General features: G+C 48.3%; 3 protein-coding genes across 3 annotated transcripts; all 3 read left to right on the top strand.

Moving 5' to 3' along the window:
- Positions 1 to 9,434: 9,434 nt before the first annotated feature.
- On the top strand, positions 9,435 to 19,680 carry LOC147371536 (keratin, type II cytoskeletal 2 oral-like). The gene is made up of 9 exons (XM_086399339.1): positions 9,435 to 11,425; positions 13,193 to 13,413; positions 14,297 to 14,357; positions 15,138 to 15,233; positions 15,417 to 15,581; positions 16,660 to 16,785; positions 17,393 to 17,613; positions 18,546 to 18,580; positions 18,924 to 19,680. The coding sequence occupies exons 1-9, from the start codon at positions 10,781 to 10,783 to the stop codon at positions 19,241 to 19,243; spliced, it is 1,890 nt and encodes a 629-aa protein (XP_086255465.1). The 5' UTR covers positions 9,435 to 10,780; the 3' UTR covers positions 19,244 to 19,680.
- Positions 19,681 to 27,493: 7,813 nt separating this feature from the next.
- KRT77 (keratin 77) lies at positions 27,494 to 41,506 on the top strand. The gene is made up of 9 exons (XM_086399340.1): positions 27,494 to 28,130; positions 33,635 to 33,849; positions 35,049 to 35,109; positions 35,610 to 35,705; positions 36,677 to 36,841; positions 38,299 to 38,424; positions 38,541 to 38,761; positions 39,177 to 39,211; positions 39,659 to 41,506. Exons 1-9 carry the CDS (start codon positions 27,564 to 27,566, stop codon positions 39,991 to 39,993), a joined length of 1,821 nt encoding a protein of 606 aa, XP_086255466.1. The 5' UTR covers positions 27,494 to 27,563; the 3' UTR covers positions 39,994 to 41,506.
- Positions 41,507 to 49,963: 8,457 nt separating this feature from the next.
- Positions 49,964 to 55,749, top strand: KRT1 (keratin 1). The gene is made up of 9 exons (XM_086403820.1): positions 49,964 to 50,601; positions 51,678 to 51,892; positions 52,205 to 52,265; positions 52,635 to 52,730; positions 52,901 to 53,065; positions 53,197 to 53,322; positions 53,876 to 54,096; positions 54,818 to 54,852; positions 54,961 to 55,749. The coding sequence occupies exons 1-9, from the start codon at positions 50,023 to 50,025 to the stop codon at positions 55,281 to 55,283; spliced, it is 1,821 nt and encodes a 606-aa protein (XP_086259946.1). The 5' UTR covers positions 49,964 to 50,022; the 3' UTR covers positions 55,284 to 55,749.
- Positions 55,750 to 69,772: the final 14,023 nt, after the last annotated feature.

Consider the following 69,772-nt stretch of genomic DNA (forward strand, 5'->3'; position numbering starts at 1 on the left):
GACCTCTTTTGCCCTGCCTTCTCAATCTCTGCTGTGGTTTTCTCTTCCTCAGTCTACTCATTAAATGCTGGAGTTCTGCAACATTAAAAAAAACTTCTTATTGGACTGTAACATACATACAGAAAAGAGGACAGACCTCAAGTGTTCAGCCTAATGACTTTTCACACATTGAACCCACTCATGTAACCAGCACAGAACATCCATTCCCATGACCCTAGAAGCCTGCATGCCCAGCTCCCTTCCAACCACTTCCCATCCCACCCCACCCCAGGAAAAAACTCATTTCTAACAGCAAAGGTTAGTTTTTTAAAAATGTATTATTTATTTTTGGCTGTGATGGATCTTTGTTGCTGTGTGTGGGCTTTCTCTGGTTGCGGTGAGCAGGGACTACTCTCTAGTTCTGGCGCACAGGCTTCTCACTGCAGTGGCTTCTCTTGTTGCAGAGCACACGTTCTAAGGTCATGGGCTTCAGCAGTTGTGGCTCATGGGCTTAGTTGCCCTGTGTAATGTGGAATCTTCCCAGACCAGGGATTGAACCCATCTCTGCTGCATTGGCAGGCAGATTCTTAACCACTAGATCACCAGGAAATTCCCATAGGTTAGGTTTTAACGTGTTTGTACTTTATATAAGCAGAAGCATATGGTTTGTGGCTGGACTCTTCTACTTAACACAATATATGAAGAATCATCCCAAACCAGTCGTGCAGTTGCAAGTCGTTCATTCTCATCAGCATGCTATCCCCAGTTTATTTGTGTTCTCTGTTGTGATGGGGCATTGGATTCATATTTTCAGCTGTTATGAACAACACGTCAATGAATACTCCAGTCCGTGTCTTTTGGTGAATACATGTGTGCTCTCGATGGCTTTGTGAATACCTACTGTTGAGATTGCCAAGTTCATAGGGCACTGATGTGCTAAGTTATGATAGATACTCCAAATAATTTCCCTAGGTAGCCATTCTAGTAGTATAGGAGAGTTCCAGTTGCTCCATATTTTTGCGAACATTTGGTAGTTTTTTTTTTGTATTTTGGGCTTCCCTTGCGGCTCAGCTGGTAAAGAATCCGCCTGCAACGTGGGAAGCCTGGGTCTATCCCTGGGTTGGGAAGATGCCCTGAAGAAGGGAAAGGCTACCCACTCCAGTATTCTGGCCTGGAGAATTCTATGGACTGGATAGTCCACGGGTGGCAAAGAGTCAGACACGGCTGAGTGACTTTCACTTTCACTTTTCTTTTGTATTTTAGCTGTTTGGAAGGAGGCATTATTGTATGTCTTGGTGATTTTAATTTGTATGTCGCATAGTGGTTAATGACGCTGGGCTTCTTTTGTATATTTATTGCCATTTGGATACCATCTTCTGTAACTGTCTTCTGCCCATTTTTCTATTGAGTAGGCTGTCTGTCTGTCTCTCTTGTTGATTTATAGGGGTTCTTTATATGTTCTGAATATTAGCCCTTTGCTCATGTATGGATACTGTTTCCTACTCTGTAGGTTACCTTTTCACTCTTTAGTGGAGCTTTTTGATAAAATAGTACTTTATTTCATAAGTTCATCATATTTTTCTTTTGTGGGGTGCTTTTCATGTCCTATACTCTTCTCTTTACTCTAAGGTCATGATGATATTCTCTGGTGTTTTCTAAAAGGTTTATTGTTGTAAATCTCATTCACATTCAGATCTGCAGTTGACTTTTGTGTACGCTTTTTTCCTCCACATGGTCATCAAACTGAGGATTATAGAACACTTTAAAAGAGAGATGTCTATCTGGTTAACCTTGATGGTGAACACATAGGTGTTTGCTATATTGTTTTCTGTATGATTGAAATATTTTATAGTTAAAAATAAAATGAAAAGTATTTAAGTACTGATGTTTTCTTGGGTGCCTTCTTTGATCTACTGTTCATGTTACATATTCTTCCTGGGTGAGTTATTTATCCATTTAGTTAAATTTCATTGAGTACCAATGTACCATGAAGTTGCCCTGCTATGGAGAAGCATAACATGGCTGTTGCCTTAAGGAACCATGGCCTGGTATATATAGGGACAAATCAATACAGTGAAGTTCCTTGGAATACCTATTCCAAAGAATAGCCCAGAGCTCATGTTATCTTTAACATGAGTATTCTGTCCTTCCTGTTGTCTCTTCCTATTTCCCTTTTAAAATCAACTTCTTTGAGGTACAATTTACATACAGTAGAGATGATGCTGTGAAAGTGCTGCACTCAATATGCCAGCAAATTTGGAAAACTCAGCAGTGGCCACAGGACTGGAAAAGGTCAGTTTTCATTCTAATCCCAAAGAAAGGCAATGCCAAAGAATGCTCAAACTACCGTACAATTGCACTCATCTCTCAGGCTAGTAAAGTAATGCTTAAAATTCTCCAAGCCAGGCTTCAGCAATATGTGAACCATGAACTTCCTGATGTTCAAGCTGGTTTTAGAAAGGGCAGAGGAACCAGAAATCAAATTGCCAACATCCGCTGGATCATGGAAAAAGCAAGAGAGTTCCAGAAAAACATCTATTTCTGCTTTATTGACTATGCCAAAGCTTTTGACTGTGTGGACTACAATAAACTGTGGAAAATTCTGAAAGAGATGGGAATACCAGAACACCTGATCTGCCTCTTGAGAAATCTGTATGCAGGTCAGGAAGCAACAGTTAGAACTGGACATGGAACAACAGACTGGTTCCAAATAGGAAAAGGAGTATGTCAACGCTATATATTGTCACCCTGTTTATTTAACTTATATGCAGAGTACATCATGAGAAACGCTGGACTGGAAGAAACACAAGCTGGAATCAAGATTGCCAGGAGAAATATCAGTCACCTCAGATATGCAGATGACACCACCCTTATGGCAGAAAGTGAAGAGGAACTAAAAAGCCTCTTGATGAAAGTGAAAGAGGAGAGTGAAAAAGTTGGCTTAAAACTCAACATTCAGAAAATGAAGATCATGGCATCTGGTCCCATCACTTCATGGGAAATAGATGGGGAAACAGTGGAAACAGTGGCTAACTTTATTTTTCAGGGCTCCAAAATCACTGCAGATGGTGATCTCAGCCATGAAATTAAAAGACGCTTACTCCTTGGAAGGAAAGTTATGACCAACCTAGATAGCATATTCAAAAGCAGAGACATTACTTTGCCAACAAATGTTCGTCTAGTCAAGGCTATGGTTTATCCTGTGGTCATGTATGGATGTGAGAGTTGGACTGTGAAGAAGGCTGAGCACCGAAGAATTGATGCTTTTGAACTGTAGTGTTGGAGAAGACCCTTGAGAGTCCCTTGGACTGCAAGGAGATCCAACCAGTCCATTCTGAAGGAGATCAGCCCTGGGATTTCTTTGGAAGGAATGATGCTAAAGCTGAAACTCCAGTACTTTGGCCACCTCACGCAAAGAGTTGACTCATTGGAAAAGACTCTGAGGCTGGGAGGGATTGGGGGCAAGAAGAGAAGGGGACGACAGAGGATGAGATGGCTGGATGGCATCACTGACTCGAGGGACGTGAGTCTGAGTGAACTCTGGGAGTTGGTGATGGACAGGGAGGCCTGGCGTGCTGCGATTCATGGGGTCGCAAAGAGTCGGACATGACTGAGCGACTGATCTGATCTGATCTGATCTGAGCAATTCATTTCAATCAATTTTGATAAATGTATATACCAGGGTAACTACCGCCACAGTCAAAATCTGGGTCATCTTCCAAAATGTTCTCCTGCCCCTTTGCAGTCCTTCACCCGCCAGCCCTCAGGCCCAGGCTGGGCTTGCTTTCTGTCACAATAGGTTGGTTTTGTCTCTTTTAAAATTTCATACAAACGGAATCATATAGCAGATATTCTTTTTGTGTCTGACTTCCTCATTGCATCAGGATGTTTTTGAGATCCATCAGATGTATGTATCGTGCATATTTTGCCCGGGGCTCTGGTTTGCATTTTCTTGTTCTCAGCAACGTGTTTTCAAGCTCCCTGCCTCCTTTTAACAGCTCTGGCTGCCTTTAGTCATCAGCATTTGCAGCTGTATCTAAAGGCTGAGTGACTGGTCCAGCCTCTTGGACTGGATGAAACTCTGTGTCTGGTTTGAGGACAGAACAGGTGATTCTCTTATTGTTACCCAGGCCTTCATGAAAACATGGAAGTTTCCTCCTTTGATAAAGTTCCTTTTGTTGTAAAAATTAGTCCATCAAAATCAAAGCAAACTGGAGCTTTACGAAAATACAAGGTTCTGGGCCACATTCCCTAAGATTCTGACTCTGGAAGTCAGGACTAGAGTTTGAGGATCTGGATTTTAAAAAGCTGTCCATTTCTTTCAGGTTGCCCAGTTGCACGGCAACAATGGAGACACAGACATCGAGAGCAGACTTACGGACACGGTGGTAGGGGGAGGAAGGAGAAGTTGGGATGTTTGGACGGAGTAACATGGAAACATACATTACTATACCTAAAATAGATAGCCAACAGGAATTTGCTGTATGACTCAGGGAACTCAAACTGGGGCTCTGCAACAACCTAGAGGGGTGGGGTGGGGAGGGAGGTCAAGAAGGAGGGTACATAGGTATACCTATGGCTGGTTCATGGTGATGTTTGGCAGAAACCAACATAATACTGTAATGCGATTACCCTTCAATTAAAAAAAAAGAAAAAAAAAGCTATCTAATGGTCTGATTTGCAGTCAGCACTGAGGGCCACTGTTCACAGATTGAAGTCCCAAATTTGCAGCACAGAACAGAGATCATTACCATCAGTTTCAACCTACACATCCAGCTCTTTGTTATCACCTGTCCCCGTCCTCCATGTCTCCTGTTCTGCAAGCATGTGGGATCTCTCACCGACTCTCTCCCCTCACCAGCATTTGAAATGTTTTCCTCTCTACGTGGGGGTATATTTCTCCTATTGTCCACCCACTGGGCCCACTCCTCCTCATCCCTCAACACCCTACTCAAAATGACCTTCTCTCTGACATCTTCCATAGCCTTTATTCATTGTCTACTCATAACACTTTTTTGATCTGCTGTCAAAAATGCTGATCCCCAAAGTACTAATAAGGAGTTGTTTACACGACTGATCCTTTCCTTCAATACAACTGGAAGCTTTTCCAGATCTTGGACCCTGTCTTGCATATCATTGTGTTCCTTATTGGGTAGCCTGGGACCAGCCATATGTAGGCATTTAACAGTGATTGCTGAGAGAATGAATGGATGTTTGGAGGGATGACTGAATGGATAGTGGTCCATGTTGGATTCCTTGGAGAGAACGAAGTCTTAAGGAGACAGAGTCTGGACACTCTTTCTGGGTCCTCCGAACACTGTGCCTGACCTTCACTTCCTGTTCTAATCTTCATGCCTTTTAGCAGAAAGCAGAATCAGTGGGTAGGTTGGGACAGAATCTACCTCCTGACTGCATCGGTCTTCAAACTCAGTTCATGCTTAATGCTTTTGTCATTTCCATTTGGGGTCACAAGTTGTATGAAAGTGCTTTTTCTATGAGTCACAGGAGGGTGTGTATCTCTAGGTGGTGCTTTTGCCCATTCGTCTGTCGAGTCAGATAAGTGAAAGGGTTTTAAAAAGTTGAAGACACTCCACAAATGTCAGATACTGTTAAGTGTTGGCATGTATGCCTATAAGGCTGTGGCTTGGCTTTTACAGGGAACCAAGAACTTCCTGAGTTGTATGAAGCTGGCTGGGTGCTGGGGGACAGAGGACTGCCCCAGGTACGAGGCCTGCCCTCCAAGGGCTTTCACACTGGTTTAAGGGAGGGAAGATGCTCTCATGTGACTTATGGATGTGGTAGGGGCCACAGGCGTCCCAGGTGGTTTAGGACAGAAGAGGCCGAGGGGCCAGGCTGGTCATATGAGGCTTTGTGGTGGGGCTGGGCTGCTCCTAAATGATACATCAGGGTGTAAAGGGAAGGGGGAGGGGGCTTTAAGTCTGAGGACTCTTCATGATCCCTAGGACTGAGGGAGAGTGGGTAAGAGGAGGTCAGGACAGTGCCCGGCCAGAGAGGTGCTCAGGAAGTGGTGGCTGGGCGTGGGTGAGGGGGGCGGACTCACACTAGGGCCTCAGGCAGAGGATGAGGGAGGCAACGGTAGCAGCTCTGAGCTGCTTAGTGTCTCAGTGGTCCATGGCTCCAGGGTGGGGTCCACCAGTTTGCAAAATCTGGCCCATGGGCCTGACCAAGAAGGAGGGGGCTAGCTCAGCACAAACTGTCACCTCTGTGGGGGAAATAACGCAAAGCGCCCTTCTGGGGACCATCCCTGGACAAGTGTGTGGTGGTCTTTGTGACTCTTCTCCTCATTCCATGCTCTGGTTTTACCTGCCATTTCCAGAATGTGATCAAATCCCATCAACTGTTCAGAGTCAGGGCTTGCTCCATGTGCTGAGCTCTGGGCAGGAACAGACACAGAACACTCTGTGGGGCCACAGGCATGGCCTCCAGATTGGGACAGAACTGAGTCGGAGGCTTGGCTTTGCACTTGTGGTCTTGGACAAGTTACTTAATTTCCAGGCCCCAGTTTTCCTCATCTGTAAAATGGAGCTACAAATCTTCCCTATAGGATTGCAATGAGGGTCAAGTGGGGAGAAGTCTGTAGAGTGTTAATTATGGAGTCTGCCATCCGGCCAGCACCCTCATGACTTGCTTTTCTACTATTAGAATGCCCCGAGTCAACACAGGACTCCTGCTCTGGAGTTTATAAAGCCCTTTACTGTACTTAACTCACCTCCCATCCTCTCTGCTCAATCAGGAGAGCAGAGGTGTATCAGCTCTATTTCATGACTGGCTAACTGGAGGCCCAGAGGGGTCTGGAGCCTGGGGCTCAGGCCTCCTGCTTCTGGCCAGAGGGGCCCCCCGTGGCATCGCTCTGACAGATTCCTGGGTGGGAGAGTCTGGGCACCGTGAGGAAGCCATCCTGTCCCTCTTGGCCCTCTCCTTCAGGATGGAGCTAAGTTCAAGACTACATCTGCTGGGCTTTAGACTTTTTTTCCTGAGCTCCAGATGCCACAGGGCTGGCCCCTCCCTGGGGAGACTTGGCTCAAAGCTCAGTGTCGAGGAACAGTTCCTTGTGGAGCAGCGTGCCCTCCGAGTGCAGACTTTAGGGCCAACTCTACCCAGGAACCATCCACCCCGCCCTTCCTGCCAGGCCTCCCAGCCCAGGGTCCCCCATCTTGGTGCAGCCCCATCTCCTTCTCCCTCTTTGGCTCTTTCCCACCTGCTGTCCTTGGCCCAGCTGCTGTGCCCTGTGTTGCCAAGCCTGTCCTTAGCCCTGAGCACTTGCATCTGAGTGCACTGGTCCCCAGAGAAGCCGGGGCTGCCTGTGGGCAGGAGCAATCCCTCCTCCTCCTCCCTAGTTCTCCCAGAGAGGACCCAGCTTCCCCGGAGCAGAGGCAGCCTTGGTCAGGGCGTCGTCCTGGGAGGCACAGCCATGACCACGGAGAGGAGGTGGTGCAGGGCCCCGTGCCTCCCCTGGGACCCCTGTGCCCTCACCTCCTAGAAAGCCCCACCTACTGCTTTCAGCGGTGGCACCTCCCTGCCAGTAGCACACCATTTCTCTCCCTAAGAGGTGTCAGAGGAGAGCGGCTGGGCTTTTATAGTCTGTGGGTGTGGGGGATTAGAGTGGGATTTGTCAGGAATAAGAGATTTGGGCTGGGCCCTCATTAGAGTCCCAGACTTCCACTTCAAGCTCTTTGGACTTTGTTCTCGACGTTTGAAATGCAAACTGACTTCTCAGCATATTCAAACTGGGCCCTGGCATTGGCAGCTGCCAAGGGGTGGAAATCAGCTAATCGTTCTGAAGAATTTCTCTGTGATAGCACTGAAAACCACGCAGGTGAGACAGGAAGACGGTGCGGGACATTTCCTCATTCATTCTCAGGGTCTCTTTGGATGCGGGCATCAGCCACACTTGAATCCAAAACACTATTTGGATTTTGGAGTCAGGATCGACCTCACAGGTCGGCAATGAGAGCGGCTTATGTGCTGTGTTGTAAAGGCCCCGTCTCCCAACCCAGTCACCAGGCCACTCTCCCCACTCTCACTAGGTGGACTATCCTTCATGGATGTCAGCGGGCTGAGATGGCGGTGGCCACGACACTGGGGCACTGCCCCCTGCTGCCCCTTCCTCCTGCCCCTGTCCTCCTCTGAACCCTGGGCTTCAGTGGGTCTGCACGGATCCCTTGATCGGGTGTGCCACCGTCCTTGTTTGGAAGAGGAGGCTGAGCAGCAGAGAGAAGATGTGGGTGGCAGCTGAGTCAGGGTAGGACCCGGGCTGCCTAACTCCCAGCCTGTGCCTTTGTTTGGACCCAGTTGCTGTATCTTGGTTTCTCAGATCAGTGAGATGCTTTGGGCAATAATCAGGGCCATGAGGGAATGAGGCAGGCAATGAGGTTTAGAAGACAAAGCAGGGAATGCCTATTCATGACATCAAGGGCTTCATAGGGAAGAGACTGCTGGGCAGGGAACCGTGTTGAGAGCGTGTGTCTGCGTGTATGTGAGAGATTTTGTGAGTGTGTACACATGTATGTGTGGTTACTGTTAATGCACAGTACATGTTGTGTTTTGGTCCTCTGTGTGTGTGTGTGTGTGCATGCATGTATGTAGAAAGTCCGGTAGTCTGAGGCACTGAATTCTGTAATCCAAGCAGACCTCGATCATACAGAACCTCCACTTGCCACCCTGTCCGAGGCCACTTGACTTGAGGGTCTTTGTGTGCTTGAAGAAACAGGAGCAGAGTTCCTGGAACTAAGGTTTCATGGGTCACTGGTTTAAACTGGCTCGATTCCCAGTGAGCTTGTAGGGGAGCAATTACCCCGCACTCTTGGTTGAGAGCACATATGCTGAGCAGCCAGAGGTGAGGGGTAAACAAAGGGGCTGGGTCAGATAAATGAGGGGGGATTCCTGGAGGGGCAGGTATCTGGGGACAAAGGAGGCCAAATTAGAAGAGGAAAGAGAAGTCTCCTTTCTCTTTCTCTTTAAGTAAAGACATTTTCCGGAGTACCTGGAGGTCGGCTTTCAGCCTTGGAGTAATTAAGACTGGTCTTTGCTGCTGAAGGGCAATGGGAGGTAAATGTTGTAACTGATTAAACATTCATACCACACATGATAAGTGATATGACAGTTTGCTTTTCTCATAACCATCCTCTCAACAACCTTACAAATTGCAATCATTCTTCTTTTTTTTAGAATCTTGATGGTGACAAGAAAAGGGAAATTAGCAGATTAAATGATTTTTCTGTAGAATTCATGGATTTTAGTCAACAATGTGCCCTGGAAAAAGAGTCAGAGATAAGAGGCAAGAACCCAACAGGATAGTGGGAAGTACTGATGCTATGTCCCAAGAACTTGGAATACTGAGTCAAAAGATATCTGAAACTTTTGTTTCTAATATGGAATAAAGAGTAATGCAAAGAATATTGGGGAAAAAATCTACAAGATCATGATGTGATTGGAAGTAATCAGCTCTATTGTATACATCGTGATGATAAATAAAAATATGTTTTAGAAAACTGATGATGGAAAGAGCCTTCACTTTCCTACGGTCTGAGTCAAGTTAAATGGACCCTGCCCAGCTGCGGGTGGATGTAGTTTATAGCCATCCAGGGAGCCACTCAAGCTTCCTAGGTGGTGTAGATGGTGTATCTTAGGGGAGCCGAGAGGAGAAATGAGAAATCCTGGATTCATTTCTCTAATGTGAGCTTGGAATAGGAAAGGTTGGTGGTCTCTCTGACCTGGACCAGGTAGTCTGCACACTCTTCCTTCCTGGATTAGTCTTCCTCCAGCTTTCCTTTCCCCACAGGCCCCCCTCCCTGTCTGTTGCCTTCCTCAAAGTCCTCGGCTATGGTCTGTGTGTGCGTGTGTTCTTAGGCGCTTCAGTCATGTCCGACTCTTTGCGACCCTATGGACCATAGCCAACAGACTCCTTTGTCTATGGGATTCTCCAGGTATGAATACCAGAGTGCATTGCCATGCCTCCTCTAGGGGAGCTTCCAGACCCAGGGATCAACCCCCTGTCTCCTGCGTTTCCTGCACTGCAGGCAGATTCTTTACCGCTGAGCCACCGGGGAAGCCCTGGCTGTGGTCTGTGCTTCCTTTCAGTCCACTGTATATCCCTCTGTTTCTTGGCCTGAGCACCCTGCACCCTATTTTCCCCGCTCCCCAACCAGCTCTCCATCCAAGGCCCACACGGTCAAGAACACATCCTGCTGTGTGACTCGGATGTGTACCTTTTCCTGCCTGGATGGCAAGAGCCCCAGAGGGATGCTATACCTCCTCTCACTCTTCCATTTTCCATCTCCTCATGCTCCTTCTCCTTCCCAGCCCTCCCCCTTCTTCTCCCTTCTTCCCCTAGGTCCTCACTGAGGCTCTGAACCCATCCTGTAAACTTCTGAGGCTTGATGGGCTGGCAGGGTGGCCATGGGGACACAGGGGAGGTACGGAAATGCTGACTTGTCACTCCTGGGATGGGAGGGTAAGTCTCTCGGGGATTAGGGCTGTGTCCAGCCCTGCAGGATGGCCCCTCTCCCAACTTAAGCTTCCTTCAGATGAGTAACCCTCGGGAAACAAAGCAATTTGGAAATTTGGAGTGATTACCAAGGTGTGTTTTGAGTTTCGGACTTGACCTCTTTCTGCCAGGCAAACCAAAGCTGATAATACCTCAATTAGTTGGTTGGCACCGCCAGCCAGCCAAGCTCCCAGCCCTATATAAGCGCCACCTCTGGCCCAGAGCTTCAGAAGGTCTCCGCGTTTCCGCCAACCTCCCGGTCCGCTCTCCTTTTGGAATACCTTGCCGTCCACCATGAGTCGTCAGGCCGGCTACAGCCAGCAGTCCTGCAGGGCTTCCAGCGGGAGCCACCGGCAGGGCTTCAGCAGGCGCTCAGCCGTGGTGTCGGGCCAGAGCCGGGTCACCTCCTCCAAGTCCTCCTTGGCCTCCCGCTCAGGCGGGGGTGGCGCTGGGTCTGCCGCCTGTGCCCTGATGGGAGGAGGCTTCGGCAGCCAGAGTCTCTACAACCTGGGGGGGAACAAGAAGATCTCCATCAGCCTGGCTGGAGGCAGCATCCGGGCTGGAGGGTTTAGGAGCACCAGTGGGGGATATTCAGGAGGCTGTGGTTTTGGAGGTGGTGGAAGAGGGATGGGCGGGGGCTTTGGTGGAAGAGCTGGGGGCTTTGGAGGGGGAGTTGGTGGCTTTGGAGGAGGGGCTGGTGGCTTTGGAGGTCCTGGTGGCTTTGGTGGTCCTGGTGGTTTTGGAGGACCCCGTGGCTTTGGTGGCCCTGGTGGCTTTGGCCCAGGTGGCTTCCCTGGGGGAATCCAGGAAGTGACTGTCAACCAGAGCCTCCTGCAGCCCCTCAATGTGGAGATTGACCCCCAGATTGGGCAAGTAAAGGCTCAGGAGTGGGAGCAGATCAAGACCCTCAACAACAAGTTTGCCTCCTTCATTGACAAGGTGAGCCCAGCTCGGGACAGCTGGACAGTGAGAAAGTTTGTCCTAATGAGCTTGGCCCCCTCTTCCTCTTTTCCTTTTGCCACCAAGGAAGGACTTGCAGGTTCATCCTCTACCTCCATCCCTCGGGGCGGGCCTGCTAAGGGAGTGGTAGATGATGAAAAGATCTCGGGTCCCTCACTGGACGGAGCCACTACCGTTCCTGCAAGCCCCATCACCGCAGCTCTGCGCGGTGCCTCTGGCGCTGCTGAGGCTGCTGCCATCATGGATGTCCCTCACTGATGCCTTCTGCACTCCTCCTCCATCTCAGGAAGACTGTGAATTGCTCCTCTTTGAAAGAGAGACCAACTCTGCCAAGGCTGGATATTTACCTGAGTGATGAATTAATCTACTCTCAGCCTAAGGAGAGGGATGCAGAGTGTTTTTTGGGGGTGGGAGCGGGGAAAGGGTAAGGGGTACCTCCTCCTGGGTGATTCTCTTGGGAAGATTTCGGCGTGAAGAGCTGTGAATGTTAGGCCACTGACCTTGGTATATGCGTGTCTGTGTGTAGGCGAGGTTGAAGCGAGGTTTTACTGGGCTTTCTGTGCTCTGACTACTCCATGTCATAGTGGGGACACTATGACAACAGTTGTGGTGACTAGAGAGTATCCAGGCTTGATCAGCTGCTAACTGAGTGTTTCAGCAGTACTGCTGAGTATAAGGTGTTGCGATCTCTTTGTGACCATGGGATAGTATCAGGTCTTAAAGAAAGGGTTTGTAGGGACTCGTTGGGGGTCCTCTCACCATATGTAAGAGGCTTGGGCAAAGCTGAAGATGAAGTTGATCTTAACACTGGAATATCAGACTTTGCAGAGGGGAAGTTCTTCAAAGCCTAGTGACCCACTAGTTCCTGGCAGACACCTGGGTGTCCAGATAAATTATTCACAGAGAGGTAGAAAGTGATGTGAAAATACTGCTCTCCACAAAAGGTGGAGAACTATCCAAGACCTTCTCAGCAAGATCTCTTATCACCTTTGAAGGGGGATTCTCAGGTCCTGGGGTCCTGAGTGGCTAGCATAAGGCATGGCACATGCCTGGTGCTTTGCAAATGTTTGTTGAATGGTCAATTGATTGATATTTATTCCATTGTTTATACAGTTGGCTTTGAGCTTGTGTACAGAAACGTTTTGCAGCAAATGAAAGTTTGAGACATCTTCAGCTAGTGGTTCAATTTAAATGCAACTGAGTCCTACATTTAACCAGGCTCGGCAGCAAGGGCCCATCTCGGTGCACCTGGGCCCTTGTTCCTAGGACTAGGGCAGCCCAAGAGCCATTTCTCTGTGGTTTTCTCTATTTCTCACCTTAATACAGGGCACCCAGACGTACTGTAAACCTCTTCCTGGAAACTACACCTGCTGTAGGCTCTCAAATCTCCTGCTATTTATTGAGTACTAACTGATTGAGGAATGAATGGATGAATGAATGATACAGTGGGAAGATCATCCAGTCTGGGTATCAAGAAACCTCAGTTTTGGTTTGTTACTAGCTTGTAGTGTCACCTTGGTTACTCTGGGACTCAGTTTCCTTATCTGCACAGCAGGCCTCTGCCTCCGTTGTAGGTCACTGATGCTGCTATCCACATGGGGTTAGTACTGAACTATTGTAGCAGGCAAAATGCAACCCAACGGGAGGGACTGGGAGATTCCTGGGAACTTTGTTTCTAGGAAAGTCAACCAAGACTGGAGTTGGCTGCAGACTGCTCCCTGATGTCCTTTTCCTATTGGATGGCAGGTGCGGTTCCTAGAGCAGCAGAACAAGGTCCTGGAGACCAAGTGGAGCCTCCTGCAGGAGCAGGGATCTGGCACTAACACTAACAACCGCAACCTGGAGCCTTTTTTCGAGAATTACATCAGCAGCCTCAGGGCCTTTCTGGATGGTCTGCATGTTGAGAAGGACAAGCTGCATGAGGAGCTGAGGAGCATGGAGGGGATGGTGGAGGACTTCAAGAAGAGGTGTGTGCTGCTCAGTTCCTGGGGCAGAGGGTGGGGCAGGGTGGGTTGGAGGGTGGGAGGGGCCAGCTCTGTTCCAGCTGGCTACACGCTGGGGGGGATTTACCCCCACCTTCTCTGACTTTCAAGATCCCAGTCTTTAAAATAATGGCTCATGGTTTATTTGGGGCAGAAACTCTTAAGAATTTAATGAAAGGGTGTATCCATGTAAGTTTGGTGGGGATGTTCCAAGACACTCTGAAGTTCATTCACAAACCACACAGAATCAGACAACACCCTCCATCCTCCCTGGACTACATCATCTCCAAATTCCCCTCCAAATATGGGGTGTATTTCCCTTGTCAATAGGCTTCTGAAGGAGAGGCAGGTTACTTTAAAGTTAAGAGTACGGTCTCTGGGATCCGAGTGCCTTGGGCAAGGTCTATTCCACCACTTTCAGCTCTGTGAGCTTGGACTGACTCCTTAGCTTCTCTGTGCCTCAGTCTTCTCATCTGTAAAATGGAGACAGTGGTAGTCTTTATTCACTGTAGCGAGGCCTGAATGAGTTAATACGTGTCATTCACAGAATAAGACCCGGCACATTTGTAGTGCCATTCTGGGTTTTCGTGAATTCAAGAAGTGCTTACCAAGAGCCCACAGGGCTACCATACTTGCTGAACATAGAGCTGGTTCCAGGCCCTACCCTCTGAGCGCACATAGTGCTCAGTGAAGCCTGTAGAAAAACCAGGTCTCACCTGAACCTGGGGGGCGGTGCACTGCAAGGGCACAGGCCTTGAGCTAAAGGGCAGGACAAGAAGCCCTGAGTCTGCGGTACTTACGGGAAGTGCTCTGAGGCCATGGTGACCTCCTGGGGAAGATGGGCCAGAAAGTGCCTCTTTTCTCATAGATATGAAGAGGAGATCAACAAGCGCACTGCGGCAGAGAATGACTTCGTTGTCTTGAAGAAGGTGAAGGGTCTTTCCCCCACCTCCCACCCCAGAGCCCTGCTGAATAGGGCGCTATGAGGTTGAGGGGAGAAAAAGTCCAGTCCTCTTATTTTGAGGGTCTCCTTCAGGCCATGTAGGGAGGGAGGGCCACGGAGGGAGCCAGGGAGCCCCTCCACCCTAGCAAGCTGGGAGGGGCATCTGAGGGCCTGGCTGCTCCCCTCCTGGGAGGAGGGTCCAAAGTGTCCACCAGACTTTGCCATGTGGCTCCCTCCTGATGGGCCTGTGCGTCTATGAATCCCATTAGATCTTGAGTTGTGATCAGAAAGTGGATGAAGAGAAGGAATACATATTAGTATATATATTCCTCCCCCCTACCACAGGAGTGTATTCCCAGGAGCAATTTAAAGAGAGCCTTTGGAAAAAAAAAAGAGAGAACCTTTGAGTGTTGCTGATTTAGATTCTCCCCCAGACCCTCCTCACAAATTCTCCTCACCCAGTCTCAGTGTAATGGCCCCGGCCCAACCCTTGCTCTTCTTTTCACCCTCACAGCCTCTTTGGCTGTTTTCTGAGAAGGGTCCTCCAGCCCAGCCTGTAAGGCGGCCTATTTGGTCATGTTAGGCCAGGTCTGCCTGTGCCTGGATGGGCGTCTCATTTCCCCTGAGTGGGAGCTCCGGAGGGGGGGCGGTTGGTGGGGGGAACGGGGCAGGCCCCTGTGGCCCCTTTGCCCCGCTCCCTCCCTCAGTGCCCAGGACTGGGCTAAGCCCACAGGTCAGAGGGGACCATGACTGAATTCTTTCCCAGGACATTGATGCTGCCTACATGACCAAAGTGGAACTGGAGGCCAAGGTGGACAGTGTGACAGATGAGATCAACTTCCTGAAGGCCCTCTATGATGCTGTAAGTCTGCCCCTCACCCACCTGCCTCCTGTCTCCTAGAGAAAAAGTTTCATGTCTCAGTCCTTCTGACAAAAGTGATACCTTCTCACCTGTCCCTCAGTTGGTTCAGAGCCCTCCCTCCTGAGCTGGTGGCTTGTGTCTCCTGGCGAGCTCAGGAGGGGTCATGTCTGCCTGGCCCTGCAGGAGCTGTCCCAGATGCAGTTAGACACAGGTGACACGTCCGTGGTCCTGTCCATGGACAACAACCGCTGCCTGGACCTGGACAGCATCATCGCTGAGGTCCGCGCCCAGTACGAGGCCATCGCCCAGAGGAGCAAGGCTGAGGCTGAGGCTCTGTACCAGTCCAAGGTGGGTAACACCATCACGTCTCCCCGGGAGGGCCGAGTCTGCTCCAGAGTCATTCTTCTCTGCATTTCCAGCATGGTGGCTCCTCTCCCTCCTACTAGGCTGGTTTGCTACCAGACATCTCCCTTCCTAATCAGAGAGCTCTGACATTGCTCTAACCTGGGGCTTCTCAACTGGGGTGGGGGGAAGGTATACTTTTCCCCCAGGAGGCACGTGGCAATGTGTGAAGACAGGTTTGAACGTCACACCTAGGGGTGGGGGTGAGGTGCTACTGGAGTCTGGAGGGTAGAGGCCAGAGATGCTGCTAAACATTCTACAATGCGTGAGATACCATTCTCCCACCAAACAAAAAATTATTCTGTCTGAAATGTCACTAGTGCCAAGCTTGAGAAATACTTAACCTAAAGCCCTCTGGCTGCATATCTTTTATTGTTGGAGACACTTCTATTTTGCTCTCACCCAACTTGGCCCTGTCATGCTTGCTTCTGATCTGATCACACTGAGGGGTTGAAGTCAGTGTCTGAAAGGAAGCAGGAGGAAAGCAAGGGAGACTGAGCAAAGTTAGAGGACAGGGGAATTCTGTACACCTTTCTCCCATCCCCACATCTGCATGGGGCCTAAGCTAGCCCTTAAGCATCAGACTCTTCTGAGTTTTCTGCCCCAGAAGGATAGCCTGCTGGGTAAGAGATGGCTCCAGCATCTGAGATGTTTGCATTCATGCGCCAGCCCTCTTACTTGACACCTCGGAGAGTTTAGTCATGGTACTCAAGCAATCTGTGTCTCAGTTTTCCCATTCATAAGATAGGGATAATAATGCCTTTCTCATCAGGGAGCTGTGAGGTTCTATGAGGTAAAGCACAGGGCTTGGGGCAAAGTAAAAGCTCAAAAAAATCCCAGCAGCGACTGTGCTGGAAGACGTGTCCCTGACACAGAGGACAGAGCACCTGATTCCTCCAGTGAGTGACCTTGCATAGGCCCTAACTCTGTTTTTGTTTTCCCGTTTGTGATGCAGAAGGGTTGGAGTAGAGGACCGTAGTAGGCCCTGCTGGCCTTTTGAATGTGTGACTCTTTTCGGATACAGTTGGGTGAGTTGCAGACCACAGCTGGCATGCATGGGGATGACCTGAAGAGTATCAAGAGTGAGATCATGGAGTTCAACCGGATGATCCAGAGGCTGCGGGCCGAGATTGAGAGTGTCAAGAAGCAGGTGGGAAGGAGGAAGGAGCACTCACCTGAGACTGCGGGCTGATGCCTGCACCGTAAGCTCAGGGCTCAGCACTCACGTCCCAGCCCCTTGCATGCTAAAATTGACGGGGCGTGCTTCTGGGCTGTGTCTAATGGACCCAGATCCTGCCTGCCTGGAGACTGGAGGCTGATGTGGACCAGAAATGTTGAGTTCAGACATAATTAGGGAGGCTGGGGAAAGAAGCTGTGTGAAGACCAAATTAGGGGAATAGCCAAGGTAGCTCACATCAACATGGATTAGGACAGAAAGACAATTCTTTGGATAATTCAAGAAGACTTCCTGGAGGAGGAGGGCTTTCAGGAGATGCTTAGACTCTTACCATGAGAGAGAAGAGAGGTATAGGAGGAGTCTGACTCCTGAGCTGGCCTGTGTCCTTGAGGCCTGATGGTGTTAATCCCATTCCTTGAGGCACTAGGATTTCGACTGCAGCCCAGGCTTCATCTTCTCGGGTTTTAGTTTCCTCATTTGTCCAACATGAGGCGATCCATGTGTAAGCGCCAAGCATACAGGCAGGCTCTCAGTGAATCCACTTGAACCTAAATTGGACTTCTGGTTGCCCCCAACCCAGAATGCCAACCTGCAGACAGCCATTGCTGATGCAGAGCAGCACGGGGAAGTGGCCCTCAAGGATGCCAATGCCAAGCTTCAGGACCTCAAGGCTGCCCTGCAGCAGGCCAAGGAGGACCTGGCCCGGCTGCTGAAGGAGTACCAGGAGCTGATGAATGTCAAGCTGGCCCTTGACATTGAGATTGCCACCTACCGGACCCTCCTGGAGGGCGAGGAGTGCAGGTTAGTTGGAATCCCTCTGGTTTCCATGAGGCTGAGATGTCTGGTGGCTTTGCTGCCTAAGCATGCTCATGTGGACTGCTGGAGATGGTGGTAGCCCTCAGCGGGCCCATTCCACCCCCACCCAACTCCTGCCCCTGCCCCTTTAAGTGTTTTGAGATGCTGCCAATCCTCCAGGAGAACGGTGCTTTCTATGCAATAGTGACACCACCAGAAACTTATCTTGGGCAGGTTTTCCCATCTTTCATGTCGCATATTTTAGCTGTAAAATACATGTCTGAAAAAGAGGAGGACTTACAGGTATAAGGGCTTCCCTGGTAGCTCAGCTGGTAAAGAATCCGCCTGCAATGCAGGAGGCCCCAGTTCGATTCCTGGGTCTGGAAGATCCCCTGGAGAATGGATAGATTACCCACTCCAGTATTCTGGCCTGGAGAATTCCACGGACTGTATAGTCCATAGGATCACAAAGAGTCAGACACGACTGAGCGACTTTCTCTTTCACAGGCATAAATACTATTTCTAGGCTATTTCTTTATTATTTAAGGCCTTAATAGTAGGTTTCTGAAGAGTGGGTTCCTGTAGGCTGGCACTTGGTTATAGGGCTCTGGCCTTTAAAAGGACAGATATAAACATTATTTACTATATAGGCCCCTGGGGAGCAGGAAGAGTGTGGGTAGACACACGAATGACCCTCTGCTCTGATCCTCTTGAAGGTGATGTTAGTGGGAAAGGGTAACAATTTAAGCCCAACTTTACCCAACAGGAGGAGGAATGCATGTCATGGCATTTTGAGCACCTATTTCTTACAGTCAGCATCAGTCAGGAAGGAGCTAGGGGGACCAAGGCTTTCACTGTTATTGACCTAAGCAAGGTGTATTTAAGGAAAGGAGGCTCCGGCACAGATGCTAATACGGAGGTCTGATATTCCCCAACAGGATGTCTGGGGAGTGCCAGAGTTCTGTGAGCATCGGTGAGTACCGGGTTCCTTCTCAGGAAAGGGGCTGGATGCTTTGGGATAATGTTTCTCAAACCGAGGTGGGGTGGGGGGGCAGGGGGGTTACTGCGGGGCCAGCGCTGGTGGGCTGCACCATTTGCAGGCTGGGAAGAGGCTGTAGGGTGGCGGCGGGGGAGGCCAACCTCCCCTGCCCGGCGGTCTTGAAGCCTGCCCTCACCCGACTCCGCCAAAGCTTAGTGGGCGGTACCCAGGGGAAGAGCCGGTGGGCGGAGGGGATTGGCTCCCGGACTGTGGGCGGGACTGGTGGGCGGGCTGGACCGGCCTCCCAGCAGCTGGCTGACCCCAATGCTCTTTGCAGAGATGGTTCACAACACCACCAGCAGCAGCAGTGGCGGCAGCGGCGCCCTGGGAGGAGGAGCTGGAGGTCGAGGAGGCCTGGGGAGCGGGGGTCTGGGAAGCGGCGGTCTAGGCAGCGGGAGGCTGGGCAGCGGAGGCCGGGACAGCAGGGCCAGCCGCGGGGGCCTGGGCTTGGACAGCAGTTCCGACGGGGGCTCTGCTGTGCGCGGGGGCGTCTCCAATTCCGGGGGCTCGTGCGCCGTCAGCGGGGTTGGCGGTCGCAGCTCGGTCCGGGTCACACAAAGCTCCTCTCAGAGCCAGCGGTCCCACCACAAACTCTGAACGTTGTCTCGGACCCACCAGCCCCCTTCACCTGCCGGCACACTCTAGCTCTGTACGCCCTTTGATATACCCGTGGGACCCTTTCCCTACGTAGCTTCTGCGGCTGGCATGGCGGCCCAAAATTTCCTGGGAGGGGTTATCTGGGGGAAAAACCATCTACTCCTATAAGGCCGAGCCGCGGGGCAGTGCCCAGGGGCTGGGCTGTGTCACCGCCCCCGCCCCGCAGGGCTCGCCACCCCAGCCCACGTTCCACTGTCCTATGGGAAAGCCCCAGCCAGCCCTGTGCATACCCGGCTACCCACCCTTTCTCGGCCCCTCTCCCCCCAATCTCCTGCTGATGTTTTGGTTTCCCTCGAGCAGTACTTTTCCTTTCTTGGCACCAATATATGTATGAATTTTCTGTTCTATATCTTCAATAAACCGCATTTATTCAGACAGTGGTAGACTTTTCCTTCTGGATTCTAAGGTCATTGGGTTTGATATCACCGCCAGTGGCTCACCGCAGTCTCTTTCCCACGCAGAGCTTGGCCTGAGCTTGAAGAGTTCCCAGGCGGGAGGGGCTGTGTCTTTTATTCACTGAAGACTATGCATGACATATACCAACTTTCTTCATGGATCAGATTTTCAATTCATAAAAATTTCATTACCCTTGAAAAAAAGTTGTAGATTTGATTTCCTTGCTTTTGAGTCATTCCAGAAATGTCTGAAATTGTCCAGTCATTACAGCTCATCATAATTCAATTAGTTGCTGATAGTCGTATATTTTAAAAAGCAATTGTAAAAATTTGAGTGTTTTGTAACACAAAATTGCATATGTATTTTAACATGTTTGCTATGATGTGGTGAAAGTGAAAGCGTCAGTCTCTCAGTCGTGTTCAACTTTTTGTAGCCCGCCTGGCTCCTCTGTCCATGGAATTCTCTAGGAAAGAATACTGGAGTGGTTTTCCATTCCCTTCTCCAGGTGATCTTCCTGAACCAGGGGTCGAACCCAGGTCTCCTGCATTGAAGGCAAATTCTTTACCATCTGAGCATAGAGCCTTCAAATACAAAGTTAGGAGAACTGTCAAAGACCTTGAATGGCCCTGTGACAGGTCACCCCTGACCCCTACCCCAGGTACAGCACAGAATCAAGGCAGACCCAGGAGGACTTGTGTAGAACACAGGTTCATTGCAGAGTCTGGGAGGTTCAACTCAAACCAGGGACATGCAGGTAGACAAAGTGAGTGTATGCCTGAGTACTTTCTCTTTAAAGTGTGGTCCTCATCAGCATAGAAGACTGACAATGTTGGATAAACAGAAAGAGAGGGCACACCTCCTGGTGATCCCAGAAACTCTTTGCTAAGTAAACACACAGCTGCCAAATGCTCACTGCCTAAAAAAACACAATGTACAACTGCAGCTTTGACAGTGGATGTTCTAGCTCTGAAGTGAATAGCTTACCTGCAATAGTCTGAGGCCGACAGAGAGAAGCCTGGCAACTGCCCGTGGCAGCCTGTGCTCCAAGGGGATGTAGCCTCACCTTTCAAAAGCAAACCCACTGTTGTACACACCCCCCCCAAGGCAGTGATGCAGTGTAACACACCTTTAGCCCAAGGACAGAAGAGATACTTTTGACTTGTTTCAAACAGATTAAAAATTTGCCATGTTCCTTTAAGTACATGATTAAAGAAAAGCTTTCCTGTATCTTTTGTAGGCTTAACAATATATCACAGGGACTTCCCCTGTGATCCAGGGGTTAAGGCTCAGAGCTTCCAATGCAGGTTCGATTTCTGGTTGGGGAACTAAGATCCCACATGCCATGCACTGTAGCCTAAAAAAAAAAAAAAGCTGAATTTCTTTTAAAAACAAGACCAAACAAAAAACCACAATATATCACAGATACATGTTTTCCTGCTCACAATGACTTTCCCATTTGTTAAGGGAAGATGGATGGAAAATACAATTTGGTTAATGGGTATGTGTGTATGTTGTGCAGCATTGTAATAGTTGTGAAAATGGATGCTTTCTTATTTTCTAGCACTCTGGTAACAGATCTTAAAAAATTAACTCATTTAATTTTCACAGAGGCAGGCAGTGTTCTTCCTTCCACTTTACAAATGAGGAAATGGAGGCAAGAAAGAGAAATGAACTTATCTCAGTTCAGTCACTCAGTCATGTCCAACTCTTTGCGACCCCATGAACTACAGCATGCCAGGCCTCCCTGTCCATCACCAACTCCTGGAGTCCACCCAAACCCACGTCCATCGAGTCGGTGATGTCATCCAATCATCTCATCCTCTGTCGTCCCTTTCTCCTCCTGCCCTCAATCTTTCCCAGCATCAGGGTCTTTTCAAATGAGTCAGCTCTTCGCATGAGGTGGCCCAAAATATTGGAGTTTCAGCTTCAACATCAGTCCTACCAATGAACACCCAGGACTGATCTCCTTTAGGATGGATGGGTTGGATCTCCTTGCAGTCCAAGGGACTCTCAAGAGTCTTCTCCAACAGTCTTCTCCAACTCTTCTCCAACAAGAGTTCAAAAGCATCAATTCTTTGGTGCTCAGCTTTCTTTATAGTCCAACTCTCCCATCCATACATGACCACTGGAAAAACCATAGCCTTGACTAGACGAACCTTTGTTGGCGAAGTAATGTCTCTGCTTTTTAATACGCTGTCTAGGTTGGTCATAACTTTCCTTCCAAGGCGTAAGCGTCTTTTAATTTCATGGCTGCGATCACCATCTGCAGTGATTTTGGAGCCCTGAAAAATAAAGTTAGCCACTGTTTCCACCGTTTCCCCATGTATTTGCCATGAAGTGATGGGACTGGATGCCATGATCTTAGTTTTCTGAATGTTGAGCTTTAAGCCAACTTTTTCACTCTCCTCTTTCACTTTCATCAAGAGGCTCTTTAGTTCTTCTTCACTTTCTTGAGGGAGATAATTCAAACTCCAGCAGCCAAATGCCGAAGCTGCCCTAAACTGCCTCATGAAGCTGTAAGTACAATGGTAAGACCCAGGCTTTGGAATCAGGCTGCCTGGGTGTGATCCATCCGAACTACCTGCAGTTTCCCATAAGTACCGTATTTCCCTCAAGAACTTGGGATTCTGGTCCTCACCCCACCACTACCTGGCACTGAGACCTTGGGTCTTTCTTGTCTCTCAATCTGATCCATCATATAATGGCATCCTCTGCCTAGACAACCCCTGTTTATGGCAGGAGCCTTTCTGTTTCTCTTAGAATTTAATCCACGTGTAACCAGCAGCCTTATTTCCCTTCAGGCCCATGTCTGCACAGATGCTTCTTATCCCTCAGAGACAAGAGAAAGTTGCCAGCTTTACAAATGGGTGTATACATAGTCGAGACTTCCAGAATGTTGGATGGAGGAGTTAATTTGCCTGGAACAATATTATCTCTGGACCTTGGCCAAGAGAATGTATGGGGCTGCTCTGAGACCTTGTGGGGGCTTCTGGCCCAAGAACACTTCGTAGATTTTATGAGAAAGAAAGACTGATCCTTAGTTTCCAGGGCAGGGTGGCATTCTAGTCAAAAGGATGTCAGAAGTGGGGTCCTGGCTGATTTGGGGCTTCAGGAGGAGATTGAGGCCTTAGTTGCTGCCCCAAACACTCACTCCAACCCAGAATCAGGAGAACACCTGGGTGTTTTCGCATGCCTAGCTCCATTTTCCATCCCTGCAGGAGGGCCTGTTGGAGACTGAAGGTCAGTTTCCCCATGGATCCCATCTCTCCCAGGCTTCAGGAGCCAAGAGGCTGCCAGGAATTTCTCCTAGGCCTCTGGTTGTTTTTTGGATTGGGAGGGAGGCTATTCAAGTTCTAGTTCCAGCTATCCCAGCAACTTTCCCCTGTAGCCTTGACCAAGTCCTTTTCTTTCTTGTATTTCATTCTCATAAAATTAAGGTGCTGGGCTGATGGTCTTGTCAGCTGTCTAGGTCTGATACTCCACAGGCAGAATATTGGCCTGAGGGTGTGGGAAGCCCAGGCTAGGAATTTCAAATCCATCCTAGGGGCTGTTCTTCCTGATCCCTGTCACATTATTGCCTCCCTCTGGTGCTCAGGGTCCCTAAGCCTCTGATTTCTAGATTAAAGGCCCACATACCTACACTAGGACTGTATCTTCCCCTTCCTCCCCAAGCGGGGGCTGGTATTGAAATTTTCCCTCTGCTCCTTTCTCTGCCTAAGGGGCCCTGCCTCTGTCCTCACGTCCTGCCCCACTTCCTTGCTGTCCTATAATATCCCCCTCTGGACTTAGGAGATGCAGGGTGAGATGGGATGGTTTTGCAGGGGCTGCCTCAGCAAGTCACACCAGCAACTTCTCTTAAACCCTGCCTCCCACTGCTGCCTGAAGCTGTGATCTGCTAGCTGATAACTGCCCTGGGCCTCACTCACTTGGCAGCCCTGGATTTTAGTATCTGGGAGACAGGCAGGGCCAGCTGGAGCCCTCAACTGATTTCCTACTTTCCTTTTAAGGACAGCACTGACAGCAGGTGAGAAGAGATGTGGAGAGGAGGCGGGGAACCTGTCTCTCCAAAGACCCCACCTCTTCTGCAGTACCTGTGGGTTCTGGAGTAGGGGTGCTTGGGTTCAAATCTCCATTCCACCACTTTCATCTGTAAGTTCTCAGATAAGCTACTTGATCTCTCCAAGTCTCCTCTTTCCCATCTGTAAAGTGAGGGTAAGAATAAGAATACCTCCCTTATAACGTTGACTTACAGATTTCATGAGATTATCCACATTACAGAACCAGTGCAGTGCTTGGTCCATTGAAAGCCCTTGGTAAGAGGTTGACTATTAGTGCTCTGATCATTATTCTTTTGTCCTTGGACTGAATTGAATCTCAATATTCTCAAGCATCCTTCTGCTTCCTCCAGGTCAATGGTTCCCAAATTTGTCTGCCCATTTAAACCACCTGGAATTTAAAAATTCCAAAGCCTACACTATCCCCGCCCCCCCCCCGCCACAAATGAGTGAACCGGTTATTATGGGTGGACACAGGCATCAGTGGTTTTTGAAGTTCCTCAGGTGATTCCAATGTGTAGCAAGTTTAGAAACCGTTACTCTGTGCTGTCCAACCAATTGAAGGGTTTTTCTTTGCGGACAGCAATTTGTCCTAGAAAACTCATCCAGCGTCTAACAGTTTCCCGAGGTCAGTCTTCTGGACAAGCAAAATCTCTCTTGTTTAACTTTAAGCCAGTTTTCTTTTGTGCTGAGGGAGTAGAATGGTTTTCAGCCTACACCAAAGACTCAGTAATATTTGCTGAGCTCCCCTTGCCTCAGCCCTTCAAGGGAGTGACAGTAGCTCAGCAGGGGTCAGCCTGCTCTCAGGAATTAGACGGGGGTGTTGGCACTGGATGCTGGCAGCTAGTCACAGCTAGAGACCAAAGGGGTTTTCTAAAGTTTGCTTTCTTGGGGGTTCCTCTTCTATTTCATCACAATTGACCAAGTACCCATGTTCAGTATGGGAGTAACTATAACCCTGAGCTTCCTGTTTAGTTGGCAGTAGAGACACCCATGAAAGCTTTAATTATGGGCATTCTTCATAATAAGAGTTGAAAGTGAGGGATGCAAAAAGCATCGCAGCAGGTGACAAGTTGGCTCATGTGGTCTAGAGCCTTCAGGAAAGGCTATGTGGAGGTGAGCAGGCAGGGGTACCTGAACCCACTTGTATGACTCTGTGGAGTTTTCATATTTGATCTCAGTTATTTACTAGAGTCACCCTGTGAAGCTAGGGTGATTATCCTTATTTTGCAGACTAGGAAACTGAGGCTCAAGGAGCTAAGTGTCCAAGTCATGGGACCAGGAGTGGGCAGAGGCAGGCTGGATTTTGAGATGCCCAACCCAAGGATCTTCCCCACACCACTGCTGCTTCCTACCTGGGTCCCATCATCTTTTCTTCACTTATCTTGCTTTCTCTGCCTCGACCTGACTCAGAATCCTTGCCTTCAGGCCACTCTCTCACTCTGACCCATCCCGATCAGACTCCCCTTTTATTCCTCTGAGTCTACTGGTTTTCTCCTCTGTCTCTTGGGCCCAGGGGCTGAGGCTTGGCTTATCTTTCTTACCAAGAGCTCCCTGAGGGGGTTAGGATCAGGACTAGGGCTGTGCAGACCTGAGGTGCCCAGACTAAGGTGCCCATCCTGACTTGACCCGGACTGTCCTGGTTTAAGCACTGAAAGTCCAGGCCAAGAGGGGCCATTGGTCAACCTGCGAGGATCCGAGAATAGCTCCATCTGTTTGTTTAGTATATTATAGTGCTGTGTGCTTTTTCACTTGCCTTATGGGATTGACTCTGTGAAGAATAGATACTCTGATTTCTTTAAGTTTCTGAGGTTCTACAGGAGGTGACTTGCCTAAGATCACAGGTCAGTGAGAGCAGAGCTGGGTGCTGCAACCACCCAGCTCTGTGGACTGTAAATTTTAAGCTCACTTTCTCTTTTACATAGAGTCTACTGGAGACTGTCTACTAAACAATTGCTGAGCAGTTAGGAAGGCATGGAGGCTGCCCACAGAGCCCCTCCCAGCCCTGGGATGCCGCTCGCTAGTGCTCCCCAGCACTTGTCTTGCTCTAGCTGTTGGCAGCTGGGACTTGAGTCTCAGCTTTCGCAAAAGTATTTACTTATTGCACAAAAACAAAGAAGGACATAGGAAAAAAAAATCCACCTACAATCTTTAATAAACCAATTCACTTCCTATGTTACTTTTTAAACCTGCCTTCTCAGCATTCTTAATTTTTATGGGTTCATAGCACAGATACCATTGTGTATTTCCTCATTTAATGTTGTATCATTCTGTGATGATAATTTTAGATAATTATCTAAATTTGATGGCAAGCCATCATTTAGTCATTTTTCTGAGTCTGGACGTTTAGGGCTTTTCCTCTTCAATACTATTTGTCATTGTTATAAGTTTTGGATGAAAGTCACCATCCATTTAGTTCCAGAGGGCAAACACACATTTTTTTATAGGCTGACACTGATGTATGTTGAATGAGCTTTGCCCACACTTCCTGTCTGGGGTAGTGCTTTCCAAAATATGGTCCACAGGTGCTTTGTTACTGGTTTGAGAGTAGATACATACAAAATATGAGAATGATCATTTAGAAACAAATTGCAAATATTTTTCCTCTTAGCAACGGAACAGTTTTGGGTGTGCTTAATCTAAAAATTAAAAAAAAATGAGGCTTGTATTTCATATACCTTAAAGAAAATCTCCTTTTGGTTTTCCAAGGTGGTTCAGTGGTAAAGAATCCACCTGTCAATGCAGAAGATGCAGGTCAATGTGGGTTTGATCCATGGGTCTGGAAGATCCCCTGGCTAAGGAAATGACAACCCATCCCAGTATTCTTGTCTGGAAAGCTCCATGGACAGAGGACCCTGGTAGGCTACTGTCCATGGAGTTGCAAACAGTCAGACAGGACTGAGCACGCATGCATGTAAAAGAAATCTCCCTTTAAGGGTAATTCATTTTTATCCTATTTTACAAAAGCATTGGTCTACAAGAGATTGGGATGGGGAAAGAAAAATAAAGAGAGATTTGAGGGTAGTTTGTCTCTTGGTCTAGAAGACCACGTTAAGTCTTGCGAGATGCTCAATGAATCTATAACCACAGACCTTTGGTGCCACAGGACCTCATCTGTCTTGCACTTGAGGAGCCCGAGTGTATGGAGTGACACATGATGCACCCAGAAAGTGTGGGCAGCCTTGGGCAGAATCCTCTGCTTTCACTCGCACTCAATGACCACAATACTGTGTTTTTCTGTGATCAAGATTTGGGTGATGATAACAGTGGGGAGCAGAACCAGGGTGTAGGAAGATCATTACTGTTGCCCCACCAGGATAATGCTGGTGAAGTCTCCACCCTGGTCCCAGCTGTGGTTGCAAGGCAACTGGACACCCCCTAGATTTGCCCCAGATCTCCTGGACACACCTCCAAACCAACAGCTCAGTGGTGGAGTTTCTTAAGAAGATATCAAGATTTGGGGGGAAAACTGTATAGGAGTTTCCAGCTACTTGACCTGTGGAGACTATTGTGTTCTGATCTCTAAATGGCAAGAGATGAATGATAAATAATCGAGTTGGGGAAGTTTGTCTGGAGTGCGGTTTCTGCAATTCATAGGTGTGAGATTTTAAACAGATGTTGCTGGCAAGGCAAACTAAACATAAATACTCCCCTCCCAGGCTTCAGAAGGTGCCCAGCCCAGCAAATGCATGTATATATAGGGACTGAGCCAGATCTCCCGCCAAAGGAGTCATAGCTCCTTCCCTGCCTGTTCTCTGCCTCCTTTTATTCCCTTTCTCTTGTCTGCGTCTCTGGATGCTCCAGGAGCCATGAGCCACCAGTTTAGCTCCCAGTCAGCGTTCAGCTCCAGGAGCAGGCGGGTTTACAGCGCTGGTTCCTCTGCGGGCTCTGATGGTGGGAGCTGGGCTGTGAGGTCCGTGTGTCAGGCCCGAGGGAGGTGTGGCAGTGGTGGTGGTGGGTATGGGAGCCATGCAAGGGGGTTTACCTCCAGGAGCCTGTACAATCTGGGTGGCAGTAAAAGCATCTCCATCAGCCTAGTAGGGAGAAGTGCCAGTGGTTTCTGCCAGGGTGGGGGAGCAGGAGCGGGGTTTGGAGGAGGCAGGAGCTTTGGAGGTGGTGGTTTTGGGGGTCATGGCTTTGGAGGTGGTGGCTATGGAGGAGGTGGCCTTGGGGGTGCTGGGTTTAGGGGTGGCAATTTGGGGCTTGGGGGCTTTGGTCCTTCTTGTCCCCCAGGGGGTATCCAAGAAGTGACCATTAACCAGAGTCTCTTACAACCACTTCACCTGGAGGTGGACCCTGAAATTCAGAGGGTTAAGATGCAGGAGCGGGAGCAGATCATGGTTCTGAACAACAAGTTTGCCTCCTTCATTGACAAGGTGAGTGCCCCAGGGGCAGGCAGTCTCTGGGCTCTGACCTAATGACCTTGTACCCTGCCGCCTCTCACCACATTGTTTCTGGTGATGACAGTCACTTCCAGTGTGTGTGTCCTGGGACCTTAAGAAAGCATTGACTTCATTTAGGCCTCAATTTGACTTCTTGAGGGGTTCATCTTTATCTTTTCATTTTGGCAGGAAAGCAGATCCAAGGAATGAAAATAACAATCAGACAAAATACATGATGTGATCTCGCTCATCATTTTCACTTTCCATCCACCCATCCATCCATCCATTCATCCATCCACCCATCTATCCATTTACTCATTCATCCATATACCTCTTCACCCATCTACCCATTCACCCACCCATTCACCCATCCATCCATCCACCTGCCCACCTACATAATCATCCAGCCCACAAACATTTACTAAGCATCTACTGTATGCCAGACACTCCAGGTGTTTCAGGGTGACAAGGACACAGGTCCTGCCCTCAAGGAGCCCCAGATCTACAGGGAGGAGGATTGTGACAGTGTGTGGGAGGTGTGTTGATAGGGACATCGCTCTCTGGGCCATAGCACAAAGGAGGGTGTGATGAGCTCTGGGCTGATAAAGGTCTTGAAGGTGGAGAAAGAGCCAAGCAGGTTCTCAGGGCAGAGGGAGTTTCCAGGCAGAAGAACCAGGAGGCCTGAGAGTTTGATGCTTTTAGGAAATTTCAAATGGTTACAATTTCTGGAGAACATGGCACAAGAGAGGAAGGAGGAGGAAAGTGGAGATGGAGACACAGAGCAGGGAGAGAGAAGAAAACTGGGCACACTGCAGCAGAACCAAGCTGATGACTCTGGTGGGGATTGCTGGGGGTGAAAGCCAATACCCTGCTATATAAGATTCTGTCTGAGTTCCTCATTTTAGCTCATCCAGGGCCAAGAATAGGCCAGATAGAGCCAAAAAAACCCCTTCTCCCTAGTTTAAGCCTCAGGTTAGATTGGGTCGGGTCCAAACCACCAAGCAGGGGCTAGTAGAAGAGACATGGAAGAGACCTTCCACCAGCATTTCCTTTTGTCCAGAGGTGGTGGAGGCATGGAAGCCACTGGAGGCTCCCCAGAAATTTCTTTACCTTTGGGGATGTAATGGGAAACACCCTGGGATCCAGAGACCCCTGCAGGCTCAGTGACATTCCCTCAGGCCTCAGAGGAGTTCAGTGTTGAGGCCAAAGCTTGATCTATCTCTGAGTGCAGGGTAGCCATCGCCAGAGTCCACCACTGGTCTGTGTATCTGGCCTCTGATATCTAGATGAAAGCTGTCACTTTTCACTTTCATGCATTGGAGAAGGAAATGGCAACCCACTCCAGTGTTTTTGCCTGGAGAATCCCAGGAACGGGGGAGCCTGGTGGGCTGCCGTCTATAGGGTCGCACAGAGTCAGCCATGACTGAAGTGACTTAGCAGCAGCAGCAAGAGGGCTTGATGGGAACAAGGAGATGACAGATGAAGGAGACGCCACTGAAAGATCAAGCTATTTCAAAGGCAGGAAGAAGACAGGGTTGGGAATTGTTGAAATGGCCATGGGCAGCTGATCTCCTGAGACTCTGATTTGATTGTGGTTCCTGCCATTAACAGGATATCTGTTCAGGTTTATGGCATGGGGCTGAGGGCACAGGCCAAAGTTCAAGTGACTATGGTTTCCTGCCCTTCCCTAAGGGCCTGAACTGTGATGACCACGAGGAGAGTACTTACCCAGGAGGGCTCTGGCCTGGCTGGAAGAGAGAAGGCTTCTATCACAGTGGCTTCTGACCCTACCTTCTGACCTGATCTTCCTGCTTTTACCTTTAATCTTGTACAGCCTATTTCTCAGCACCACACCAGTGCCATCCTTTAAAAACATACTACATCACTCAATTTGAACCCTCTGTTGGCTTCCTGTCTCATCAGAAATAATAGCCATGATCTTATAAGGCCCTATATGATCTGGCCCTCTAACCCATAGCTGCTGCTAGTTCCTGGCTTGCATTTGTGAGACTGAGGCCACATTGCTGCTACTGGGTAGAGCCACTCTCAAGCTGCAAGGTTTAGTGAGCAGAGTGAAGGCAGGAACTTAGCTCACCAAGGTACAACTCAACACAGTGACCCTGTACACCTTCTCTGACTCTACTCCTGTTTTCCTTTTGCTCACTGGCACGCTATTACATCCCTCATCCTCCTGTACCCCACCATGGACCTGTCTCAGGGCCTTTGCACTTGCCATTCCCTCTTCTTGGAACTCCTCCCTCTAAGGAGTGGTCCAGCCGAACCCCTCATCTCCTTCAGGTCTTTGCTCACACACTGCTGCTCAGTGAGGCCTCCCTGATCTCCCTATTTGAAGGAGTACCTCATATCAGCATCACTACCCCCATCGGTGTGTTACTTTTCTCCATGGCCCCCATTCAACACACTGTGTAGTTCACATTTGTTTCCTTATAGTCATCTCTTCAAACAGATTATGAACTCCTGGAATGCAGGGGTTTTGTCTGTTTTATTTATAGCTGTATCTCCAGCACCCAGAATACTGTCTGGCATCTGACAGCTGCTCAATAAATATGTGTTGAATGAAAAGTTGAGTCAACCCTTTAGGTGTCAAACTTGGGCTCTCAGAGAGTGGGAATGGAGACAAAGGCTATTTTTTTTTTTTAGAATCAATGACAAAGGAAAGGGATCCCAGGAAAAAAGGATGAGGGACCCCGTTCTTCCCACAGACAGTGCCCTGGCTTTGTTCAGCTGAGCTTGAATCCTCTGTTCAGGGCAATGGGCAGGGTGGGTGGTTGACACCAGCAGCAATGCCAAAGTCTTAGCATCTCATTAGTCCACGGTGATTATGAAGTGTCTCCTCTGTGCTGGGTGCTATGTATCTCCGGGTCTCAGCACCTGGTGTCCGCTGGAGAACACTGCCTTCTTGGGGCTCACATCCCATTGTGGGGAGGAATGTGCTAAAAAACAAAAGACTGAAGTCACGATAGATGCCACAGGGGAAAAGAACAGGGGGTTATGAAGGGGAGACCCCAGGGGGTGCCACCCTAGTTGAGATCTAAAGGGAGACTAGGACTTCACCAGGCAAAGGGTTGGGGAGACCGAGGCTGCTGGAGGCACTGGGAGGTGATTGGAGTGTCATTTGCAGGGGGAGAGGGCCACAGGAGGTCGTGTGGGGTGTGCTTTATCCAGGAAGAAGCTTAACTCTGCATGATGCTAAGTTTGATCTGGGTTGCCTGGGCTTCTCCTGAGTACTGCTGCTGGGACACAGCCCAGCAGTGTTTAGGGGCCCCTGGGGAAAGATCATGATGGCTTTCAGTGATTTTTATAGTGGTTAAATCTCATGAAAATTGCCTGGCACTCCCTGAAGTCAGCTTCTGACTCTGCAGTTTGGGTGACCAATGAAAGCCATAGTTTCTTCGCCTGGGGTGGGGGCTTGGCTAACCCCTTAGCACTCAGAATTGTCCCCCTGCCCCCTCATTGTTTGACATAGAGCTTCCCTGTGGGACCATAAGATCCTCTCCTCTGGTCCCCACAACGCAGAGTACCGGGCTGCGAATGAGCACCCAGTCTCTCCCCTCCCTGGGATCGCCACCAGAGTGACGACTGGCCAGTGGCAGGGATTTCTCATGGGGATGTCACCAACCGGGTGGACAAGCTGTGAGGGTGGCTGCTTTATCTCTTGCTTTGATAAAGCTAACAAAAACAAACCATGGGAAAGAGTATTCTCTGGGCACATTCCAGCCTAGAGTCAGAGCCAAAGGAAGTTAACAAGGGCTGGCTGCTCAGATGGACAGTCTCAGGGCTGGGAATTCTGTCCGCCCTCAACTCCTTAAGCATTGTGGAGAACTATCTTCATGGTTCTCTTCTGACAACACAAAAGAGTGTGTTAGCCTCCTCTCCCACCACTCCCCACATCTCCTGGGCGGCTCCTGGAGGGCATGTGTGTGTGTTTGTGTGTATGTTGGTGGGTATGTGTGGGTGGGTATGTGTTTGTGTGTGTGTGTGTACACACACCTAAGCAAAGCATGGAGAAATCCACTGTCCTCACTTAAGGCACGGGAGGGGAGGCTCCCCCTGCAGGCAGTCGGTGGAGGTAGGACGAAAATTGATCATCATGGGAAGGACAGTCCAGGACTGGATCTGCACGGCCAGCCAGATTTCTGGAGCCTGTACTTACCTTCATGTGCGCAGCTTTGGGGGAAGAAGCAATGAGATCACAGGGTGAGGTCTGCTCTCCATCCTCTTGCTAATGAAGGAAACTGCAACATGGGGATTTCCCAAATGCTAGTTCGATCCCTGGGTTTGGAAATACTTATAAAAACATTTATTGAACAGTAATGAGTTTAGATATGGCTCAGATGGTAAAAAATCTGCCTGCAATGCAGGAGACCCGGGTTCGATCCCTGGGTTGGGAAGATGCCTTGGAGGAGAAAATGGCAACCCGCTCCAGGATTCTTGCCTGGAAAATTCCATGGACAGAGGAGCCTGGCGAGCTATAGTCCATGGGGTCACAAAGAGTTGGACACAGCTGAGTGTGCACACACAACTTGCACACAGGCAACATCAAAGTCCTTACTTTGGGGCGCTAGAACGAATCACATAACTTAAAAAATGTACCTACTTTAAAAATTCTGTCCAAAATTCTTTTCCCTCTTCGGTTATTACAGAGTATTGAGCAGAGTGCCCTGTACTATACAGTAAGTCCTTGTTGGTACTATTTAAAATATAGTAGCGTGTAGATGTCAATCCCAAACTCCTAATTCAAGAATTTGAAAAGGAAAAGATACATGTATATGTGTAACTGAATCACTTTGCTGCACGCCTGAAACTGACACAACATTGTCAATCAACTGCACGTCAATATAAAAACATGGCTAAAATTTCATGTTTTTTAAAAAATTCTGTCTGAGTTATGAGAACATTTAAGTGCGGTGACCTTCCTGAAAAACACACTGGGCAGCAATAGAGGTGGTGGGCCGCAGGATGGGGGCACCTGGGCTAGTGTGTTCAGGAAACAGTTTAATATTCGAAGCCAAAATTATTCCTCCCCTCTTCTTATTTTCTCTTCTTCTCAATCACATGAAGTGTTTCAGCCACAGAGAGACACGAGCCGTGGGTGTGCTGGTGTTTCAGATGCTCTGGGTCACCATTTCCTGAGGTTGGCATGGGGAGCTGAGGGTGGGGATGGACAACTCTACCATGTGAGCTGATAGAACCAAAGGAAACAGGGTACCACTCGGATGGAGGGGACTTGCCTTCAACAGCAGAGTTCGATTAGTGTAATTTTTCGGCAGATTGATCTTACAGTCATTGGTCAACCATCAGAAACAATACTGTATTCATGCATCCTGGTCCTAGAAAAAGAGAGCCCTCTGACCCGTGGAGGGGCGTCCTGATTCTCTGAGGTCTGGATATGCTATGAGGCTCCACCTGCTTCTACCCGTGGGAGTGCTTCTTGGACCCACGGCTTGGGGGTGAACTTGGAGGTTTTCTGTTCTTAGGTGCGATTTCTGGAGCAGCAGAATCAGGTGCTCCAGACAAAATGGGAGCTACTGCAGCAGGTAAACACGTCGACTCAGACCAACAACCTGGAGCCCATCTTTGAAAGCTACATCAGCAAGCTGCAGAGGCAGGTGGATTGTCTCAGAGCGGAGCAGATGCGCCAGAGCTCGGAGATCAGGAGCATGCAGGATGTTGTGGATGACTACAAGAGCAAGTGAGGCTCCAGGAGCAGCAAAGGGGTGGGGAGGAACAAGGCAGGGCACTGGCTTATGGGGCAAGGCTTACTGTGAATGGGTGAGGGCTGGTGGGGCCCTGGACATCAGGTGCAGCCAGGCAGGCTCTGCACCACTGCACAACTGCATGGGCACCATTTTGTACACGGTAGCCCAGGAGTGATGGTATTGCCAGTCAGCTCTCAATTGTATTGGGTGGGAAGGGGAAGCAGAGGATCTTCATGGATGCTGGAGTCACATAAGCCTGGGTTCCAGGGTGGGCTTAGCCACTTTCTGACTGCCTGCAAGGTCAGCTTTCTAAGCCTTTGGTTTTCACATTAGTAAAGTAGGGATAGTGAGTACCCTCCTTGTTGAACTGTTGTGAGGGGGAGATCTGTGGCCTTCAAATTTGAGTGTGCATCAGCTTGTTGAAATCAGATTGGTCTGGGATGGGTGCAGAGGGCTTTCATTTCTAATATGCTTCCAAGTGATGCCGATGCTGGTGGACTGGGAGCCACATATGGGGAACCACTGGTTTAGATAAAATATTCTTAATAGTTCTTAGACTGTTTTTGCACATATGAAACACTCAGTAAGCACTAGCTATTATTAGTAATAATGGTAGGAGTGACATGACTTACTTAATTCTAGGTCAGCTGCTCCTGTCCCATACAGGCAACTGAGCAGCCTCCCCCCAGTCCCATGCGCCCTTGCTGGGAGTGTAGGGTGCTTCTCTTAACATCATCTTGACGTGCTCACTGTGTTGAGCAGTCACATGTGTGTGAGTCAACAGGGGGAAATGAAATGCACACTGAAGGTGACGGGGGCAGAACGGCATGTGAATTTTTTTTCTCTTTTAAAAAATTTAGTCAAAGTGGTTGTTATTTAGGTTATCATTTAAAAAAATGATCGAACTGGACAAATGTACAAAGGTAAGATATTAAAATAAAAAGGACATTTTGGGGATGTTCTATGTGGCTCTGGATTTTCCACATTGTGGGGTTGTGCCTCTGTTGACCTGGAGAGCCAGGAGGTGGCTCCAGCTGCTTGTCAGCGAGAGTGGCAGGCCCTGGCAGGGGACAGCCGGAGTCCAGGACCATAAAAGTTTGGGCAATTCCGAGCCTCCCACTGCACAGAAAAATCTCAAGGAACCAAGGTCAGCCCTTGCAGCCTGTCTGTGTTTCTGACCTCCCCTCAACAGGTATGAGGAAGAAATCAACCGGAGGACTAGCAGCGAGAATGACTTTGTTGTCCTGAAGAAGGTGAGGGATGGGGGTGTCCAGAGGGGGACTGTGGGTTCAGGAGGCTGAGAAGAGGCAGGGACTCCTTTGGGATGCAGTAGAACTGAGGGGTAGACAGGTGAGCTTGGGGCCAGCTTGTCAAGGGTGTTTCCCAAATGCTGGGGCCCTGACCCTGAAACAGTAAGTCTCAAAAGTGTGTTGCTAATGTGAATCTTGAAAAGTTTTTGAGTTTTTAATCTCTCCAGAGTCCTGAAAGTGGAATTAAATTAATGGGCAGCATGTGAGTGTGTTGTGTGGGGGCCTTAGGACCTGGGGTGTTTCGCATGACTGGCCAGGATGAGGAGCTGATGAACACTTCCTTCTGGCCTGGAAAGCCCAGGTTTGCTGGCTCCTTATTTGAGTGAGGAGAGGAAATTTGCAGGCAAGGAAATAAACCCAGAGAGGCTTTGCCATTTGCCCAAGGCTGCCCAGACAGCTGGTGGCAGGGCAACTGAGTCAGACTGTCTTCGCTTGCTGTTCAGGATGTGGATTCTGCTTATCTGAGCAAAGCGGAACTGCAGTCCAAGGCAGACACTCTGCTTGAGGAGGTTGATTTCATGAAATATTTATTTCAATCGGTGAGTGAATATCTCAAATATTTTCTATGAGATGATGAGCTCAGTCCTCATAAGAAACCCTTCTCTTTTCTACATCTGTCAGGCGGTGTGGGATGTAAGAGGAGGAGGTCTGACACTCAACCTTACCCCCGGGGGTGCCTCTCCCCAGTCACCTCAAGTCTGTGGACCTGGAGTCAGAATCGTTTCAACCCCCAAAGCTCAGGGTTCTGGGTGGGGCCCTGGAGATGGGAGGTGGGAGATAGTGAGACAGTCTTTGCTTTTGTCTGGAAAGGAAGGTTAATGCCCAGGACATATGGGGTAAAACCAACCAGACAGCTTCATCAGCACTGGGGAGTAGATGGGGCCATCAGGGAACTCTGTGGGAGAGGGCAGTGTGGGTCTTAAAGGGAACACAGATGAAGACTGGAGAGGGGGATAACACACTCCTCCCAACCCTGGTCTAACTTGGAGACACCTTCTCTGGACTGGATGCTGTCCTGGGAGCTGTACTGGTTCTTGGGTATCTCCAGTCTATAGATGAGAGAACAGGGGTACTGAGAGACTGAGTTCCTTGCTCAGTTACCCAGCTGGTTAACAGTGGAGCCCAGATGCTAAAATTAGTCTGAACGTCTACACACATGGAGTCCTTTCTGCTGCCTCTGGGAGCTCACGTGATCTCAAGGAACAAGCCTGCCTGGCTGGGGGTCCAGCTCAAGATGGCAGCCAAGCCAGAGTAAGGAGGGATGGAGGGTCCAGGAAAGGCATGATGGGCAGCTCTGAGTTCAGGCTCCCTTCTTCTCTGAGCCTAGATCCGGATGCCTGTACCTTTAGTGAAGGTCCCTCTGGGCACACAACAGTGATTCTAAGAGCTTTTCCCAGAGAGCTTTTCTCTCTCAAGGCTTCCCCAGACAGCCTTGGTTGGGGGGCATAGAGGGAAACTGAGGTCCCAGGAGGGGAGTGGAAGAAGTCAGCCTGTGTTCCATGCCTTGCAGGAACTGTCTCAGATGCAGACCAACATCACCGACACCAACGTCATCCTGTCCATGGACAATAACCGCTCCCTGGATCTGGACAGCATCATTGATGCCGTGAGGATCCAGTACGAGGAGATTGCACAAAGGAGCAAGGACGAGGCTGAGGCCTTGTACCAGACCAAGGTGAGCATCACCATCCCCAGCCCAGGCCTGGTGCCCTAAACTGAGCATGCCTCCCAGAACTTGTATTGTCTTTTTCTTATTTCTAAAGTAAAACATGTTTGCTATAGACAATTTCAAGATTACAGCTAAAGATTACTCATATCCCACTACCACTATGAATATGTCAGCATATTTTCCGCTTGTTCTTTGTAGCTAACCTTTATTGAAAACTCACACATATCAGGCACTGCACTAAGTGCTTTTATACATAGAATTTCATTTACTCCTTACAACAACGCTATGAGGTAAAGATTCATTGATTGTTTTACCAATAATAGAGTATGAGGTTACCAGTTTCCCTTGGCTCTTATGGTTGGGAAGTAGCAGAGGCAGAATTTAATTAAATTCAGGTGCACCATCTACACGTCCATGCGCTCAGCCACCATGATGTTTTCTTATTTTTTCATAATGATATCTTTAAAAATATCTTTTTATATTTTTCTCTTTCATTTATTACTTGCGAATACCTTTCTCTGATACTAAATATTTGACATCATTTTTAAGAGCAGGGTGGTATTTCATGGTAAGAATATGTCTCCAGTTTTCAGATAAACATCTTTGTACCTAAGTTTTGGGGGACATCCTTGGTGACTTGTTTAACATAAATGGACTCAGAACTTTCTGGAGGGCGAACACAGCAGTTAAGAGTCAAAGGCCAGTCACTCAGTTCTGAACACCTGGCGCCTGAGATCTGTTTTGTGGGTTACCTGTGACCATCTCCAATCGTGGCTGGCCTCTATCCCACTGTCCTGCAGGCAGGTGTTCTGAGTGCCATGGGGTCTGGCAATAGACTGGGGAGATAGTCAGCAGTGAGGACTTCAGAATGCAGAGATGCACTGGAGCCCACGCTCCCCCTTGTTTTCTTCAGAGGCACCCCGCTCTGCTTCCTCTGTAACAGGCATCAAGAGCCTGGTTTTGTCATGGCCTGCAGGTGGAGGTCCTCTTGATGGGACCATAGATACAGGAATGGAGATAGAGAGGAAAATGCTGAGGGCCTCTGAAGAAGTAAGGTCCTGAGTGTTAGAGAAATCATTCTGGAAAAAGGGGAGGAAGGAATATGATGGGATGGGAAAAGTGAGAGGGGCCCAGTATGGGCAAAGTTTAGATGTGGGAAAAAGGAGGTAAAAGGGGGCATCAAGAAGCAGGTTTGTCTTGTTTGGTCCTGATTCTGAATCTCTGTCTCGAGATATAGGCATCTGTGTGTGTGTGTGCATATCTGTGTATGTGCTGTCAGATGAGGGAGGTTTGGTACAAGTGTGAGTGTGTGTATGGGGGATCACAGCTCTAGGGAGGCTTACTCTGGGACCTTCCCTAGGGGAGAGCAGCCTTGGGCAGGGTCTGGGAAGGCAGACTCACTCCTTCCTGGAGGAGTGTGTGATGAGCAGCAGGCTGACCATGATGCTGCCCTTGACCCTCAGTTCCAGGAGCTCCAGATCACAGCGGGAAGACATGGAGACGAGCTGAAGACCAGCAGGATGGAGATCTCCGAACTCAACCTCACCATCCAGAGGCTGCAGGCAGAGATTGGCAACGTCAAGAAGCAGGTGAGATATATGCTCAGGGCAGCTGATCAGAGCTTCTACCTCCCATGACACCCTGCCTCATGAAGCTCTGGAAACTCATGCCCCACATGGTTCTTCTCCTTGACTCTCCCGAGTAGATCGAGCACATGCACACCATCATTTCTGATGCAGAGGAGAGGGGACAACAGGCCCTCCAGGATGCACAGCAGAAGCTGCAGAACCTGGAGGCCGCCCTGCAGCAGTCCAAGGAGGAGCTGGCCCGCCTGCTGCATGACTACCAGGCGCTGGTGGGAACTAAGCTGTCCCTGGACGTGGAGATTGCCACCTACCGCAAGCTGCTGGAGGGCGAGGAGAGCAGGTGGGCCGTGTATCCGGACCAGAGCGCAGGCAGGCTGCAGCCCTGGAGTAGTGGGATTATTTAGAGAGTCCCAATTTATACAATCCCAGCTTTCCTGGGAAGACTGGTAGCTCAGGGTGAGCAGAAACGTTCAAGTCAGAAGCAGAGGACATGTGAGTAGGCAGCACCATTGTCATCGCTGTCTTATTTCCCAGTGCAACGTCCCTAATACCACAGCTTAAGCCACTGCAGCCAGGTGGTGACCCCCAAGGCTAAAAGGCTTCACGAAAATGCTTCAAATTCCCTCTGCCTGCACTGGCTCCCTGACCTCTCTGCTCCCAACACACCTCCCCTGCTCCCGATGTCTCCTGGCTGATGATTGCTTTCCTTCAGGCTTTGTGGATAGTGCTGACTGTGTGCACCTTGGTTTTTACAGGATGTCAGGGGAGCTGCAGAGCCAAGTGAGCATCTGTAAGTAGCAGAGCCCAGGAGTGGGGCTGGTTGGGGCTGGGGGAGGGAGGGTCCATGAGAAGACTGGCCAGCAGAAATCTGGCAGTGGGCATTTTTGTGTCCAGTTCTACACAACGAAAAGCAAAGTAAGCAAGGACAACTGCACAGCCCAGAGAAATAGGTTGAAATAATACACGACCTTAGTTTTCCTTTATTTTGATTTTTATGATGCCTAATAATTAGTAGCGGCTTAGAATTCTTCCGGGTGTAGCAAAAATGAAAATGCCCCCTGACATTCCTTTGTATTAGGAAGAATACTTCTGAAATGGGGAGACTTTGATCCATGCTTTTGGCAAGTCAGATGCGGCCAGTGATGAAGGATGTAGGGGGCTGCTTCGAGGGTAGGTGCAGGAGGGTCCGCCCTGCCCAGTCCTCTGACCCCCTTGTGGGCTGTCCTTGCCCCCACAGCTGTGCAGAGCAGCCAGCTGACCATCGGCGGAGGTGCCCGGGGCTCTGGAGGTTACAGCGGTGGCGGAGGTTACGGAGGCGGCGAAGGTTACGCAGGCGGCAGCAGCAGTGGAGGCTACGGCGGCGGCGGCTCGCGCGGGGGCTCGGGCGGGGGCTCGGGCGGCTACGGAGGGGGCTCTCGAGGGGCCAGTGGAGGCGGTTATGGTAGCGGCGGTGGGAGCTACGGAGGGAGTAGCAAAAGTAGCAGCAAGTACCGGGGCGGAAGCGGCGGCGCCTCCCGAATGCAGATAATCCAAACGTCTACCAGCACCTCCCACAGGCGTATACTGGAGTAGAGTGCCAGGCTTCTGGGACGTCAGGCTTCTGCAACGCCTCGCGGCTCACAAGCACCACCTCCTGCCCCCACCCGCCACACCAATCCTGACCCCCATCCCCTTACCTTTTCCCGATGGGTCTCAGCAGTTTTGCCGATAAATTCCTCTAGACAGGGAATCAGGTAGATAATCCCAAACGGCAGATCTCTATTTGGAGGGCATTGACCTGTAGTCCAAACACAGCCAGGCACATTCTCAAGTGAGATGCCTCAGCTGGCCCAGCTTGGGGACACTTGCGGATAATGGAGAGTTGATGTCAAGTATACCAGGTTTCTCTCTCCAGGCTCCCCTTCTTGCACATGGGCTTCTCTTTGAATAAGAATCCATTCCTTAGGGCTGGGGTTCCCAGCCTCCAGGATCTAATATTAACCTGATGACCTGAAGTAGAGCTGATATAATAATAATAGAAATAAGATACACAATAAATGTAATGCAATTGAATCATCCAGAAACCATCTCCCCCCACCCTCTGGTCCAGGGACAAATTGTCTTCCACAAAACCAATTCCTGGTGTCAAAAAGGTTGGGGAACGCTGCCTTAGGGGACTTGAAAATGAGGTCTTTGAGTGAGTAGCTGAGGACGAGGCAGGCCAGCTTGGTAAGGAGAACTTCTGCGCCAGGGGTCGATTCCTGCCTCTTGATCTGTAGCCCCATCCATTGCTATTGCTGGAGAGTGTGGATTTACACATCAGACACCTGTAAGTCCTGTCTGGTCCTGATTCTGAATCTCTGTGTCAGGAAACATTATCCCTTGGGTTAACAGCCCAAGACGGGGTGTCCAGAGAGCAGAAATGTTTGTCCACAGGGAGGACTGTAACTAGCAGTGAGTGAAGGAGTCGATGGACAGCAGTCTGGTTCTATTCTGTCCTGACTTCCTTTGGAAGCTCCATTCTTTGGAAGTGTGGCCCTTCCTGAACTCTGCTTCATAATGACTCTCTGGAGAATTGCCCAGCAGGCTGGGCACGTGCAGCCCAGCACTGATCTGTCCAGGTGCCCAAGCCCTGAGGAGTTTGCGAATCACACTTGGGTCTTGGGAAGGTTCAACCCTGAACTTGTCTGCAAGCTGCCCGCTGTTTGCAAGGTACAGCTTCATGCTCTTCCCAGACTGCAAAGTCCCTCCTGACTCTTGTTCTCTGTGATTCTCTCTTTGTGAGACTCTGACTGTTTATTTTGGGTCTCACATAAGATACTTGAGAAATGCTGGAGGGGACAGGATAGGGCAAGTATGACCAACTAATGGGGCCTTGTGGGCCTTGAGAGAGGGCCAGCTTTGCTGCTTAGATCTGGATTTACCTCCGCTTGTTCGCTGAGTCCTAATATGATGTCCATGTCAATGACACTCCTGAGGCATCTGCTGGATTCAGTGTGGGTTCCCTAGGAAGTACTGTGACCTCATCATCTCCTGGTTGAAGGTTGTACCTTGAAGGGGTTGACATTTCTGGTGTTTCTACAATAAATTTTCTGTGCTCTCCAAACTGCTGTTTGATCACACGAGTTTACTCTTTTTTTACTTTCTGCAGGCTTCTGAAATTATTCATAATTGAAAAGTTTACAGCTTTTATTAGTTTTTTATTGCATGAGTAATAGTTGACCCTCAAAAACCTTGCACACATAATCATAAAATTAAACCTTAAAGTGGATGATCTTTGAAAAGTCAGTTACATGTTTGTTCAGGAGGAATTTGTTCTGCTCCCATCGTGTGGCAGGCAGTGGCCTATGCACTGGGGATGTGATGTTGAATGAACACATTTCGGAATCTGAAGGCACTCACAACACAAACGGGGAGGGTACAGTGGGAGATGAAATCGGAGTGTGGGCCCCTATGGACCCTTGGCCTGAGGGTGGAAGCAAGGCCATATTGAGGACAGAGGCAGACCCACTGAGCAGGAGCAGTGGGGGCCGCAAGAGGTGCACATGCTGGGGAAGGGAAGTTTGGTCCCAACAGGCTCTTGAAGGAAAGTAGAACAAATGGGGAAACAGAGTCAGAGCAGCTGTGGACATGGAGTCAGGGAGGGGCCCTCCAGACAGGGGAATGATCTGCTCAGAGTCTTGAAGATCAGAAAGTGTGAAAGTGTGTGTGAGTGACAGGGGACAGCCAGGTAGGAGAAACTGAACTGGAGAGAGAAGAAGCTGAGGCCATTAACTCAGCAGAGTTTATGGTCAGGGGTGTCTTTAACTGATGTCCCCCAGGGAGGCAGAGATGCAGAAATTCAAGGGTGGAGCAGGTTAAGCCATCACCTTATCCTCTGTGGTATTTCTGAGTCTGTGTAAAGGAGTCACGTAAAAGATGTGACCTGCTTTCTCATTCTCTGAAGGAATACAGATGGAATTTGGATATGGGATTCATTCAAATAGAACTGCAACTCCTTTTGATGAGACATTGTGTTCCCATGTGTAGGCCTACATTGTCTTGGAGGAGTTTCTCCCCATCTCACCTGTCTTGAAAGCAGGCCTGTGGGGCAAGAACTGGGAAAGGGAAATGAGGGCAGAGGGGCTGCCCAAGGGGAGGGATAAAGGGAGCAGACAAATACAATTTCTACACTTAAAAGTCAAAAGAGCACAAAGACCAGGATGGGAAGACATGGACAAACAGCAGTGAGTAGAAACATGATTGAAAGTATTCAGCTGAGACTGCACACGAGAGAGTAAGGTGCACAGGCTTCGAGGCCAGGCATGGGAACCAGCAAGAGTGTGATGTGTAGAGCCTCCTTTTTCATCTGTAGAAAGAGCCTAGAAGAGACGACCAAGATGGACAGGTGGGAATGCAGCGATTTGGCTCAATATTAGAAGTATCTTTTAATTAATCCTGACATGAGAGAGGCCACGTGGATTTAGCACATTGTAAGCAGAGGTTGGCTAACTATTTGGCAAGAGGTTGAGGGAGGGAGTGAAGGATGGGTGGGGTTGTGTGCATAGCAGCATTTCATGTCTTTGTTGCCCTAAGAGTTTGTGCAATGAAGCCTGAGAAAAAAGGAATTCTACTCTCTATTTTATAGTTGGGAAACTTGAGGTCAGATGCCAAGGAAGGACCAAGTCATGGAGAGGTCAAGAGCTCTCTAACCAGGACTGTTTTCTGGCATCACCAGACCTATTTCAGGGTGTGGATTTGATTATCCCTGGGATCATGCACATGTGTAGGATGTGTATGATGTTCTTAAGGAATCCAAATTGGCTCTGGAAAAAATACACAAGGCCAACCAGAGGCCATCTTTCCCATACTTCTCCTTCTGGACAGGAGTTGGGATTGACTCAGAAAGCATGGCCCTGCCTTTTCTTTTCAGAAGCCCTGACCATCCCCATCATGGAAGACCGGGGGGCAGATGGAGGGAACTATGTGCCTGAATCCAAGGATTCTTGGAACAGAGATTCCACAAAGCAGTGAGATGTGAAGGCCAAGGAGAAGGAAGGATCTTGGACTCTAAGGAGAAGTTTCATGTGATATTCTGGGGCTGAGCAATGGGGCTGGGCACTAAAAGAGACCAGAGGATGTTTCCTGCTACAAACATTATTCCTGTTAGAGATAAAGAGAGATCCCATCAGGAGCAAATGCCTCTCATCTTTAGCTCATCCTGGTGAAAAACATGAATGGGTCCACAGCCCTTTACTATGTACAAAATGCTTTCACACACATTCTCTCAGATGACCCTCACTGGCACTGGGAAAGTGATGTGGAGATCACATGCGGTCCCTTCCACGGGCCATAACGTGCGCCATCCCTGCTTCTGGTCCATGCTATTCCTGCAAGGCAGTTACTCAGAGGGAGTGCCGAGCAGACCCATCCATCCACCAGCAGAGGGGTGGACAGGTGGGAGAACGGCACCCAGGGCAGCAAGACTCCCAGGGAAAGTGTGCCAGCGGACCCTCCCTCTGAGAGGCTGGGGCAGGGCAGGGAGTTCTGGGAATCTAAATGTAATTCCACCAGCTACTCATCTACATAGATTTCGATCTTGAGACACGGTGAAGAGGAGGAGCAACCATGGTTCAATAAAATTCTCACTCTGTCTGACAAGGCGTATGTTTCTGGGCTGGGAAAGTCTTTGGTCTAAGGAAGTCTCTCAAGAATGTCGCCTCACCCTCAGTGACCGGCCCTTTGGCCCAGGAGGTGTCTTCTAATTATAAGCCAAGGGTTCTGATGGTTCCTCTTCAAGCTCAGTGTAACTCCCATTCTTTTGTTAGAACCACCGCCCTGGTTTTTATCAGCTCTCTGATCAGTCCTAGAAATTGTATGTCTTCAGATTGATCAATGCTACGTTGCAAGGCTGAGTTGGGAACTTGGGATGCTGGGAGCTTCTCCAGCTTGGAGGATCTGTTCTGAACATCCCAGTGCTATGCCTGAAGGGCTCTTAGGGGTGTTCCGGTGATGTGGCCCAGCTTCCACGCCTGTTTCAGTGTGCCCGGCCCCGGGGATCGTCCCCGCCCAACAAAGCAGGCATCCCACAGGGAGGGTTATTACCAGCCTGGTCTCACTCCGTTCAGCTCAGGTGCACTCAGTGTTCCTTTCTGTAGTGATGGGCCCCTAGTTTCCTATTACAGATTTATGGACCCCATGATTCCCTTAGGTTTCCTTCCACAAGATGCCCTCATTTCAAGAACTTGAACTTCCTTTCCAGGTCTTTTCACTGTTTTCAGTGAAACATGGGGCTTGTTCCAAAGCTTTTCCTGATTATTATGTCTCCTTCTAGGTCCTTCCAAATGCGAAGGCGAGAGAGATAATCCCTGCTCCCTCTCTCTATCATTTACTACATTTCAGTTTCCCTATAAGTTAGATATAGTCTCTATTTTATAGATGAGGAAAGCAAGATCAGAGAGGGTAAGTGACCTGCCTAGGGTCACAGAGCTAGAAATTTACATTCAGGAGGTAGACTGTGCCTCAAAGTAAGACAATCTCTACCTCTCTTCTTCCATATGTTCAGCTTTAACTTCCTCTTTTCTGACCTCTGCTCTGCTCCAGCATTGCCAGTGGGTGACTTCTGGGGGCCTCCTTTGCTGTCAGTCTTGGAACAGGCTGCCCCTAGCTCTTCACATGTCTCCTCTGTAAGGAGCCTTGGCCCTTTCTCTGCTGACTGTCGGCTTTCAACATCTCACCCCGCCTCCCCATTGTCTGTCATTTTCCTTTAGGCCTTCCAGGCTTTAGCTTTCCCCACTGCCCTGAAATTTTCTTCTCCCACGTCCCTGGTGGAGTCCCACAGGGCTGGGTGGCTTGTCATTGCATGTCTCTCTTTGACGCTTTTCTCAGTCCCATCCCTCGAAAAGCTCTCAAAATAACACCACACTGCCCCTCCCTCTCCCCTCAGCCTGCCTGTGACAGCCTCATCTCATTGATCAGTTCTGGGGAGTGTGTGTGAAGATCCTGGGGATTGGAGGTGCTCCAGCATTCTGTCTGGCACTGTTGGGAGTACCCCTCAGGGACAGGAAATCCTGTGGGAAGCTGGGGAAAGAACGGGGCTGAGAAGGTACCCAAAGACACAGAGGACTTAGTCTTGCTTTCAGAAGGCTTACAAAGCAACTGGGAGACAGCAAACACATATGCACACAAGTGAAAATGAGCCAACTGATACATCAATATGCATTTGAATCTGGCAGCAACTGAGCTTAGGAAAAGAAACCAGTGGAGCAGCTGAGTGATCAAGGAACACTCCCTGGAGGAGTGGGCCTGTCCACTGCTCAGTGGAACAGATGAAATATAGGCATCTGTCTTCAAGGCCTGCTAGACCAAAAACAGATATTCAGGCCCAGATGCTGAAGAATTGAGATCTTGACTACGGGCAGGAGTTTGAAGACAGTTGCCAAGGCAACCTGAAGGTCTTTCAGAGAAGAGTAGAAGTAGGCTTGGAAGATAGAGTGTTACAGAGAAAAAGGGAAGAAGAGGATTTGGCCTGGGCAAAACAAGCGAACGGCAAGGTCAACGTGTGAGCCCTGGTAAGAGGGTGGTAAAGCTGAAAGTGATGCGGGTGGAGAGGCAGGCCAATGGCAAGAAGAGACCCATGGGGTGGATGAAGGCAGGCATGTACTTGGGTCTAATGAGCTGGCCTTGTCAGTTACCACCTGGGCACATCTTTATGAACATAAAATGTCTTTTTTTAAAAAATTGGAAGATAATACTTTTACGTTATGTTAATTTCTATTGTACAGCAAAGTGAGTCTGCTGTATATACACACGTATCTCCTCCCTCTTGAGCCTCTGTCTTCCTACCCCATCCCACCCGTCTAGGTCATCACAGAGCACCAAGCTGAGCTCCCTGTGCTATACAACAGATTTATATAATTTCCCTTCTTTAAAATGGGGCTAATAACTCCTGCCACATGAACTTTTTGTGATTTTTAAATGAATTGTAGCTCCTACCACATGACTGGTACCTGTCAGGGTTAGTGTTTCTTTCTGGTTGCGTCTTTCCTTTACTTTTATAAATGCAGGGAACGCAAATAAGCCAGAAATGAGGGCTTGTGGTTATTATCTTTCTCCCATCTTTGCTTTTTAATATCACCACACGCTCATCACCATCCTAGGGACTCGGTAGGACACACACTTGGTTACCAGGCAGCATTTCAGTTTCTAGTCATTTGAGGAGACCTCAAAAGTAAGCAGTGAAAAGAGAATGGAAGTGATTCAGAAATTGGAGGATTCCCAGGAATTGACCGTATGACTTGGGAAAATGTTTTGACATCTCTGGGTCTGCCTTCTCACTTTTTTGATAGGCAGGTTAGATGGTGGCATCTTGGAGTGATTCTCTTCCCACTCATTTACAGGAACCAATTCCCCCAGCCCATCCTTGAGCTGTTCTCTAGTTTCAGAGGAAGAACACTTGAATCAGAACCAGAAAACTCAGCTTCTAGTCCCAGATGTGTCTTTTCCAAGCTGGAGTATTTAAGATGCTGAATCTCTCTTGAGTCTCAGTTTTGTGTTTCATAAAATGGCTTGAACACAGCACGACTGCCTAGTTCTCAGGACTCTTGTGGGAATCGTGTCTTCTGAGTCTGTTCTTGGTGAGGTGTAGGGTGCAGATATAAGCTGATGGTTATTTTATGCCTTCTTGTTGCTTCTAGCAGCAGCTAGTGTAAGTTTTGCGGTTCTGTGAATTGTCTATGGACTGTTTGCCTATCCACCTCTTTGATTCTTCTCTATGTCAGTTTCTTAGTTTGAGGTTGGAAGCATGGATCACTGCAAACATCAGCTGTGGGCTGGCAGAGGTAAGAATGAACACACACACACTCACACACACTCACACACACATACACATATGCACACCCCTCCAAACTGCTAGAAGGAATCAATTATGCAGTGATATGTCTCATGAGGGAGTGTGCTGAACTAAAAGGATTTTGATTGCCTGTTAAAAGATGATTAGGCAACAGGTATCACCCTGCCAAGACCATCCCAAGTCCCATCGTTCCCAGTGAGGGACAAGATCTGGATTGCTCATTCCCTTAAGAGATGGTTGGTGTAGCAGCTCAAGAATGGTAGCTTTGGGACAGAGTCTGAGACAACAGTGCCATGGAGATTAGGGGAAGGGGAGCACTGGGGAGGTGAGGGGCACTTTCTGGAGGAGAGTGTAGGGCAGAAACTGTGGAAAAAGAGGATGGAAAAGGCACAGTGGTGAGGAGCAGGCTGGAGAGGGTGTCCTGGTTCATAACCATAGGGTGATGGGACCAGATGGTCTTCACTGACAACCTCCCTCCTGCATAGTTGGTATTCCCCAGTGGAGCCCTCACACTTAAGTCTATGACTGATCAATACCACTCAGGGTAGCTTAAAGCCAGCTGAAGTCAGAATCCACTGCTCACAGAGTCTTCAACTCTGTGTTTACATTCCAGGGTGAGGAGCATGCCTGGCTTCTAAGAAGTGTCAGAATGAAAGTCTGTGTAGGGTCCAGGTCTTCCCAGATTCCAGTGCCACTACTGGCCATTAAGACTAACCAAGGGCTGCTCTCCAGGAAGGCCCCTGGGGATTGTTTCCTGACCCCTGCAATGCATGCTGGGTCCTTTTGCATCTGAATGGCAGCAAAATCCAGATCACCGACTCGATGGACATGAGTTTGAGCAAGCCCCGAGAGTTGGTGATGGACAGGGAAGTCTGGCATGCCGCAGTCCATGGGGTCGCAAAGAGTCAGACACGATTGAGCAACAGAAGTGAACTGGCAGCAAAATCCCTACTGAATTCTGAGTCTCCCCTTTTCAGAGTAAACTGGAGAAACATTTTCCAAGCACGTGCACGTGTCTGGAGCCATGGACTCAAAGGGATAAAATAGGCCTTCTGCCCTTGGAGCTCTCTGCAAGGGAATGGCTTCCCAGACTATCTGATTTTACACATAGTGGGCAGCACACCCCGAATTCAGCTTCTGTGCTGTCATATAACATGTGGGTTAGGATCTTGTGCACTGCAGCTTGGCATCCCCTGTTCAATCCCAGCCATGCTGTCTGCCATCTATGTCAACCTGGCAGGCTGTCCAACCTCTGTGTCTCAGTTTACTCATTTTAAAAATGGGTAGCATAGTAGCATCTATCTCAAAGCATTTCTTGAAAGTTGATATATATAAAGCTCTTCCCTGGTGACTCAGTGGTAAAGAATCCACCTGCCAATGCAGGAGATGTGGGTTTGATCCCTGGGTCAGGAAAAACCCCCGGAGAAGGAAATGGCAACCTACTCCAGTCTTCTTGCCTGGGAAATCTCATGGACAGAGGAGCCTGGTGGGTTACACGGGGGGTGCAAAAGAGTTGGACACAACTTCGTAACTAAACAACAACAACATGTAGACCAGTCCTGGTACCTGGTCAGTTATTGATACATTATTATTAATTAGCTATTCTTGCTCTAGCTTGCCATTATAATTACTCTCATTATTATTATTGATGTTATTACTATTGACATTACTGTTGTCCAGAAGCAATTTAAACCTCTCAGGCCAGCTTTCCTGACTTCCATCATTGTTCTCTCTTCCAAATCTACATCCATCTTTTCTTACAGTCTAGTGTGAGTCCTGAACCGCTCGTCAAGTCTCACTGCCACTCCTTTGTTTTATGAATGTATGAAATAGCATCTGTGTGTTTACCTCATTCTCCATATGCTTGTGTGTGTGTGTGTGTGTGTGTGTTTGGCCATACCCTATGGCTTGTAGGATATTAGTTTCCGATCAGGGATTAAACCTGTGCTTTCAGCACTGGACCACCAGGGAATTCCCGCCATATAGTTTTTCGACTGGTCTTTGCATGCCATCCATGTGCACCTGTTTTCCCTTGCTGATTCTGCCCTTGATCTGTTCCTGCTCTGGTCAACCTCTGAGGAGAAGGAAAAGCCAGAAAGCTAGAAAAGAACAAGCATCTCCTTTCTGGTCCTTTCAGAGCACAAACCCACCCACCCATTCTGTTCCACGATAGTTCCTACTTCTCTGACATTAATGCAGCCCACCTATAAAGTTTATATTTAATAAAAGAGCTTCTTTTAATTTCTCACTTATTAAAGACAGCACTTGCTGAGCTCTGAGGTTTGGAGGGGAGATCTCAGAAATGGGCTGAAGAGCTCCTTCTGAGACTCAAGTGTGGGGAGCTGCACCTGCCAGGCTCCAGGAGAATGGGCTGAGCAGCTTCCATGGGCAAGGCAGCAATGGGAACTTCCCTATCTCTGTGACAGGAGGTTATGAAATCCTACCAGGAAGCAGCAGGTGGCAGATGTGGGGTCCCATTTTCCTAAGTCGCAAACTCTCAGAGAGAGATTCTGCCTGATAACAAGATTACCACACGAGCGATCTTGCGTGTGCAGCAACTTTCAGAGCCATGCTGAGAGCTAGGTGTGTAGCGCTTATCATACTGTTGAGGCTCGTAAACATCTTGTATGGCTGCAGGCGAGCCAAACCTTGGAAAGGCGCTGCATCTCGCTGACTCTAGGGCCAAGCCCAGCTGGCTGCCTGTATATAAGGGGAAGTCTCTGTGCTCCAGGTAGAGGAGTGTTAGCTTCTTTCCTTTCTCTTGACGTGGCTCCTTCTCTCCCCACGTCAACATGAGCCGACACTTTAGCTCCAGGTCCGGGTACCGTTGTGGCGGTGGAGGAGGGGGCTTCAGCTCTGGCTCTGCAGGGGTGGTCAGCTACCAGCGCAGGTCCACCAGCAGCTCTGTGCGCCGCAGCGGCGGAGGTGGTGGGAGATTTTCTGGTGGAGTGTGTGGCGGTGGTGCTGGTGGTGGTTTTGGAAGTCGGAGTCTCATTAACCTTGGTGGCAGCAAAAGCATCTCCATTAGTGTGGCCGGAGGAGGTGGACGTGGTGGTTTCGGTGGTGGTTATGGCGGCGGTTATGGCGGTGGTGGCTTTGGGGGTGGCGGTTTCGGTGGTGGTGGCTTTGGGGCAGGCGGTTTTGGAGTTGGTGGCATTGGGGGTGGCTTTGGGGGTGGTGGTTTTGGCGGAGGTGGTTTTGGTGGGGGCGGTTTTCCTGTCTGCCCTGGTGGCATACAGGAAGTCACCATCAACCAGAGCCTTCTGCAACCCCTCAATGTGGAAATTGATCCTGAGATCCAAAAAATAAAGAGTCGAGAAAGGGAGCAGATCAAGTCCCTCAACAACCAGTTTGCCTCCTTCATCGACAAGGTGAGTCTATCGGCACAGTCCACCAGGACAGCTGCTCCTGTTCCATGTGGGATTGGCCCTGCCCAGGCATGTTTGAGTTTGAGCCTCAGGTTTCTGTGGTTGGATGGTTAAAAGGATAGTTTGTGGAGTTGTCTTCAGGAGATACATTAGAAGTATGTTTGCAGTGATTCTGGTGACTAACTTCTCTCCTGGGCAAAAAGGTCTGTGGTCCACATAAAGGAAGGTCAATTTGACCTCACCATGAAGTGCTTTTTTTTTTTTTTTAAATTCAACTCCTGAGCTGAATTTGGCCTCATAGATGTTTAATAAAGATAATAGAAATGAGGTTAATTCAACCTTCTAGGATGCAAACAGAGCTCTGGAAAGGCCTTCCTAACCATAAAAAGGAACTTACTTGAGTATAAACAGAGCACATGGTGATATTGTAGCCAAAAGTGTACAGTAAGTCAAGGTCAAGCATCTCTTGCTGTCGGAAGAGGAGAACCGCACCCTGAGGATTTTCCATTCATACTGGACCAGGGTGGGGGACTTTTTGTGCTTGTATTTCCAAGTATCTGCTCTAGAAAAGAATGTAAATTATTTTTTACTTGATCATCAATAATGTCAACACAATAGATTTGGAATTCACTTTTTGGATTTTCCCAACATACTTTTGAACTATGTTTGCTCAAGGAAAGCAAAACAATTTTTATGGTACTCTACCTAAAAAAAAAAAAAAAAAAGAAAAAAGGAAGGTAAATCTCTTAAGTATCAAGTATCTGTTTCAAAATATAATTGCAGTAATTTTATATGTGCTTTGCTATTTGGATAGCTACTCCCTTCCAAAGTTCCAATGGAAACTTTTAATTGCCATTTTCAATCTCATAGAAACTGAGTTCACAGTGAGTTGGGTTTTGTTATGAAGATGATGCTAACTTGATCATCATCTTCCTACTTTTTTCCTCTTCCATGGCTAGGAAAATAAGCATTGAAGTTCTTTCCCAAGTGGCTGGGCCTGGCTCTGTGGTAGGCCTTGGTACTCAGTGGCCATAGGACTTATTTCTGTACCAGTGGGTAATGGGGTCCTGTGTTCTTAGGTGAGATTCCTGGAGCAGCAGAACCAGGTGCTTCAAACAAAATGGGAACTGCTGCAGCAGATAAACACCTCCACTAGGACCTACAGCTTAGAGCCCCTCTTTGAGGCATACATCAGCCGTCTTAGAAGGACTGTGGACCAACTGAAGAGCGACCAGTCTCGGCTGGATTCAGAATTGAAGAACATGCAAGATCTGGTGGAAGATTATAGGAGAAAGTAAGGATTACTGGCTGGGCTACTCTTGGCTTTTGTTCTAAAATATTTCTGAAAGGTAGCAAGCTAAGACTACGAATAGCATGTAACAATACCTTTTCATAGGTTAGAGGGAAGTCAATTTGGCATTTTCAGAAATCTTAGTTTTCTCAGATGCTGGTAATAGTTCAGTGGTTTTATTGCTTAGAAGGTAAGATGTCTTAGGCTGGTTATGACAGGCAAGGACAATGACAGGCAATGCCATTTTTAGTCTAAAAAGCTAAATGTTGGGCCTCACCTCCCCGAATCTCCTCCTCACTTCTGATTTCCTTGCAGGTACGAGGATGAGATCAACAAGCGGACAAATGCAGAGAATGAGTTTGTGGGCATCAAGAAGGTGAGACAATTCTGTAGGATGCCTATCACATTTGAAATAAGTAAGAGTGGAGGATGTCCAATACGTAAGCAGAAAGAGGTCATAATGTGGAGAATTAGTTAGTGGGCCTGAGGAACAGCCGAGGTAGAGATTCCCCCTGCCTGAAATTATCACAGACCTGGACTTGTCCACACACTCTGCTTCTCCAGATCCCTCAGGACTTCCTGGAGTGAGGAGGCAGTTCTCAGACAAGATCACTTGTGATACCAAGGGGTGGGACAGTCTAGGGATAAAGAAATGAAGAAGACCTCTTGGAAAATCCCCTCCTAGCAGGTGAGAGGGACTCACCCTGAAAAGACTCTGACTTTATGATGTTCGTGGTTCTTCCAGGATGTGGACGCTGCTTACATCACCAAGGTGGACCTTCAAGCCAAATTTGACAACTTGCTTCAGGAAATTGATTTCTACAAAACACTCTACCAAGCAGTAAGTTCTCTAGTTTCAACCAGGTTTACCGAAATGGAGAGCCTTTAAGCCCAAACCCACTTCTATTCAGAAGAACAGAGAGATACCTTTCTTCTCCTGAAACCCTCTCCCTGTCCCAAGTTGTTCTTTAGTTTTAACATGGTAAGTCACTGAACTGTTATGCCTCGCAGGAGCTGTCTCAGATGCAGACTCATATCAGCGATACCAATGTTATCCTTTCCATGGACAACAACCGCAATCTGGACCTGAACAGCATCATTGATGAAGTCAAAGCCCAATATGAAGAGATTGCCCAGAGGAGCAAAGCTGAGGCTGAGGCCCTGTACCAGACCAAGGTGAATGGGCCGATGCCTGTCCAGTTTTCCTAAAATGTCTTTTCTTGCTATCGTGATTTTTCTCTAACATTTGTGTGCATGAGTCGTGGTGCATTCTGCCACCTCTGAATGACTTGATCTATCACATTTAGTATGAAGAGCTCCAGATCACTGCTGGGCAACATGGAGACAGCTTGAAAAATACAAAGGTGGAGATTTCTGAGTTGAATCGGGTGATCCAAAGACTTAGATCTGAGATTGACAGTGTCAAGAAGCAGGTACTTTTCTTCCTCCTTCAACTACTCAGTTATATGGAATGGGTTGGGGTGTCCAGGTTATTGGAGGATGTGTTCCTAATTTTGAGGCTTACAGTCCATATGAAGGTTGTATTGTTATCTCTAGTTCTTTGGTGACTATGGTTTCTAGAGTTTGGCCATGACGCTAGGTTCTCCTTGGGGAAATTTACGAAAATGACCTAGTAAAGAAATAGATATAGTGGTCATGAGAGGTCTAGCCCATGGCCCAAAGTGAGACTTAAACAATGGTGGCTGAGAGGAAAGGCAACCAGGAGAGTAGGCATCTGGAAGAACGTCAGGTCTGTAGCAGTGAAAGAGTCTCAACTTAGGGCCCAGAGAGGCTGCTGTATCACCTTTATTTAAGGAAGTTGACACAGTGATGTATTATCTCAAGACAGGTGAATGCAGGTCCTGTAACTCTCTGGGAGCCAGAGTACTGGCCTTACAAGGGTGGAGAGATCAATCTGAGACAGAAAGGCCAGGATGGAATTAGGTATTCAGAGAGTGTATAATATGCTGGATTCTCCTTTTCCAGATCTCTTCGCTGCAACAGGCCATTAGTGATGCTGAGCAACGTGGTGAGAACGCCATTAAGGATGCCCAGAACAAGCTGAATGAGCTGGAGGATGCCCTGCAGAAGGCCAAGGAGGACATGGCCCGCCTGCTGCGCGACTACCAGGAACTGATGAACACCAAGCTGGCCCTGGATGTGGAGATTGCCACCTATAGGACCCTCCTGGAAGGAGAGGAAAGCAGGTGAGGAAGGGACCCTGGGCAGGTGGCCACTTCTTATGTGCTTCCTCCCTTGGACACTGGTTGCTGTTGAAGATGCAATCACGTGACTGCAACTTGTCCTGGGTATGGGGAAAGGAAAAGCACACAGCACAGGAGGAAGGGCTTGGTTTCACTTTGGGAGCCAGAGTCCCAAGCTTTTTTTTTGAAGGCTGTTGCATCTCTCTGAACTCTTTGAGAGAGAGCAATTTATTCTTCACCTGAGTGTGTGTGTATATTGGTCATCAGTCATGTCCAACTCTTTGCAACCCCATGGATTGGGGCCCACCAGGCTCCTTGGTCCATGGGATTTTCTAGGCAAGAGTATTGAAGTGGGTTGCCATTTCCTTCTCCAGGGGATCTTCCTGACCCAGGGATTGAACCTGGGTCTCCCACTTTCAGGCAGACTCTTTACTGTCTGAGCCATACCTGGGCTGGCTCAAATGTCATCTGACCTAAAGCCAATGTCTTTGGATGTGGTGGGCATATTTACCTTGTCTAATTTACATGGAGGTTTTGCCCTGTTAGTACTGATGCTGAGAAAACTGACTGAGTTCAGGAGGCCAGAGGGAATGGGATTAGGTTTCAGATGAAGCAGACTGGGGGACTCCCAGGTAGGAAGACTCTTTAAAGATGGCTGAGAGGGCCTGGGGAGGCAGTCTGTGAAGCTCGCATCATGAGTATTGTGCTTTTCTTTCTCCTTCAGGATGTCTGGAGAGTGTGTCCCGAACGTGAGCGTTTGTAAGTACAAGCTGATTTCTCAGGGCTTCTTCTCGGGTGCAGGGCTTGCTGGTCTTGCTGAGTTGGAAAGGGAGTTGGAGTTGATGATAACGAAGTGTTCTCTTGCAGCTGTGAGCACCAGTCACACCAGCATCAGTGGCGGCGGTGGCCGAGGAGGTGTTGGTTTTAGCTCCGGTGGCGGCGGCTACAGTTCTGGAGGTGGCGGCGGCTACGGCTCTGGAGGTGGCAGCAGCTATGGCTCCAGAGGTGGTGGCAGCTATGGCTCTGGAGGAGGCAGCAGTGGGAGCCGTAGAGGTGGCTCTGGAGGAGGCGGTGGCAGCTCTGGAGGCAGCTTCATCTCCTCTGGAGGTCGGGCATCCAGCACCAAGACCTCTGGTGGCAGTTCCAGTGTGAAGTTTGTTTCCACCAGCTATTCCAGAGGGCCCAGATAAAGAGGTCCTCTCTCCTCCATTAGCTTTCTCTCTCCATCACTACCAAATATGCTTCCGAGTGCCTTACTGGAGGAAAAAAATCTATAGTTACACTGGCTTATCCTATTCCCTAGCTCTGTCCTTTCTGCTCTGATTTCCAAAGAAAATTTTAAAATCAGTGGCAATCTCAGTCCCTCAGCTAGGACCCTGCTCTGTACTCTGCCCAAGAAACACTTCAACAATCACTGCTACACACATTACATTTCAAAGCACCTCCTTAAGTCAGCCAGAGGAGAGCTGGTCAGACCCACGGCTTCTTTGCCATGGACAGAGCACAAGCTTGGGACAGCTTTAGTATCCTAACTCGCACAGCAAGCTCTGTGCTGCTTTGGTTTTGTACATAAGGTGTAAGCCAGTTGTCTTTTGTGGAGAGGTCTTAAACTCCCTGTTTCCTGTGTTGCTGCAATAAACTGCATTTGAAATCCTCTCTGTGTCTCCATCTCCTTTGTTCACAGCACTGTCCATCCTGGATGGGTGTTCTGTGGGGAGAAGACCCTGGAGCCCTATGGCGTGTGTGTGTTGGGGGGTTGGGGCACATGAACATGAGCGAGGTGGGGACGCTGGTCAGACAACACTGAACTTGAAACATTCAACATTTAACTAGAATAAATTCTTGCCCAGAGGGTGAAGGTGTCATGAGAAATAGAGACTAGGGTAGCAGGTTTTACTCATCTGAGAGGGCTTTTTTGAAAAGGGCAGTGAACCAAGAAGGTTGGGAAGGAGAAATCTGGCATTGGAAAGGGGGAAAGTATGATTGGAAAAGCAATTGTTTATGTGAAATAGCCAGTGATGATGTTATCAAAGAAAACTTGGGTCCACTTGCCCTTGTGCAGTAAAGCCCATGTACTGACACCAGGTTATGATGAAGGAAAGTACAGTGTTTACGGTAGGTACCAAACAAGGAGTCTGGGGAACTAATGCTCAAAAGGTCCAGACTCTCTGATGGCTTTCTGGGAAAGGTCTTTTTTTTTTTTTTCCAGGAAAAGGAAGGATTTATTACTTGCAGCAAGTAAGGAGAATATCAGAGATCTTTCCCAAAGCAGTCTCTCCCTCAACAGCAAAATTGGGAACGTTTTGGAGTTTCTTAAATTAATTTATTTTTAATTGAAGGATAATTGCTTTACAATGTTGTTTTGGTTTCTGCCATACATCAACATGTATCAACCATAGGTATACATATGTCCCCTCCCTCTTAAACCTCCCTCCTACCTTTTCCCACCCCTCTAGGTTGTCCCAGAGCCCTGGTTTGAGTTCTCAGGGAAAGGTTCTTAAAGACAGGTTGAGGGAGAGGGTTGCAGGGCATGTGATCAGCTTGTGGACATTCTTCTGATTGGTTGGTGGTGATGTAATTGGGAGACAATATCATTAACCTTTTGGTTCCAACTGATGTGGGATCTCCATGCTTGTGGTCAGCACACAGTCAAACTTCCACTTGGTGGGGATTTCAGTATTTGTAGAACAGTTCAAAGCATATGACTCAGAGTATTATCTACAATCCTTGAGGAGGAACTAAAGGTCCTTGACTTTGTTTAATGGATAAACTAGCCTTATTTTCTCTTGCTGGACTGTTTTCTTTGTTTCTGCATTTTCTCACTTCTCTAACTAAACTGATCTTTAGAACCTGGGGAAGGGCTAGGAGGCTAGCCTAGGAGGAGGCTAAAGTTTTTCTGCAAACAAGAGGCAGGCTGAGGACCTAGGGGAGGGTTCTGTCATGGGAAGGCCCCCCCGCTAGAGTCCCGCTGGGCTACAATGAGAGGAGTGTGAGTAACATGGGGTCCACAGCTACTATAGTCAGAATACAGACTTAGGTATAGGGAGTTCAAGAACCAAGAGTGGTAATGGAGAACTAGACATTCATTTCGTCTCTCTTTCAGGCCACCATTCAAAGTTCTGCTTAATGTAAGAAGTTCATTTGTGGATATATAGCCCACACTGCTATAAAGTAATACAATGGGATAGCATAGTGGCCAGAAGCATGAATGTTTGGAATCAGATATTCTTGGGTTTGAACCACCACCATTAACGAACTCTGTGATAATGTGTAACTTAAAGACCCCACTACACCTCAGTTTTATTATCTCTAAAATGGAGATAATAATGCCTTCCTCATGGAAATTACTGTGAGAACAGAATGAGATGATGAATGAACGTGGCTTAGCATATAATAAGCCCTCAGTGAGTTTTAATGATAATGGTGGTGAAGGTGATGATGGTGATTGTTGTAAGGTGATGAGCAAGGTTGTTGTAACCTTGCTTATTGGCCTCCACATAACTCAGTAGATGTTTGTTCTAAGGAATATCAGCTTCCTAGCAAAAGCTGAAAAAAAAAGAAATCATGAAAAAGTCTGTCAGTTTTCTGAGGATCAACTTTCTTAGGTTCCTATTAGGAAAAATGTTTCTAGCTCCTGTGTTAGCGAGGGCTGAAGGGAATAAAGAGGGCATAGGTCAACATGAGTATCATTTAAGTGTCTATCAGTGGACTCTATCCCTTCTTCCTGGTCACCTCTCCATCAGAGCTGCTTCCTGTCTGACTGATGTGAGAGTCAGGAAGGCTTTATGATGGATAGAAAGAGCAAAGAACTTTGATTCAGAGAACCTGGGTTTAATCCACTGTGGTATTTATGGGGCAGACAAAGGAAGATAATCCACAGCTTACTGGACAGGTGGATCCTTGGACAAGTCACTTGATCATTCTACAAGCCTCAGGAGTCTTGTAGATGAAGTGGGGGTGAAAACATTTGCCTCTAGACATCAAGAGGATAAGATATACAATATAGAAATGCTTTGTGAACTGTGAGCTTGTCAAACAGTATTTAAATGAAATTAAAAGGGAGTGACGAAAGAGTAGAAGAACATGGTTGGTTGTCAGGGCCACCAAGGGGAGAAGTATCTTGACAAGGTCACTGTGACACAGTGATAGCTTGTAGGGACAAAACATTGGTTTTGTTAGTGAACCCAAGTTGAATCTAGTTCTGAGGCCTAGTATTTATAGGCCAAACATATAAGAGATGGAAACATGAACCAGGATATCTATGTATTAGCTTGTGGGAAACCTGTATTTTCAGTGGCTGAAATACCAGAGCCACCCCACCCTGTTATCAAGATGCCTGGGAGACTAAATTAGTCACAAGGGGTGGCTTGGTACTCGTGGATTTAGAACAGTGGGAGTTGGAAGGCCTTGAGGGAGCTGGCTTCCTCTCCTCCATGGGAGAACAGACCTCTGAAATTACCAGATACAGTTCTGGGGACACTGTTGAGTGAATAGTGATGTATTCTGGCACTCTGGCACACACTTCCTAATCTCTTTCTAAGATACAAGTTTCTTTAGTCATACGTCAGTATTGGAAATACCCTTGCTTGTTTCTTTTGAACCTAGGTTTTCTTGGTAAGTTCAGACATGAAGCAGAAACCACTACAATTTACAGTGAAACTTATCAGAACTTTTAAGGTCACAGGACTATATGAAATCTCTCTGTTAGTATATAATAAATAATTAGATGAGATGGTTTGACGGCATCACCGACTCGATGGACCTGAGTTTGAGCAAGCTCCGGGAGTTGGTGATGGACAGGGAAGAAAGGCATGCTGCAGTCCATGGGGTTGCAAAGAGTCGAACATGACTGAGCAAATGAACTGAACTGAACTGAACTGAACTGAAAGAACTAAAATGAGTATGGTCAAGCACTCAAATGCATTAATACTAGAAGGACAGCAAAGGAAAAAATCTAGATTCTGATCAGTTCAACAAATAGTTCCTGCACACATACTGTATGTCAGGGACAAGTCAAACATTGGAAATACTCTGATGAGTGAGACGTGATTCTTGCCCTCAAAGGCTTGGGTGATAAGAAGTATGCCAGCGTGTCATTATGATGCACACAACCCACGCAATGATAGAAGCACACACAAGGTATGGAAATGGTACATACAGAAGTGAGAGTGATAACAAGTGATGCCTGGCAGGGTTTTAGAGGATAAACAGGAATTTTTCAGGCAGACAAGGAAGGTCAAGACAGACAATGACATTTAAGGTAGAGGACACTCTGGGTAGAAGGAGTACAAGCAAAGACAAAGACAAGAAAGAGTAAAATTGCTTGAAATAATTGAACATCTGAAGGATCATAAGACTACTGACAATAAATGAGGGTGAAGAGTTAGATTCAATCAAGAAAGGCCTTGTACTCATTCAATAGAGTCTAGGATCTAGACGGTGGGGTCAGAAGTTCTCAGATGGGGTTTGGGGATCTACCGGCTTATTACAACCTACTAAGGGAAGAAAAGAGGTTACATTATGCTACTTGTAAGAACTGAGCATGAACCACAGTTTATCATGTACTTGAGTATTTTTGTTGTTCAGTTGCTAAATTGTGTCAGACTCTTTGTGACCCCATGAACTGCAGCACACCAGGCTTCCTGAGACCTTCACTGTCTCCTGGAGTTTGCTCAAACACATCCATTGAGTCAGTGATGCCAGCCACCCAACTTGTCCTCTGTCGTCCCCTTCTCCTTCTGTCCTCAATCTTTCCGAGCATCAGGGTCTTTTCCAATGACTGGTCTCTTCACATCAGGTGGCCAAAGTATTGGAGCTTCAGGTTCAGCATCAGTCCTTCCAATGAATATTCAGGATTGATTTCATGAGTTTACCCTAAGAAATTTGATCTGCCAATGGATGATCTACTTGTGGAAGTGTCATTTTTTAAAGATATTTTTTGGGGGAGAAGATGTGACAGATAAGGAAGAGACAATAAAGGGATTTAATGATTGAGTGACATGGTTAGATTGGTGTTTTAGAGGGATCACTCAGACCAGATTGAATGAGTGTGAGTGATAGTTGCTCAGTTGTGCCCAATTCTTTGCAAACCCATCAATTATAGCCTTCAGACTCCTCTATCCATGGAATTCTCCAGGCAAGAATACTGGAGTGGGTTGCCATTTCCTTCTCCACAGACCCAATTGGAGGGGCCCATATTGAAGGTAGGATGACTTGTTAGAGGATTATTCCAAAGGTGCAGGCAAAAGACAATCAAGGCTTGCATCTCAGCTCAAGTCCTTAGAGGTGGCAGAGTGGCCAGAAATGAGGATGAGGAGCTGCATTCCAGAGGTAGTCAGGAATTGAATCATCAGGGCTTGGTGATGGGTTGGATATGGGTTGGGGAGGTGGGTGAGGCCAAGGGAGGAGTAGAGGGTGGTTCCATGTTCCTGGTTTGGATAATAACAGAGAATGCAGCAAGCAGGTGGGGAGAAATGCTGAGTTACTTCTTTTGAGGTGTCTCCACTCTATTCATGTAATTATTGGGACTAGGGCTATAAACTGAAGTCATCAAAATTTAAAAGTTAGAGTAAACCATCAGATAACTCAGAAGAAGGAATAGAGCGAGAACTGCAGAGACCTTCCAGTAGGAAAGCCAAAAATACATGGGAGAAATGGGTTAAAATGGAGAAAACTTAAAGACCACAAAACCAGTCACAATTCCTCAGCAGTTATTCAGCAAAGATACTGAGGTCCCCTGATCTTAGTGATAACGTCTCAAAATCTTAGACTCCTTATTTCATCCCTGGGTAGGTCCACTGTGGATTTGATGCTTGCAGCTAATTCAGGTAATAATATTCAGGAGGGAAACCCACTAATACAACTGTGTGATAAAAAGTATTCTATCTTCCATCATCAAGATCCTTTTCTATGTGGCAACCATAGTGCCTTGGGTATCCATGCACACACAAGCAAAAATGTACATATGTGTTTATCCTCCTTTCTCATATGTCCTGTGGAATCTGTTCATGTGCCACATCTGATGACCCACTTTCAGCATTTTGCCCTTACCTAGATATATCTGCCGGAGAAGGCAATGGCACCCCACTCCAGTACTCTTGCCTGGAAAATCCCATGGACTGAGGAGCCTGGTGGGCTGCATTCCATGGGGTCACTAAGAGTCAGACACGACTGAGCGACTTCACTTTCACTTTTCACTTTCATGCATTGGAGAAGGAAATGGCAACCCACTCCAGTGCTCTTGCCTGGAGAATCCCAGTGACGGGGGAGCCTGGTGGGCTGCCGTCTATGGGGTTGCACAGAGTTGAACACAACTGAAGTGACTTAGCAGCAGAGATATCTGTACACACCTCCTCTCCCTGGGTCTGGATACATGTATTTTGGCTCCTAGTGTTTCAGCTGGAAGAACAGAGTCCTTCCCTCTGTCCATTGGCTGATGGAGCCTTGGGGCTTCCCTTGGGCTATTATTCTTCCTTGAATAGTCACAGTGTTGCAGGCTTTAGGTCAGTGGATGGAGACTTCCTTCCATAACTGGTCCAAGTTTCTTTCCATAACTGTGTGGCTGTTATACAGCCACCTCTCTAATAGAGTTCAGAGGGTCATCTAACTCTAGAGAAGAAAGGACTTTCCTCCTTCCTTCCTCCTCACACAGTAATTCCTTCCTCTCCCACACTCCTAGGCCTAAGACAACTGTCTAACACCTCTGAGAAAACAATAGAATCCAGCAACAATTCCTACAGCCTCTCAGATCCTAGTTCAGCTTAGCTCAATTCTGCCACCCTACTCCTTCCATGGGGTAGGGTCTCCACTAGCCTTCACACGGGACTGTCCATTAGGCCTTGGAAGAAAGAATTCCAAAAGGTGGCCTTGAACCAGAGCCCATGGTTTTGCGTTAAATTTTAGAAACCATAACAGAACAGTCTTAACTGAAATGGGGATCTTCTGCTGGTCCCTTGGAGGAACTAAGGGGAAGTCTCATAGTTCTATGCTCTGTTCTATCAAAAACATGCATGGAAATCTTACTAGGAACTTTGTGACATTGCTGAAAGTTTATTTTGAAAAAGAATATTCTTTGTTTAGACTAGCTATTCTAAGGGTTTCAGTCTCATTGCTCTCTGTTTTTATAACAAAAATAAAATATCACCCTTTTACTGTGCTAAGAAAAACTTAGATAGTATATCTTACAATTGTACACAATTAAAACAAATCAACACAACATTTTAACTGCAATATAAAGGAGACACAAATTGAAAAAAAAAACCTGGTATTAATACCCTATATACTTCACTTTGTATATTCTCAGGCAGGGCTCTGTTAGTAGAATCACCATGTGTTCAACCAGCTACAAATGCAGGCGTGCTGCATGTACAATCTAAATACCTTTGATGACACAGTATTCCAAAAAAGGTGCAAACTCCCATAAGTTTCCTAATGAGGGGGAAATACAGACTTCTCTTGATTTACGCAGCAGCAGCATTCCTCAACAACTCAGTGTATCTGCAAACTGAGCATAGCCTCTGTGTCTGTATATGCGACATGGGTTGGGTTCTGAACTGAACCATTATAAAAGGTGGAGCATTCAGAAGCTATTCAGGAGGTCCAGCATAGGATCATGCTGGGTCATACTTATTAAATCACTAAATGCGTCCCCCTCTCCCCCCCGCCCCATACCACAGTGACAAGCAAAAAACTGTCTCCACAGATTTCCAAAAGATCCCTATGCTCATACTGCCACTTTAGAGCATTTTGGGAATGGGGATGTTTTTAGAGCATCCAGGGGAGAATATGAGGCACATATTATCAACTGTACTCTCTCTCTCCCCCTCTCTTTCTCTCTCTGTGTGTTGAGGAGGAGGGATTGTGGAAAGGCCTTATCTCCATCTCAGAATATCTTATATGGACCCCTGAATTGTGTAACTGTTTTTTTTTAATTAATATCTATTTCATTTGATATTAAAGAAAGTTATTCTCTTGAGAGTGAGAGAGAAGATTCAAGAATAGAATCTCAAGACCACTCTGCTTAAGGACCAGAGTAAGAAGGAGAAATCAGAAAAGAGCCTAAAGGAGCAGTCATTGTGTATGGAAGAAGCAAGAGAGCATGGCGTCATGGAAACCATGACAAGCACATTTTAGGAAGAAGAGTCAAGTGTGAGTGGAAGGTTCCTGAGGAAGCTACAAGTTGAGAGGACCTTAGAAATATGGATGGGATTTGGGCAGGGCTTCCCTTGTAGCTCAGTTGGTAAAGAATCTGCCTGCAGTGGAGACCTGGGTTCAATTCCTGGGTCAAGAAGATGCCCTGGAGAAGGAAATGGCAACCTACTCCTGGAGAATTCCATGGACAGAGGAGCCTGGCGGGCTACGGTCTATGGGGTCACAAGAGTTGGACATGACTTAGTGATTACACCACCACCACCAAGGGATGAAGGGGACACTCCAAGCCCCTCTCCTTGTGAAGAGGGCATGGCTGACAGGCTGACTACAATTGGAGGTCAGAGAAGAGGTCTATAAAGTTGCTTCCTTGAGGGAAAGTAAAGATGCCCGAGAGACATCTGGGTGGTGCTAGCCGTTTGTGGTTGTTTCTTGGAAGAATGGATGCAGAAGCTGCCCCGGGATGCTATGCGTCACTGTGCTTGCCCCTCCCATACCTGCTGCAGGGAACGCGGCACTCCCTGCCAGCCCATTATCAGAGAAATGGCGCCATCTCAGTTAACTTGTGACCTGCCCAGGTTCACCTAGAGTTATCCCCCCCCTCCCTGCTGCTCACGCCCTGTTTCCAATTTGTCAATAGGCTCTGTTAGTTCTGTCCTGACAGCCTGGAGTGTCCTCTGCTGGCACGAAGGCTCCTTTACACACAGTGCTGGAACCTGTGCTGCTTACCCCAAAGCAGCAGCTCCCAGGGGCAGTGGGAGTGAAGAGTATGTAATTGGAGTGTTTCAGAAAGCTTCTTGGGAATAATAACAGAATAAAAATAATAGAAAGTTTTTTGCCTTGGTTCTATTTTGTTGGTTGTAAAGACATAAAGAACTAGCTAAACCCTTTTTGGTACAGAGATCTCTGGTGGGAGGAAGTTCTCTCTCTTTAGAAAAGACCCTGATGCTGGGAAAGATTGAAAGCAGAAGGAGAAGGGGACAACAGATGGTGAGGTGGTTGGATGGCATCACCAACTAGATGGGCATGAGTTTGAGCAAGCTCTGGATGTTGATGATGGACAAGTAAGCCTGGTGTGCTGCAGTTCATGGGGTCACAAAGAGTTGGACACTTCTGAGTGACTGAACTTGGGTGTTGATTCAGTCATGAGCATTTGGAAAGCCCAAATGACCCACCGAAGAGCTAGTGTGAGCTCAGGGGCAAGAACAGGGGCAGAGAAGAGACTTAATCAAAGGTGACTGAAGGTGTGTGTGTGAAGGTCACTCTCACTGAAGATGGACCACACCACTGTTGCAGAGTAGAAAGTCAGGGCTGTTCTTGTTTGGAAGTGATAAAAGTCACTCTGAAGGACATTCACTGAGGTCCAGTTGTCTGATGGTGGTAGGGGCTGTCCTGTGATGATGAGTTAACCTCCACTGGACATACTTGAGTAGACTGGCCTTTCTCCAGGCAGGCGTGCTTCAGAAGAGTCAAACCCTGGTTGGAACCACTTCCAACCTTGAGACTCATTCCTTGTTTCCCTATCACCTTCCCAAGACTCCATATTCAATTTCCTTTCTTTTTCTTCCCTAAGTTTCAGAGTCAACTTCCAAAATATTTTGACCAACTGTTTAAAGAGTATAAAAGTTTGGTCTTGGTCTGAGCTGATCTGACAGGTGATCTGGAGAACATCTTTGTTCAGTTAAGAAGACACTGAAGTTCAGTCCTTGATCTTGGATGGTTCATGGCAGGGTGTGCATGAGACAAGGATTGAGGTGAGGCTGTTCTTGCCCCATCCTCTAAGTTATAGGTCCTTAATTAACCTCAACTATTTGGAAGGTGAGAGGGGTGTGTCAAGGGTGGGGGCAGTTCCCTGGTTTAGCTTTCTGGATCCAACAACCTATACATTCCTATTCTCCTCCTCTCTACTCTGTGTGCAATGAGGCTGTTGATTAGTCCCTTTTGGTGTCAGCTTTAATTTCTCCTGTTGTCAGCACAGTTGATTTCCTTTTGTTCTACACCTAGTGAGCTTGAAGAACGTTCTGGGCACGTGGAAAGGACATATAGTGCACCAACTCTATGTCCCTGAGGGAAGCAGGGGATGGTCCTGTAGTTGAAATCACTCCAATCAACAGGTTAACATTTGAGTGTCTCCAATTCACACTCTGCTAACTGCAAAGGTGTGTTTGGGATTAGAGAAACCCCTATGGGCTCCAGGGGAGTGCCCTGTTTTTGGCTGCCTTCTCTTCAGTGATCTCTCTTGGCCTTATGGTACATAAACACATTGCCATGGTGAGGCTTTGAGACAAGGGGGTGTGGCAGGAGCCTCTGCTACCTCATTGTCACTTGTGACTTGCCCCGTGCCACCGTGGAGAGGTGTGCACCTGGCAGGACCAGGGGAAGAAGCCAGTCCACACCACGGTGGGACAATTACCAGCCTGTGGTTATTGAGGGTCTGATGGAGCAAGGGCTGGATTATCTTGACTCTGGACGCAAATCATTAGCCCCTTCCCACAGACAAATGAGTAGAAGGAGCAGTCAGTCTGAGGCCTTAACAGCCTGGGGGAATCTTTGCAGTGGAAGATTTAGCAGCTTAGGAAGGACACTGCTCCTATTTATTTCATATTTTTCGTCATTGTGGGTAACAGCTTTTGGGGTGGGGCTATTTATTAAGCCCCTGGTGTTGGTCTTTCTGGGCACATTTCTGGCTCTGAACTCCCATGCTGTCAGGGGTCGGGTGGCTGGGTGGCAGAGATGGCTCTGGCACTCCTTAGTCACGTGGGCTTGACGAGTCATTGAACTCAGTTTCTTCATCTTAAAAGGGAAGGAAGTTACCATCAAGTGGTCTCTGACATGCTTCTAGCTGTTAGTAGTATAGACACTAGAATGGGCTGGAGTGCCTTGCAGAAGGGCAGAGCAGTGCCAGGAAAGCTCCGTGTGGGGAGCGGAGATCAGGGAGAAGAGGGTGGGGTGGGCAGAAGTGGGGCTCACAGAAGGCTGTGGAACCTGAAGACGCTGGTGCAAGTCCTGGGTCTGCCATGTGACTCGTCTTATGACCACAGGCAGATCTCAGCAATATCTTAGAGGCTCACTTTGCTCATGTGTGAAACGGGTGGCTAGAAATGGTCGAGATGAAGTGATATCTGCGAGGGTGCTCTGACGTCCCTTCGACTGTTGTTCTCTCTGGAGAAGGGGCTGGAGTGGGGGTGGGGCATAAGCAGCAGTGCATCTGGGGGACCTGGGAGGGGCAGCTTCCCTGGGGACAAGGGGAGTCCTGCCTCTCATTCTTCTCTATAGCTTCATTCTTTAGGTCTTGATGCATTCAAGAGTCCTCCTTTTAAAAGAAATACTCATTCGGACTTCCCTAGTGGTCTAGTGGTTAAGACTCTGCATTTCCATTGCAGGGGGCAGGGGTTTGATCCCTGGTCAGGGAGGTTCCACATATCACATGGTGAAGCCAAAACAAAACAAAACAAAAATCCCCCAACAGGATTATATAAAAGAAACACTCACCTATTGGAGGGAAGGATTATGTCTTAGCACCATTACCACTAGCTCTGCAGTGAGTGGCAGGTTAACACCCAGGCAGGACTGAGCTGACCACCAACTGGGACCTCCAGGGAGTAGGGCTTGGGAGGTGGGCTCGTGAGACTCAGGTATGCCTGCACGGTCAGGTGGCAAGATGCAGCCTACAAAGTAACATTTCTATTTTATTACCACAGTGTTGGAATTTCTAGCCATTTTTAGCCACTCCTATAGACAGTAAGAAAGTAGAAACATTTGCTTTCTGCTGGAAATTGTGCCAAGTGCTACATGTGTTATTTATTTTAGTATTTCATCCCAATTATTTTATTTACTTTTATATCAACTCTCTGAAGTAAATGGTACTATTATGCGCACTGTACAGATGAGGAACTAGAGGCCATGAACAGATAGGTAATCCTTCTAAGGTCAAGAAGCTAATAGGCGTTGGGGTTGGGATTCAATCCAGGTGTGGGACACAAATCCGTTTCCTCACCCAGGACACAGAGTCACCTTCAAGGGTGCTTTAGCATTCGAGCTTTCCTCCCCCTCAACGGAGGGGGATTCTTTTCTCTTGGGATAACGTGGTCACTTTCATGCTGAGACAGAAGTCAAGGAGAAGATCTGAGAGACAGGAAGGAACCCACAGACCCAGTGTCTGGAAGCCTGTGTTTCGACCACCTGGTGAGAACAAGGTGGCTCAGGCTTGGCCCAGCCTCGGCCCAGCCTCAGGAGCTCCCTTTTCACACTTTCCCACCAGGATCTGCACAGAAGATAATGAGGAGCCCTCCTCTCTCCTTTGAGGGCCCTGGTCTGCCCGGCACTGGGGAAGTGCTCCTCTCAATGCCAGAGAGAGAGCTGAGTGCTGCTGCTAAAACACCAGTGAGGAAACCTCACCTGGCATCTCCCACCAGCCTCATCATCAGGATAACCTAGACCTTCCCCCTTCTGCTGCCCAGTGTTATTCCTTCCTCTGGCTCTCTGGTGGAGACTTGCTCAATCCCTGGGCAGATGGTTGTCTGAGCTTTAGGGCAAAGGCAGAGTTTGCTTTTCTAGGATCATCTCAGCAACAAGCCCATTGGAATACGATGGTCTTCAACTTGTTGCTGGGGAAGCCATTGCCCCACAAAGGTTAGGACACCAGAGGTGCACCAGGGTCCTGTGGAGGGGAGGGACTGAAGGAACCTCTTGCAGGAACAAGGATCAGGAAGGTACAGAATAATCCTGTGATCCAGCTAAGCTCCATCTCCCAGCTGCTGATCTGGGCAGAAGGGAAGTGGAGGTGGGAAATACAGGATGACTGGTGAGGAAGAGATCAACCCCCAAGGGTGTGGAAACTGTTAAAATACTGTGCAGACAGCCTGGCGCTGCTTCAACAACACAGATCAAAAGCAGGACAGGCTACTTACCCCTCCCACTTCTCTACTGCTCTGTGCTGCTCCTCCCAGGGGCTTCAGGCCCAGCCCAGTGTCTGCCCCTGGATGACCCTCCAGCCTCTCGGACACTCTCTAGCTCCCAGGTTTCCCACCACTGCTAAGACCAACACTAGGGAGTTTAGTGACTCCAGTACAGTGCTGGTGACAATTTCCCAAATGGCATCTTTGATTCACTCCTCACTTCCCATGGCCCCAGGAGCAGGGCTCCCAGGGACCAGGCAGGAGTGAACGGGCCTCTCACTAGCCCTTTTTGTCAAGGCACATCTGGGCTCAATGCTGAGCCCCCCTGAGCCTCTGTACTCAAAGAGAGAAACAGGAGGGCCCCTGAAACTTGTTCTTACAGAGACCTTGGCAGCTCCCTGCTGTCTCCTGCAGTGATGTGTGATGGGGGCTGTGGGCTGAATCCACACTTTGTATAGAGGGGAAGGATGCCAAGCTATTCTGTCCTTTCTAGCTGGTGACACATAGACTTCCTGGAACATAAGAGGGGGCAGGGGACCACCCTTGTTTCTCACACTCTGTCTGATAATCTATCATACTCCCTCTCCCCCTGACTGTCTACACCCATAGCAGCCCTCCTCTCCTCTGTGCTCCCCGCCCAGCATCTCCACCTTCTTGGGTGTGAGCAGAAACCCTGAGCATCCCGACACAGCAAAGTCCTCTTCTCGTGGCCTCCATGCACAGTTGGGAAGCAATGGCCTGAGAGAGATGAGTCAGCTGGCACATTTGAGGAAACAGTGTGCCGAAGCCGGTTCTGGGAGTCAGGCCTGGGGCTGGTTCATGATACAAGGAGGCGAGATCAGTTCAGGATAGTGATGCATGAGATATTTGGGTCATGGGCCCTGATGAGAATCTGGGAGAGCTCTCTATGTCTGTGCTCTGTCTCCTCAGTGAAACTTCACAGTCCCAGGCAAGCAGCCAGTTTTGCCAGAACTGTCTGGAGCCCAGCCATGGACAGCTCCATGGCTCCAGTTTAATATGCCAGCTTGGGAGTTTGTGGGCTGAAGACCCACAAACATGGCTTGAGCACTTGAGTCGGTGATCTAAGAAACCAGATGGATATGGGGAAACAAGGGCACAGGTGTGACAGAGTGAAGGGGCACAGCGTTAGGGGGAGTAGCACCCCTGGGATGGATCAGCAAAAGCTTTCCAGCAAAGGGGAATCTGACATGAGCAGGAGGAGGGGCACTGACCTAGATCCTCTGGTATCTGGAGAGATGCTGGGATCCCAGTGATGAACAAAACAAAACGTTTCCTGGGCACAAGCCGTGTGTCATTACAGCAGACCCTCCCATGCCTCTGTTTTCCCCTCTGTAATAATTCTCATCACATAGAACTGTTAGCAGATTGGAGACCAGGAACGGAAACAACATCCCATGAAGGACAAAGTGCTGTGGGATGGGAGATATTTAAGATCCTGCCAAGGAGGCTAAACGAAGTGACAAACTACTCCTGTCCCCTCCAAGGGACGTAACTCCGGATGCTGCATCTGCTGCCCAAGAGGGAGGGGGCCTCCAGGGAGATGCACTTGGCCATACTTGACACTCCTCTCTGCTGCTCACAGACAGGAGGATTTGTGATTGCTCAGTATCTGC

Source organism: Bos grunniens, chromosome 5 (assembly GCF_055505025.1).
Source record: "Bos grunniens cultivar Pamir isolate PY7600 chromosome 5, Bosgru_T2T1.0, whole genome shotgun sequence".
Taxonomy (NCBI): domain Eukaryota; kingdom Metazoa; phylum Chordata; class Mammalia; order Artiodactyla; family Bovidae; genus Bos; species Bos grunniens.

Bases quoted from the DNA above. Each gene is read 5' to 3' on its own strand.
- LOC147371536 (XM_086399339.1), top strand. From the start codon at position 10,781: ATGAGTCGTCAGGCCGGCTACAGCCAGCAGTCCTGCAGGGCTTCCAGC. The intron at 14,358-15,137 runs GTGAAGGGTCTT...ATTCTTTCCCAG, and splicing joins ACTTCGTTGTCTTGAAGAAG to GACATTGATGCTGCCTACAT. The intron at 16,786-17,392 runs GTGGGAAGGAGG...CCCCCAACCCAG, and splicing joins TTGAGAGTGTCAAGAAGCAG to AATGCCAACCTGCAGACAGC.
- KRT77 (XM_086399340.1), top strand. From the start codon at position 27,564: ATGAGCCACCAGTTTAGCTCCCAGTCAGCGTTCAGCTCCAGGAGCAGG. The intron at 28,131-33,634 runs GTGAGTGCCCCA...TTCTGTTCTTAG, and splicing joins TTGCCTCCTTCATTGACAAG to GTGCGATTTCTGGAGCAGCA. The intron at 36,842-38,298 runs GTGAGCATCACC...CTTGACCCTCAG, and splicing joins AGGCCTTGTACCAGACCAAG to TTCCAGGAGCTCCAGATCAC.
- KRT1 (XM_086403820.1), top strand. From the start codon at position 50,023: ATGAGCCGACACTTTAGCTCCAGGTCCGGGTACCGTTGTGGCGGTGGA. The intron at 52,266-52,634 runs GTGAGACAATTC...TGGTTCTTCCAG, and splicing joins AGTTTGTGGGCATCAAGAAG to GATGTGGACGCTGCTTACAT. The intron at 53,323-53,875 runs GTACTTTTCTTC...CTCCTTTTCCAG, and splicing joins TTGACAGTGTCAAGAAGCAG to ATCTCTTCGCTGCAACAGGC.